Source organism: Tursiops truncatus, chromosome 3 (assembly GCF_011762595.2).
Source record: "Tursiops truncatus isolate mTurTru1 chromosome 3, mTurTru1.mat.Y, whole genome shotgun sequence".
Taxonomy (NCBI): Eukaryota; Metazoa; Chordata; class Mammalia; order Artiodactyla; family Delphinidae; genus Tursiops; species Tursiops truncatus.
In genome coordinates this window covers 1,144,009-1,213,610 of record NC_047036.1, presented here as the reverse complement: position 1 = coordinate 1,213,610, position 69,602 = coordinate 1,144,009, and the positions used below count along the sequence as shown (strand labels likewise).

General features: G+C 58.7%; 1 protein-coding gene and 1 long non-coding RNA gene across 9 annotated transcripts; one reads left to right on the top strand and one right to left on the bottom strand.

The window, feature by feature from the left end:
* Positions 1–21,976: 21,976 nt before the first annotated feature.
* On the top strand, positions 21,977–31,097 carry IRX4 (iroquois homeobox 4). 8 transcript variants are annotated; one of them, XM_073801995.1, is made up of 6 exons: positions 21,977–22,117; positions 26,274–26,418; positions 26,907–27,158; positions 28,343–28,455; positions 28,899–29,305; positions 29,712–31,097. In XM_073801995.1, the coding sequence occupies exons 2-6, from the start codon at positions 26,374–26,376 to the stop codon at positions 30,539–30,541; spliced, it is 1,647 nt and encodes a 548-aa protein (XP_073658096.1). In that variant the 5' UTR covers positions 21,977–22,117; positions 26,274–26,373; the 3' UTR covers positions 30,542–31,097. The 8 variants fall into 8 exon arrangements, with proteins under 8 accessions (XP_073658096.1, XP_073658098.1, XP_073658097.1 ...); XM_073801997.1 differs by lacking the exon at positions 21,977–22,117 and adding an exon at positions 22,207–22,322; XM_073801996.1 differs by lacking the exon at positions 21,977–22,117 and adding an exon at positions 23,793–23,897.
* Positions 24,489–25,297, bottom strand: LOC117311555 (uncharacterized). The gene is made up of 2 exons (XR_004525733.2): positions 25,164–25,297; positions 24,489–24,789 (listed from the first exon to the last, which is right to left on the bottom strand). It is a non-coding gene; the product is annotated as an uncharacterized lncRNA (long non-coding RNA).
* Positions 31,098–69,602: the final 38,505 nt, after the last annotated feature.

The following is a 69,602-nucleotide window of genomic DNA, read 5'->3' as shown; positions in this document are numbered from 1 at the left end:
CACTGCGCCACCAGGGAAGCCCGTGATGTGGACCATTTTTAAAGTCTTTATTGAATTTGTTATAATATTGCTTCTGCTTCATGTTTTGGTTCTTTTTGGCCCCAAGGCATGTGCGATCTTAGGTCCCTGACCAGAGATCGAACCTACACCCCCTGCATTGGAAGGCAAAGTCTTAACCACTGGACCACCAGGGAAGTCCCTTCAAGGTTTCTTAAAGTGATTACACACATACTCCGTGAGCCCTGTCAGGACACAATAGCCACGGAAACGTGTGTGAATATTCAAGCAGCATGAGTTGTAATAGTCAAAAACTGGAAACAAAACACATGCCCACCTAGCAGTGAATTTGTAGATGCAATATAGCACATCCACAGATAGAGTCCAGCCCTCAGTGGAAAGGAACAAACTCCTGATGCATGTTCCATGTGGATGAACTAAAAAAAATGCTAAAAGAATTTATGCTGACACAGGAGAACATATATTGAATTACTCCATTTACATAAAATTTCTACAAAAGGAAAAGCTATACAGATAGGAAACTATGGAGGCAGTGGTGGTGAGAGTGGGGATTGGGGCACCGTCACACTATGTGATGTGTCTGGACGTTTGAAACATTATCAGGCATTTGACAGATGGATAAGAGTGTGTGGGAAACGTCACGCTAGTTTCCTAGAAAATTAAGCAGTGAAAACAATTAGGCAAATATTAAAGGAAAAATGCAAAGTTACACAACCAAAGGAAAATAATCACAGTGCATCGCTTGGCCCGGCAGTAAATAAAAACGATTTAACCAAAACTAGTGATAAAAGTATGTTGAAAAGACAGGGGAAGTCATGTTAGAAAAGATACAGGTTAGGACACAAGAGGGTTAAACTGCAAGTACCAGGAGGAAGTCGATAGATATGGTCTAAAATGAGAAACCAAGACATAGTAGGATAACAGTATTATTTATAAATATAGACAACAATCGTTGTAGAAATAGGTAATAGAAAGAGAGGTGTTTCTGGGGAGAAAAACTGGTGAAGCCAGGATCTGGAACAGGATTGTGTTCCACATAGTATTGTTTGATTTTTAAACTATGTTTGTGTTATTTTTGAAACAAAACTATTCTAAAAAGCAAGGACATCAAACAAAATGTCATTACAATCTACTTTTGCCATCTTTTCAAAAGTAGATTTTAACTCCAAAAATGTTGAAAGAACAAAAATTAATTTAGTTCAAGAAAGACTCATTCATATTTTTTTCTTATTTGTATCATTTTGCTGCAGATAAATGAAAATTTCCTCATGTTCTGGAATCAGAACCGTCAGCACCAAGGAAAGTGGCCAATCAGAGGAAGGAAGACATTGTTGGGTAAGGCTTTCAGGACAGGCCCTCTTTGCCTTTCTCCCTCTTTTTCTGCCTCTTGCCTGGAATGCAGATGTGATGGCTGAAGCATCAGCAGCCACAATAGGACCATGAGGCAAACTGAGGAGGGAAGCCTAACAAGGTGGAGCAGAAGGGTAACAGGAGCCCTGATACCTGAGGAGGCTAGAGCTCCCATGACAGCCATGCACTGCTCACCTCCAGCCCCCTTGGACGTGGGAGAAAGGTGTGTTTTGTTTCGTTTAAGCTACCAGTGTTTTTACTAGCCACCTCAGTTCCTTGTAGATACAGCTTTGCAGAATCCTCTTTCTATTCTTGCTTCGTGGACATCTAACTATCCCTCTGAATGCTCCCAAAATTAATCTATTTCGTAGCAAAGATTATATCCATGGGAGCCTGGCAAGGAGCTCAGATCTGGAATTCACGACTTTCTATACAGTAACCTGTTCGTATTTCAGATCCCCCTAGTTAAAAAGCTTCTCTGAATATCGATCAGCAAACACCTTTTCAGCAATTCACACCCACCATCCTACTTCTGTCCTTAGGCCAAAGGTACCCAATCGAATTCCTCTTCCCAGACAGCTACTGAGCTAAACATCTCCGGTGGTTTCTGCCTCCACCAATGAGATGCGACTGTTGGAGGGGATTTCCTGGGGGCGGGAGGAGTTCCCAGAAGGTGAAATCACACCTAAAGATCCTCTGGCCACAGCCCTGATCAGTCGGGCCACTCGCTCCTCTGCTAAGGGGACAGCTCACTGGGGCCTGCACCAAGTTGGTGGGCACAACCGTGGGTTGAATGGTGGCCCCCCAGAAAACACACCCACACCTTCTCCCCAGACCTGTGAATGGAACCTTATTTGGAAAAAGAGGCTTTGTAGGTGTAAGTAACGCAAGGATTTTGAGATGAAGAGCTCACCCAGGATTACCTGGGTGGGCCCCAAATCCAACCACAGAGACCAGAGGAGAAGCCACGTGAAGACGGAGGCAGAGACTGAGAAGATGCGGCCATGAGCCCAGGGACACCTGGGGCCCCAGCAGCCGGGAGAGGCCGGAGGACCCTCCCCTGGAGCCTCCGGAGGCAGTGCGGCCCTGGGGCACCTCGATCTTGGACTCCTGGCTCCAGAGCTGGGAGACAACAACTTCCTTCTGTTTTCAGCCCCAGAGCCTGGGGTGTTTGTTGTGGCCACAGGACACTAGCACTCCCTTCTCACGCCCCCTGCCCTGTGGCATGTTCAGGACCCCCCAAGCTGCCAGGCCCCGGGTCCCCCCCACCACGCTTCTCCATGCTGCCTCCTTGCTCCTCACCTGGGGGTTTCAGGTTTGCTAAGCCTGTGCCCCAGAGACCTGGGTGGGGTGGGCGGCCCCCAGCCAGGGACCCAGCCCCTCCAGGGGAAGAAGGGGCAGACTCTCCACAGCCGGGGCTGCAGGGCGGGATCACCCCACTGTGTGGAACTCCAGCAAAGTGCTCGCCTCCCTCCACACACACACACCCCCAGCTCCCGTGCCCTGGGCGCCCTCCTGAGCCGCGTACCCTAAGTGGCCCCTTGATGTCCTCTCCCCAAGCACAGATGCCCGCGAGGCTTGTTTCCGTGGTTCATTATTTTTCTCAGGAAAAGTAATCAGTGTTAAACCTGTTCACCTTCCAGAGATGAAGGTCTGGCGGGGAGCACATTAACTCTACCTGACCCTGCACCCGCGCCGCACAGAGATCTTTGAAAAGGTCCCGTGCCCGTAACTGGGAAGAGGTCCTGAGGGAGGAAAGTGACATTCAGATATTTTCCTGAAACGCACACACAGAATTTGGGGAAGGAGAGAAAACTCCCTTTACGTGGTGCTTTTCTATTTGGACGGGTACACTGGCCACCACCCGTGTCGTGGATGGAGTCCTCTAAGCCACGGCCACAGCCGGGCGCAGCGTGGCCTGGGCCGCTGTCACCGCAACGCGGAGTCCCCGCGACAGAGACCACGGGGCTCGCAAAGACCAAGATGTTTCCTCTCCGGCTCTTCACGGGACAGCTTGCTGCGTCTGCTGACACGAGGACAACGGGCGTCTGCGGGAAGGGCCGTCTGCTGACACGTGTGTCGTGTCACATTTTATCACAGTCGCCGAAACGAAATGAAAGCAAAGAGCCGAAGTCCTCGTCTCTGGTTATCTCTGGGTGGTGTGACGGTGCGCAATCTTTGTTTCTCTGATCCTTTCTATGTGCCCCAAATGCTCTATGATGAGCATTACAACTTATCCCAGTAAATGGTTTTATAAAAGTTATCATCGAGTAGCCCCAGCCCACACTGCTGTGTTTTCCCCAGAAGACAGGACCTTACGTGGGGTTAGGGCTCAGCCAGGGGCAAGCGGAGGGTGAAAGAGAAGAAAGACCCTCCCGGAGAGGAAGAGGGGGAGACGACAGCCCGGAGCACCAGGGGCGCCGGGTGGACTCACGGCGGGCAAGGGGCAGAGTCGCCGGGACGGTCAGGGAAACTGGCGGTGGGGGAGGGATCCCGCGTTCCATATTCCCAGGAGGGAGTGAACCCTAGGATCCCAAGGGCAGGGCGAGCACAGCTGAGGCCTCGCTCCGCGGGAAGTCCCAGCCCCCTCCTGGCCCTTCGCCACCCCCCCAACCGGACTGAACAGAGGGGCAGCAGACACTGCAGGTCCTCTGAGGGCGGGTCTGGGCATCGGGAGGACAGAACAGAGCGGTGTACAGGGGTCACTCCCACGACACGGGGGTCACTGCAGGACACGCCGACATGGAAGCAGACCCATGGGTGAGGACGTGGCCATAACTGCCAATCACTGACCTCCAGAGCTTTGGGAAGTGTCCGCCGTTTGGGTGTGGTTCCCCTTATCTGCTTCTCTGTAACCAAACACCCCGAATTTGGTGCCCCTTGGCCGGCATGGGGCCGGCGGGGGTCCAGACCTGTTACACCGTGCTGGCCTCCTGGAGGCCAGGCCCCTTCGGGCCAGCCTGGGAGGTCCCAGCATGGCCGTTCTCCGAATTCTCTGGTAGTATGTACAAAGGGGGAGGCAGCGGGAGCCGCGTCCAAAGAGCAGGTCTGAGAGGCTTCCTGCACTGGTCACCATGTCCTGGCACAGGTGTGATGCAAACGTCCCGCCGCTTGCGCGAAGGAGGACTCGCTGTGGACAGACAGACGCGGTCCTGCAGCACCCACCTGGCTCCCGGCTGTTCTGGCAGAGGCCTCGTCTGCAGAGGGACAGCAAGACGTCCCCCAGCCGTAGGGTTTCCTCTGAGGCGGGAGCAGCACAGCCCTATTTCCCACAGATTGTTTTTTCTTGATTAAAAACTGATTTTCCGCCGTGCTCTCAGAATTGCTTTTTATTGCCTTTGGAGGAATAGAAGGGAGAGGAATAAAAAATCAACTGTAAATAATCTTCCTCGGAAAGGAGACTTGAAGAGAACAAAACCCAATTTGTCTGATTTTCTTCTTCGTAAAATAAGCGCGTACTTAATGAAAACGGTTTACGCCGCGTGTATATCATCTTTATGTTCCGAGGGAAATGCGGAGAAATCGCGCTTTTAAAACACGCCCGGGATCAACGCAGCGGCAAAGGAAGCCCAGCACGGCTTCCGTGGAAACCCCTCTGCACACCAGGTGGCTTTTTTTGTTCCCCGATACCCCAAAATTCAGGTAACATACACTGTATCCTACGTGCTCAAGCCAAAACTGGATAATCTGGGCATAGTTGAAATACTCAGGTTACAGCGAGCGCCCTTTTGAAATCACATATCTCCTGTTTACTATAAATCCCTTTACTTGAAGGAAACTAACAATTTAATAACATGTCTCCAGGCCCTGCTCTGATGGGTCGGCTGAAATATAAGATTAAAAAAAATGAGAAACAGCAGATAGGAGAGACGACCTCTAGGACCTGGGAGACCCCACGCGCACGGCCGTGGGTGAGGACCTGGCGGCTGCGCTGAGCCAGCGGGTCACCCCTGAGCGGGGGGAGGGGCCCGTTCCCCTCCCCAGAGGAGGCTCCAGATGGGGCAGAGCTTGTTCTCTGTGGACAGTGGAGGTGGCTCCTGTGGGGAAGCAGAGAGGTAGGGGCTTCCCCCAGCCCTGGCAGCCGATCTGGGGTCAGGGAGCCCCAGGGTGGACCTGCCCACAGCTGCCATCCAGCCTGGCTTCGGGCTGGGCCCCCGGCCATCGCTTTGAGCTCGTGGCTTTACGTACATCTCGGCCGAGGAATCCCCGTCTGATGGAGCCCTGGTACCCGCTGACGCGACGCAGAGGTTGAGGACGTAGACCAGGGGGCAGGGCCCTCCGACCCAGGGCCGCGCCGACCACCTGGCTCTGCTCACAGCTCCACGCTCTTGCCTCTCGATCTCCCTCCCCCAGACGGCTCTCAGGGACCCAAGGGACAGGCGTGCCGGGGGTGCCCCACCAGACATGCACAGGGCATGGCCCGGGGATGGGCCCCCGTGTGGCTCTTAGGTCATCGCCCCTGCCAGCCTGGCCTGAGGGGACTTATGTCCCCCCACAGGGACCCAGAGGTGCCATGGGGCAAGGCCACGCAGACAGAGAAGGGACCCAGGACCCTTCTCCCACGAAGGACGCTGAGGCTCTGAGAGCTGTAAGGGCTGAGACCGGCCTTGGAAGAGGCTGGGGGAGAGGGGCTGCCGGTGCCCGACTTGGTGAGCCCCGGGCGCTGCAAGAGGCTTCAGCATGCCCCCCACCACCCACGTCTGGGAGGAGGACAGTCGCGGGTCCTGAGGCTGCCAACTGTCATCAGTGCCACTGTGCGCACTGACTCCCTGACCTGCTTCAGCTCAGGCTCGGGGCTGAGGACAGGTAGACTGACCGCAGACAGGTGGGCTGTTTCCACTGCCCCTCGTGCCACCCCTGCAGAGACGCCGGCCCAGCAGCCCTCACACACCCTGCGCAGCAGGACACGGCCGTGCCCTTGGCCTTTGGATCCCCAGCAGCGCGAGCCTCTGGCCTGCGTGTCCTCCAGGTGCTGCTGAACGGAGGCCTGCTGGGAGGGCAGCAGCTCTCCCCTCGCCAGCTAGGATGCTCACTTACGAGAGTGACAGTTTGTGGCTTGTTCTTCCCAAGCTCTGTGTGCAAGAAAATCGTGGAAATTTTGGCTGCTCGATGGGAGAAGCAACCAGCTGAGCATTCTGGTTCTCCGCCGATCCCCAGGTCCAAGCCAGCATTACGCCAGATGAAAGCAACCGTTGCCTGAATTTTCTCCTTTCCGTGTTCTGACTTATCACCATCTTTGTATCTCAAAGTAGTGAGAATGATCTTTCCTATAAAATGCAAACATCACTATTTGTAAACCCTTTGGCGTCTCCCCGTAGCTCTTGCAGGAAAATCCAGCTCCTCTCCAGGTCCCCAAGTCTCTCTCTCCTCCCTCCCCCCTGCCCTCTCACCCACCTCCCCGCACCACCATTCCTTGAACTTCCGGGAAACCCAGGCAGCTCCTTCCCTTTTAATCACTCTCTGACTCAATCTTGTCCTTCAGGTTTCAGCTCAGATATAACCTCCTCCAAGAAGTCCTCTGACCTCCTGTCTCAGATGCCCCGCCTCCACTGCTCTCCACCCCTGCTTGTCTCCCTGGAACCTCCAGCCTGGACCCTGGACCAATGCTGTCACCTCCCTCCAGGACATAAGCTCCACGTGGACAGGCCTTCCTGGCCTGGCAACTCATTAGTTTACACATAAAACAGATGCAGAAGAGAAAGCTGCTGCTGACCTCATGCACCTTATTTTTCATACTCCGCGTAAACGTGCACGTACCTGTGCATAGATTATACACACGCATATGCTTCTACCTATGCACGTATGTACGCATGGGGCTCGTATGTGAGCACCAAAAAAATAAAAATCCTAATAAGAGCCTGACTTGCCTGCATTGTGGCTTTTTGATCTTCTTCAACCCCCCATAATAGGGAGAACATTTCTAATTACCACCCATTTTCTTTGTAATGTATCATCTCTGATGCTGGGTTTGGCCTTGAACCAGGCCCCGGTCCCGCTCAAACGATGACATGAACTGACTTCCAACGTCCAAGCGTGTTTTTCAGAAGCACCGTGGCCCGGGACCCTTGAGGGACGGTTGTCGCATCTTTTGCTGATGAGCAAAGAGTCAAAACTCTGTGCTGCTCAGTGCAGAGGTGGGTTTCTCCACATCCAAGGATGCAGTTTTATGCAAATCAGGATTTCAACCGCCCACAGGGACACAGAGAAGTCACCTGGGAAACGGACGCGTCTCCCAGGCTAGCAAGGCAAGACGACGGGTCCCTTACCCTCTCTCCGGTGTCCCTCACTGTAGGGCCATAGATACTCGGGGGTCTCACTGTTTGCTTGTGCACTGCACCCCCAGTTCCCACCTCCTAATTGAATAGAATGGAAGGGGAACAGAATGTGACCTAAGGCACAGGCTTTCACACCAGACCCACTGTGTCCTAATCCTCTCCTGTCTGCGTGAGAGACTGGTAGGTTACTTCACTTCCCTACATCTATTACCTCATATGCAAACTGTATAAATATCCTGAAAGTGTGGTTTCTGGGACTGGATGAGATAAGATGTTATCTTACCCTGGGTCCCTCTCCAAAAGAGCAGAGCCTGAGGCAAGGGTCTGCGTGCACACGGGCAGGTGAGTGGAGAGACAGGCCGGGGGTACGGTGAGCGGTGAGCGACAGCTGTCACCAGTGTCAGAGTCGGGAACACAGCGTCTGGAAAGTACTTCCAACAACTAGATGACCAAATTCGCTGACTGGTTTCCACCTTTAGCGTTTAGGCTCATTTATCATTTGGGAGAAAAGAGGCGCGGCAAGGGGAAGCCAGGAGGGCAGAGAGTGACCGAGAAGGAGAGACAGAGAACCAAGAGGCTTTGGTGATTGCCAAGTCTGCCTCTGCGGGTTCTGACTCATCAGAAGATCGCGTCTGCGGACAAACGTTTGTCTCCCTGGTGGACGCTGGGTTCCCCCCCTGCCTCTCTGCTCCAACCCCACAGCCTCTCAGCAGGAAACTCAGATCAAGCAAGCCGGCGCTTGCATCTTCTCCTTTAATGGGGAGAAGCGTGTGTCTGTCCCACGCCTGGCTCACCCGCAGTTGCTCCCAGCCGTCCCTGCCGCGAGGCTCGTCAGGTTACAGGGTCTAACTCCACGGCTGGTGCAGGTGGGTGCTATCCTTCTTCTTATACAAAACTACTCACTACCTACTTAATCTACCCTGCTCTCTCTACCAACCTATGGAGCCAGTGATCAGAAGGCAATCAACTAAACCAAGAAAGAAAATCGGGTCTAAGAGCTCAATGTCACTCTTACTATTTACTTGTAATTGAAACGAGTTTAACCTCTTCTCCGCTGACTTGAGTTAATGGTGCCCCAGAGACCATCAGAAGCTCTGCTCCGTGTGAGGTTGGAAAGTTTAGTTGGTTAAGGGGATCCAGTAACCCAGCACAACCGTATGCTCGGAGAGAAAGTTCAAGAACACGGTCACGAGAGACAGAATTTAGGATTTTCTTGGCCGCGAGCATCAGGGAGCCTAGCCGCAGGCTGGCTTCACCCACAATGGACTCGTCACCCACAGTGGGGAGTCGTGGGCAGCACGGGACCCACTCTGACCCCCTATGGGCCCTTCTCCATCCTCGGGCCACAGTGACCACGTCCAGCAGAAAAATAGGTCCTCTCTTTCTGTCTCTTCTTATCACCAAGAAATCTTACCCAGAACCCGGAGCAGACTTCCCTTTACCTCTCGGTGGCCAGCACTTGTCGCACGCTCGTGCTGGTGGCTGACAGCTTCCGAGGCGGCTTCCAGCAGCCCTGCCCCCTGGCTTCAGGTCCTCCCTGTGGGTGTGGGCTGGACTGGTGACTATGTTCATCATATCTGAGGTCAGGCTGCACACATCTTAGGAACCATCTGTCAGGGAGATAAATCACTAAGCCAGTGCTTGGCCAGTCACCGGGGCAGGGAATCAGGATTCATCCTTAGAGCTGAGGTCACGGTCACTCTGGGGGAAGGGTGGGCACCTGCCCAAGCCAGGGTTTCCCACGAGGGAAAGGATTAGGCAACCGGGAGTTGCACACTGCTTGGGGGAGCGACTGTGAATGCCTGAATTCCTTCATTCAGGCCCATCTTCTGAGGGCCCACTTCTCCTCTGGAAATAAGCTACATCTTAAGTAAGTGTTAACAGTGCCCTGTGGAATTTTGTGAGCCTGGGCCCTGACGGATGATGGCGGGCACTGTTTCCCAGCAAGCAGAAGAGTTATGTGTCTCTCAACTGGCATTGGGCTGAGCTGTGAGCTGACGCACTGCTGGCGCTGATGTGCTGTGATGAGGGCCTCTTCCGCGATACACTACGATTCCTGTTATTGGCTGGACCTTCCTGAAGTCTCAGCAATGTGGCAATGGATTAAACCATGGAAAAGTGGTCGAGCGAATTGGGTTCCTTTTCTCTGTCAACTTGCTGGCAGACACTACTGAAGAATACTTTTCCAATGAGGTGCTTATGAAAATCATTTCTGAGGACCATAAAATCAATTGAGTGTAGAAGAGAAAGCTCTCGTTCCAGGAAACTTTGCTAGAAATTCAGAGTAAAGGGATGCAAGGAATAAGCAAAAGAAGGAGATGGAAGGCAAACCAACAAAGGACTCTTGAGCCCAGCGTCCAGGATCACCAGCCCCGGCCCAGGCCGAGGGGGCGGGGAGCGGGGGGCTGCTTGGCGACACACGTGTGTGTCGGGAAGTTCCAACAACACGTACCACCCAGGCTTCCTCTTCAACCAAATGGCTGTGTCAGGTGAAACATGAAACGGGTGACAAAAAGGAGTGGGGTCTCCAACGTTCAGAAAAGCTAAGTCAAGAGGGAGATTCACCCCTCACGTCCCTCTCCCTAGAGCTTCCAGGCTGACAGCCACCTTGACCGTGACCATCCGGACGTGCTCGGGGTTTCCTTGTTGGAAATGTGCTGGTCATTGCAGACCTCCCGGGAGGGTTATCTGGGAAGCACGGGCCTGGCGGACCAAGACAGGATGACCCTGGGGTCCAGGAGGAAGGGCTTGGCTGGAACAGCCAGCTCTGACCTGCTCTGACAACCCCCCCCAGGGACCCAGCAGCCCCTCCTGATGGGTTTCCGGTTAGGGGATTTGGGGTTCTAACAGAAAAAGGGTTTGAACATCCATGTCTCTCACAATCCTTCCCCTTCGTGCCACTTCAGGCGGGATAAGAGCCCCAGACCACCTACACCGTCTGCTTCCACTTCTACCCCAGCAAGATGGCTGATGGATAGAGTCCCCGACACAAACCGCAGTACTTCTCACACTCTCGCCAGGATGTCCGGGTACTGTGTCGCTTTAACGAAAATCACACCTTTTTTGCGGAGGGGTGGTGAGGACAAAGGTCGACCGGCCTCTCTCAGATGGTGGCAACAAAATTCATTCTGAGAAAGAGAAACATGTTTTCTCAATAGCTACCACAAAACGTTATCCTGTAATATAAAGCAGGATTCCCTTTTATGGATCAAAACATTATTCCAAGAATAAGTGTGTGGAAAATATGAAATGTGGATGGAAAACAAAAGTGTACCCTTTACCATGGTGACGGTTAGACTCTCGAGCTAGACTCCAGCCCCACGTGAGAGCTCCAAGTCCCCGCGTGGACCCCATGCCCCTGGGGAAACTGACAGGACAGCCCAGGGCCTGCTGCACCTGTGAGCAAACCTGCAGCCCATCCTCCACGTCTTAAATGCAGCGACATGGTCCCAGGCTGTGGCCCAGGAAGAGCACTTGTCTGTAAAAGTAGCCAGGACTTGAGGGAGAAATCGCTAATCCCGGGACTGGGACAGGAAGTACGCAAGATGAGCCCAGAGCCTGCTGCCGTGCCAGGAATCAGGGAGCCCTCCAAGACCGCTTCACCAGGAAGAGGCTCCCGCAGCCAAAATGGGACGGTTTAAGCCCCAATAAGGACAGTAACTGCAACGGATCAAAATACACGAGCCAGGTTCAAATCCAGGTGGTGATATTGACTCTCCAAAAAAATCCCTTCTATCTCGCCTCTGGCGGATTCTGAGACATGAGCTCACTGTTTGCCCATCTCTCCCGTGCTGTAACGAGTGGTGGATCTGGGCAAGCTTCTCCTGACAGAAGTGTTCCAGCTCACAGGGGCAGAAAGATTGGGAAAGTTCCGACGGCACCGTTTTCCAGAACCCTGCTGTCTTCGGCAGTGGTTCCCAACATCACAGAAAAAACAATACCCCTCTGAATGGAACGCCTCGTTCAAAGTTGTCTTGCCCACGCTGGACCCAAAGCTGATCAGGTTTCCAAACCTAACCGCGATGCACAGGAAGTACAGCAGACAAAGGAGAATGTTGATTAAGTCCATAAGGACAGGGTCGGCAAAAGCAGGAACAAAGGAACTTCGAAGGACAAAAACCCCCGCTTCTTCAACAGCCACAAAACAAGACGGCAGCAGAAAAAGGAAAGACAGACGGGAAGTCTAAACGCTCAGAGGAACTTGGGAGAGCTGTCAGTTGAGCACAGGCTTGACCCTCATTGAATCCTGAGGTTGAAACAAACTGGGAAAAACAGGGAAGTGCAACCCTGATTGCGTATTTGAGGATATCAAAGAATTATCGACTTTTTAGGGGTGATATTTGTCCCGGGGATTTTTCATATCTTTTAGAGATACTGAAATATTTACAGATATGGTGCCCTGAATTTGCTCCCAAGCAAACAGGTTGGGGACAATGGGTCAGATTCTCCATGAATTATGTAAAAACTGTTTGATCGAGGGACACCTGCTTCTCCTCTCCAGTCTATGATTCTCTTTATCTTTGTAAATGTTTGGAGCTTTCCATAAGCAACTTTCCAGGGAGCGCTAGCGTCTTCACGATCCCCACGTGTGTCTTCTACTTTGCTTGAAAGGAGAGGCCGAGCGGATAGCCCTGCACACCATGGGTCCACACAGTTCCCCTGCCTGTGGTGCAGGCAGGTCCAGCCACGTCCCCTCTGAGCGGCTCGGCCCTCTCTCCTGGGTGGGCTGCTGGAGAGCCCCCTGCACTCAGTAACAGGGTCCCTGCAGCCCTGTGGCAGCAGGAACAGGTGTGTCTCAGTGTGGCTCCGTCTTCACACCTCCGGGAGCAGGGCGTGACTCCGGGCCACCAATGTGACTTGGCAAGCCTGCGGGCCACGCTTCCCGGCCTCTGACCCACTGAGGCTCCGCTGGCCACTGACAAGAGGCTTCTGTGATGTCAGCCTGCTGTCAACCAGAGGCCAGATATGAGGCGAGGCACCAGACAAAACTGAGATCACAGGAGAGCATCGAGATTAAAGCCCACTGCAGCCGGTGGGGTGGAGTCCACTCTACAGGCAGCCATCCAGGAGCAGCGAGGGGCACACCATCGTGGCATGGTGTCAGTGCCATGATCGCCCAGGAAGCCTGTGATGTGGGGGGATTTAGCAAACTTGTAAGCCATGGTCGGAGGCCCACTGTAACATAACAATATCAGACCTAGAGAACAAATCAGAGGCGAGCACACATCCCGGAGGCGAGGCAGCGAGGCCAGGCAGATACGCATTGATTTCCTGTCGCGCACAGGCTTGCAGGGGCCTCAGCCAGCAGGAGACTCAGCCCCGCCGTCTAACGATAACGCTTCGCCCGCCTCGCCGTCCGGGACTCAGCTACGAGCCGTGTTTCCCGGAGTCGCAGGAAAACACTTAAAACCACCATCAACTTGAACACAGCGTTCTATTTCTGGGTTTCCCATGAAAGCATGCCCTCCCGTGTAATCCGCCCCTCTATCTTCGTGGCGCATTTGGCTGCGATAAAGGTGGATGCTTCCAACTCCTCAGTGAGCTCCTCTGTGCCCTGGCAGCTGCAAAGACAGATTTGTGTAAAATGTAAGTTTGCAAACTACCGGGTCAATGGTTTTTGAAATTTTTAGTCCGTAGAAAATTTCTCAGAACTCATGATCTTTCAGACCACTTGGCCCAGCGTCTGGTCTGGGAAGAAACCCTTAAGAATTAAAGAGAATCCCAAACTCCATGGATAAACAACAAGGTCCTACTGTAGAGCACAGGGAACTATATTCAATATCCTGTGATAAACCAGAATGGAAAAGAAAATGAAAAAGAATAGATACGTATGTATAACTGGACGCAGACATTAACACAACATTGTAATTCAATTATACTTCAATCAAGTAAGTAAAGAAAGAAAGAAAGAAATCTGGGGTGGGGGGAATAGAATTAAAGGGAAAACCAGCAACATCTTCCCAGTGCTGTGAGGATGCTAGCCTTGACCGTGAAGACCAGATGCCGCCTCTTCCAACTGGTGACCGATGCCAGTGTCAGTGGTCAGGGATGCCTGGTGTTTGTTTCAGGGGTGTCCATTCTGACCAAAATGACGACCACTCCCCACCCCCAAAGAGAGGCATGACCTGGGCACCAAGAGCAAGTGTTATCTCGACGAGGGTGAAAGAGGGTGGGGGTCTGGGAGTCTAAGACCTGGCGGAAGGTCCACCAAGCCCCTCCAGGGACTGTGGACACAGCACAGACATTCTCCTCCACGTGACACCCAAGGCCAGGGCAGGAGTCCAGCCAGGTTGTGAGCCTGCTGCTCTGGGGCCAGGACCCCAGTCCGTATGTCAAACTTCAGAGACCCTGCAGCTTGTCACAAGACGTTAGGTGGCCGGGAAAGCAACATCTCTGATGACTTCATTTTTGATATTCTCCTAGCAATAGACCGTCCTACAGACAGGACACAGGACAGCAAGAAAGCCCTGTCTGGGAAGGGGACAGTTTGAGCCGCACGTTTCGGCCAAGACGTGGAGTCCCAGGCCATGGACACTGCGCCAGCCTGAGAGTCATGCGGAGCAGAGAGCCCGGCCCGAGCCTGGGCTCTCCGACGGTCTCCGGCTGCGCAGGCTCCGGGGAACTTCTGAAGGCGACCCCTGTGCACACAGGAGCCCATTGCACATGCGATGAAAGTGGGATTTTTAAATGTGGTGGCTCCACCTTCTGGAAGGTGCAATTGAAAGAACGTGCAGCCTCTGAGATGACGTCCTGGTAACCGGGAGCTCTGACACCTCAGGAGGAAGCAGCGGGCCTCCCCGGGCCTGGCAAACCTTGTGAGTGATAATAGGGAGAGTGGCGCCCATTACAGACCCCTGCCTCACACATATCACAAAAGATACACGCGTCAGATAGATCAAAGGCCTACATGCGAAGACTGAAATTATAAAAATAGGTGAAGGCCAATGGGGAACACGACTATAAAACATAAATAGGTAAATAAATAAAGGGTAATGATAGATTTGACTGTGTCAAAATAGAATATTTCGGGCTTCCCTGGTGGCACAGTGGTTGAGAGTCCGCCTGCCGATGCAGGGGACGCGGGTTCGTGCCCCGGTCCGGGAAGATCCCACATGCCGTGGAGCGGCTGGGCCCGTGAGCCATGGCTGCTAAGCCTGCACGTCCAGAGCCTGTGCTCCACAACGGGAGAGGCCACAACAGTGAGAGGCCCACGTACCGCAAAAATATATAGAGAGAGAATATTTCTGTTAGACAAAAGACAATAGATAATATTAACTAGTATTTAATATTGCTATTTAAAGTATTGAATACTAGATAAAATATATAAAATAAGTAGTATTTAATATTATTATTTACTATGAATTTTGTAAGATTAAATATTCTTAATCCCTTAAACTACAAGAAAAAATACTTTGGATTTTTCAGGCCACCCTAGAATTTCTCTGTCCTTTGTGCATTGGGAAGGCTGGTTTAAAATGCAGAGTTTCATCATCGTTTCTCCGTAAGAATTCAGAGCTGTCAGAACAGTCCTCTCTCCCCCAGTCCTGAAATCCTTGCAACTAGCAGTCAGCGCAGTAGCAGGGCGTCGCCCAGAGTCCTGCCCCCAGAGCTCTGTGCAGGCAGCTCCCAGGCGGTAGGGACACTCGGACAGCCGACGGAGAGAGGTCCATACGGTAGTGGAGTAGTGGCCAAAGAGACCGTCTCCTGGTGGAAGGTCAGAAGGGCCAGAAATGTTCACAGATAGAAGCTGTTTATTTCTTTTTTCTATTTTGTTTTACATCTTTATTGGAGTATAATTGCTTCCCAATGGTGTGTTAGTTTCCGCTTTATAACAAAGTGAATCAGCTGTACATATACATATATCCCCATATCCCCTCCCTCTTGCGTCTCCCTCCCACCCTCCCTCCCTATCCCACCCCTCTAGGTGGTCACAAAGCACCGAGCTGATCTCCCTGTGCTATGCGGCTGCTTCCCACTAGCTGTCTGTTGTACGCTTGGTAGTGTATATATGTCCATGTCACTCTCTCACTTCGTCCCAGCTTACCCTTCCCCCTCCCCATATCCTCAAGTCCATTCTCTAGTAGGTCTGTGTCTATTACTCAGCCATAAAAAGAGACGAAATTGAGCGATTTGTAATGAGGTGGATGGACCTAGAGTCTGTCATACAGAGTGAAGTAAGTCAGAAGGAGAGAGACAAATACCGTATGCTGACATATATACATGGAACTTAAGGAAAAACAATGTCCTGAAGAACCGGGGTAAGAGCGGAATAAAGACACACAAACAGAAGCTGTTTATTTCTAAGTTTAGCAACTTCCTTGAAAACATCTGTTTTTCCACGACTGTGAAAGTAAGGAAAGAATGCTTAATTTCTACTTCGTCTTTAAAGGCATGGTATATTTTGCCCTTACCTTATACCTTCCCTTTAAGATAATGTTTCTGCCTAGTTGCTTCCCCTGTACTGAAAATTATAATATATAATTACATAATAATATGCAATTACCATTTTGTAATTATATCTTACAGTTATAGTATGATCACACAATGATATACAATTGTAACATTATTAATCTGCCTTGCAAAAGAATAAGAGCGTCCGGTAGATGGGGTAGATGGTGTTGCTATAACAAGCAATACCAGCAGATCAGTGGCTGAAAACGGTGGTGGATTCCTGCTCCTGTGACCTGTGCACCCAGCCAGCGGGGCTCATTCACGAGCCAGGCCCGGGGAGCCTCTGCCTCTGAGACGCTGCTGTTCCCACGGGTGCCTCTCTCCCCAGCTTCCGCGTGGCAGTGACACGGGTCACTTCTGCTTATGTTTCGCTGGCCACAGGCAGTCACAGGGTCACACCTGACCCAAGGCGGCCGGGGAGTGCAATCCACCCTGTGGGCAGCCACGAGCGGCCCCCAAACTGGGCAGGAAGCACTGACCCCACCCCTGCCGCTCAGCACCTGCTCACCGCAGTTCCCTGGCCAGAGGTGGAGCCCGCTGGGGACCAGAAATCTCCAGCGAGGTGATGACCGCGTCCAGTCCCGCCTGCACAAGCTTCACTACGTCCTCAGAGCGAGCAAAGGTGAGAGAACCTGCTACTCCTCAGGCATCTCATCAGGAGGCCAAGTCAGAGGAGGGATTACCTGGGGAAGAGCTGGTCTGATGGTCAGAGCCCCCGTGAGATCCACAGACGCCCCCAAAGCTCCTGACGAAGCTAGTCCAGCAGAAGCGCTGCCGGCTCCGACCAGGAGGGACAGAAAGGGCACAGAGGGAGGCAGGTGGCTGGGCCTCAGAGACGCGAGGCTCCCCTGGGAAGCTGCAGCCGACCGCGCTGAGCCTGCGGTCACATGGTGACACGGGGACAGTACCCAGCGCAGAGCTCCCTCCTGGCGGCAGGGAAGGAGGGTCAATCTCAAGAAATAGACCAAGGCCACGACGTGGCACTTGAGGACACCCCTGTGTCATGGGCTGAATTGTGTCCCCCCAAATTCACATGTTGTCACTCTTATTTGGAAACAGGGTCATCACACATGTAATTAGTTAAGATGAGGTCGTTAGGGTGGCCCCGAATCCAGTATGACTGGTGTCCTTATAAAAGGGGACGGTTGGACACGGACACCCGGACACATGTGAGGAGACTGTTTTGTGACGGTGGTGGCAGAGGTCAGGGGCTGTGTCTCGCAGGACAGCGGGGACAGCCCGGGCCACAGGGTCCAGGAGATGGGCCTGCACGGCTGGAGGAACCACCCTGCCCACACCTTGGTCCTGGACTTCTCGCCTCCGGAACTGAGAGGCCATACATGACCGTGGGCTAAGCCACCTGGTTATGCAGCCCCAGGCTGCTCACACCCCTGCCTGGGGGGCGGCCCTGAACCCCATGCAGTGGCGGGTCCCGACCAGAGAGCCGACCCACTTCTGTCCCAGGTGCTGGCCGTGGTCCTCTTCGGGAGTTTCTGTGTCCCCAGAAAGAAAATCATCTCTCTGTCATTTTTCAAACAGAAAATGAAAAGGTTGCTAAATGTATAAGAAATTTTAACTGAGTCATTGATCTCGATACTTTTAAAGTAAAACGGTTAAGTGTTTCTGCTGCACTTTGAAGTCGGCCCAGCTCCTTGCCTCCCTCCGGGTTATTTTGTAGCCATTAAGAATATGTTCCTTTTATCTGGGGCCTTCAATTAATTGAATTTCAAAAATACTCTGAAATGGTTTTTTTCATATAAGCATCAGCTAAGTCCTGGAGAACATTCCCACATGATTTACTGCCACAGTAATGAAAAGCCAGTGCATTACACTGGGCACTGCTGGGGTGCCACCGGCTACGCTGGGGTCTAACTCGGGATTTGTAGTGTTCCCTGGACACCGGGGGACGGAGATACCACCTTCAGATGGCTTTGGACGGCAGCACACCCTGCGAGTCACCCCTGCAGGTGGACACACCAGCTCTCCCAGGACGGCTAAATGCAAACTCGACGGGGCGGGGGCGAGGCGCTCCTCCCCGCCAGACCCTGCAAACCTCCTAAGGGCAGTGCACTGCTGGGGGCGTGGGCTGGAGCCTCTCACAGACCACCGAACCCCAAACACCCACCGGGAGGGTGGAGGAGAGGTCGAAATGCCCAATCGCGGAGGGCACCCAGGGGAGCAGGTGGGCGCACGATGTGCTTTTCCTCCGAGGGACCGGAGTGCGCCACGCCTCCACTGCGCCCTCTCCCTTATTTACTGAGCGGCCTGTGCCAGTGTCACTTGGTATCTTGTGGCCTTCTATCTGTGAAAGTATCACGAGAGAGCAGCCCACGTAAATGAGTGCCCCGGGGAAGCAGCTATACCTCTTCCCTCCACCGTGGGGAATATATTTTTTCTTTGCGCAAATTCCAGGCGGAGGCCCAGTGAGGCTCCTCCTTGGAGGGTCCTTCCCCCATCCCCCATCGGATGTGCACTGTTTGGGGAGGTCCCTTACACGAATACTAGCTAATACCAGCTCATGCACTGAGTACACACGTTTAAGTTCCTCTTCTCCCTGCTAAAGATTTTCTTTTGTAACTCTGTGTCAAGGAATTCAAAATAATATTCAAATTCCAGGGCGATGGTGTGTACTGTTACCTTTACTTGCAATTTAAGATAACATCCCGTCCTTTGGATGTCTTTCTTGGGCTGGGACACTGGTGATTCTTGAGGCCGTGCGCGGTATGTTTTAAGTTTAAACATACAGACCACAGACATTGTTTGGATTAACAGCGTTTCACTTTTAATAATAGAAATCTCCCCAAAATCTGCTGACGCATTTCAACATCACAGACACACATATTCCTGAAGTGAGGGGAAAAGAAAAACAACTTTCCAAACTTTGCTGCCTTGGCCTCCTTCCAACCTCACGAGGAAGGGAGGTGAGACAGGGAGGCATGACGCCCGCTGCCCACCCGTCCCCTCAAGGTCACTCCGTGCAGTGGCCGGGCCACAGGTCACCGGCTCTAACCCAGACACCACGCTGCTCCCAAAAAGGAAACACGCTGACATTCTGCTTGAAGTAATTCCGAGTCGGGTGCTGCACTTCAAAGGGGGGAAAAGAAGGGAGAAAGACTTCCCCTGCAGTCCCAGGGCCGGTGGGGAACAGGGTCCCAGGGGACCCTTGGCAAAGTGAAAGGTGTTGCTCTCCATTCTGCAACCCTGGGATCCAGGCCCCATCACGCGGCTCTGCAGCTGAGCCGGGCCAACGAGCGTTACCGAGGGCTGGGCCCTCCAAGGACAGCAGTGTCTTTGGGACAGCAGGGCCCAGTGGTCTTTCAGAGGCTGTCCTCCCCGGGACCAGTTCTTGCAGCCTCCTCCTCGGCCTGGGTGAGAGCCTCTTGCCCTCCCTGGGTCCCCAGGGAGCAGGGGAGAACGAGGCCGTGGACCCCCGGGCCCCCGGGCAATGGCGGCACCGGGGGCGGTGCTGGAGCCGGCCCAGTCAGCACCAGCGTGGGCTCTCAACCCCCAGATGCCTCTGCAAGTCGCAGCAAGGCTCAGGCGAGGGGGGGGAGGATGCAGGCCCAGCCAGGCCCTGGGGGCGCAGAGACTGTGCCTCACAGCGGCTCTGCCAACAGGAAGAACAAAAGATATATTGAAACGTGCTCCTTGGGGACCGACCACAAGTGGGGTCACGGCGTGGGCTGTGCGGCCCTTCAGAGGGGCTGAGGCTGCAGACTCGATTTCGGACTGACCACTCCGCCTATGCCAAAGAGAGACCTCGCCTGCCAGGGGTATTTCCATCACTTCCCCAGAGCCAGGAGGGCCTGGCAATGTGGCAGGAGGGCTGGGGCAGCTCCCTGCCCTCGAGGGCAAGGGCTGAGGGGCAGAGGACGGCCACTGATGCTTCTGGCCACTGGGTCAGGGGTCCAGAGCAAGGTCAGGCCTGACGGCATCCAATTATGGACTTTGGGGGAGTCCAGTGAAGGGAGGCCCTGCCCCCCAGGAAAGGACGACGGAGCCGCACTCCCGGGCTGGTGCCGCCTCCAGACGCGCCTGCTGTGGTCAGGGTTACAGAAACCCAGGAGGACCGGAGGCTTTCAGGCTGCCAGCGCTCCCTAACTCCGCAGCTGTTGTTGTTAAAAAGGCCTCGGTGAAAGTGAAATGAGTTTATCACCCAATCAAGGTCGTAAACACAAAACCTGCCTTTGCTCATCCTTAGCTATGAAAAGAATCTTAGTGCAGGCAAGCTCTGAGGGGAGGGTGACGTGCCTGTCCCTGTTGGCCCCGGGGCGCTGCTCAGAGCATCAGGGACAGCAGGAGGGAGGAGGCGGGGGGAAGAGAGCCGACCACCGACCATGGGACTGAGACCCAGGCAAGCCCCGCCCCTCCCCAGGGTGCACTGCGCCTTCCCTCCCTTCCCGCTGGGACCAAATGGCTCCCCCCACCCCATCCTTACTAAGAGGACACCCCCCAACCACCCTTCCTCAGCCCAGGGAGTGGGCGACAGTGACATGCACCTCTGGGAGGATGCCTACAGGCCTGCCGCCTGAACGGGGCCCACCCTCCTGTTACAGAGCAGGCCCAGAGGCCACAGCTGGGTCCTTCCCACAGAAGCCACTGGAAGCTCTGGACCCGGCACCAGGGCAGGAAGCCAGGGGCTGGCGCCCCCCTTCTCTCTCAGTGGAAGCCCTGTTCCGTGGGGAAAACGAAAAGATGGCAACGCCTGGAGACAAAGCCAGCACAACCCTGCACACCAGCAGTGAAGCAGGCAGAAGGCACTGCCTTTCCGGTCCCTGCAGGGCTTTGGAAAACAAGGCGTGGGCAGTGAGGGGGACAGCAAGGAACTTTCTCAGACATCATCCAAGTCGACAAACCTTAACCGTCATTGCCTGGCCACGAATCGCAGGACAAACAAGTTCATGGTTCTTTGAAGTGGAAATGATGAGGGTGGGGGAGGACACCAGGGCGAGGGGTTCCAAGCTGCCTGAGTGAGGGTCAGGGGTCAGGGAGGCCCAGACCGGGGCCCACCACGGGGCCTTCCCTCCCAGCCGCAGGCTGCAGAAGCACACAGGCTGTCCTCGTGGACATGTGTTCCCAGGCCAGAGGCCCAGCCCAGCAGGGCTCTGGACAGGCCTGAAAAAGCTCCCCTGGCAGGTGGTCCGGTCCTGGGCAGGTCACAAGCTTGCTGGTCCCCAAGCAGTTTCTGTCACCTTGATACACTCACCTCCACCTGCCCAAGCCTCGTGCCCATACCGAGGCTCCCGCCCCGCCCAGGGCCTGCTGCCCTGAGAGCCTGCCCAGGTGGGAATCAGTGTGGACCCAGCGGGAAAAGTGGGCTCCACTGGGGTGAAGGGGCGCACGTAGGGAGGGCGAGGGAGGCAGGCCCGGGAGCCAGGATCCCAGCCTACTCGGAGGGGTAGCTCGCAGGCCTTCAGCGGCCAGGCTCGCAGTTGGATCCCCAGCACCGGGAGACTGCGGCCAAGAGGGACTGAGGAGGGAGGAGGCGGAAGGAGGCGGGACTAGGGGGCGCTGTCTCCGGGCGCGGCTCCGGGCTCTGGAGGCCCCAGGCAGCGCAGCCTGGGCGCGGGGAGGGCCCCCGAGGGCTCCTGAGGAGCCCCAGGCCACCTCGAGCGTTTGGCCAAATCGAGGCTACCCTGTTCCGGCTGGGGTGTCCTCTCGAGCCAGGCGTCCCCGCCCCCACCTCGCCTCCGCCCCCGGGCGCCCCTCATCCGGGCTCCCGCGCCCCGCGCACCCCGCGCCGGCCGGGCGGAGGGGAAAGTTGGCGAGCGCGCGGCGTCCGCGGGGGAAAGCGTTAATGGGCGGCCGGGTGGGAGCCGCGCGCTCGCTCGCCCACGTCACGCCGGTGCGGGCTCGGCTGACGACCGCGGCGCCTGGGGACGCCGGCGCGCTCCGCTCGCTCGCCAGGTGCTCCGCCTGGAGATGTCTCCATTAGTTGTCGCCCGCTCCCCGCCGGAGCGCGCGCGCCGAGCGGCCGCGCAGAGCCCTCGCGGGCGGCCGTCAGCGGCCCGGCGCCACCGCAGGTAGGCGATGTCCCCGCGCCCGCGCCCGCCCCCGCCCCGGGGTTCCGAGACCCCTCCCCTCTGCGGGGGAGGCGGAGGCTCCGCGCGGCCGCCGAGGGGCGCAGGCGGCGGCGACGGCGGCGACTCCCCGGTGCGTCCCGGGCTGCGCGCTGGTCCCCGCGGCCCCGGCGCCCGAGCGGCGCGGGCGGGCGCGTCCCCGGCGCAGGTAGGGAGTGGGCTCAGCCGCGCAAACTTTGCTAGGATTGCTGCGGCGCTGGGGGCGCAAAGTTTGCTGCCCGCTGGTGGGGTCTCTGGAGGCCGCCGCGTCGGCCGCAAGTGGCGGAAAACGGGGGGCGGGGGGCGGCGCGGGGCGCGGAGGCCGCGCCGAGCCGGGCGCCTGCGCTGGGACACCCGGCTGCCCTCCTTCCCGGCTCGGGCGGCGCCCTGCGTGCCAGCGGCGGGGCCGCGGTGGGAGAGCCGGAGGGAGCGGGCCGGAATGCGGGGCGTTTCGGGAGGAGGATTCACCCCGCGCGCCTGCAGCTCGCGCCTTGGCTTCATGGGGGACCCCAGAGGAGAGGCTGCGAAGGAGCGACCTGCCACCCTCGGGGTTCGCGAGTGCGGCGCACGGACACCTGGAACGCCCTGAGCCCCACACCCCGCACGGGTGTCCACGAGCAGTGGGCGGCCCGCGCGCCACCAGGGCTCGGCCCTGCGCCTTAGATAAGAAGGCCCCTGCCCGGGGCTGTGAGCTCCCGCCCCTGCCCTCTGGCTCGGGTCAACTTCTCTGGGCTGGAGAGAGCCCCTCTCCCCGCCCCCCGCGGCTCTCGATGCGGGGGACCGCGGTGGCCCCCGGGGCCGAATCGGCCAAACCGCGGAGGCTCAGCTGGTGTCAGGGGTGAAGCCCCGCCGGGAGCGGAGGAAGGTCTGGAAGCGACCTCTGTACCCAGAGGCTCTCCGTGGTTCCGACGGCCGACATCATCCTTGGGCAAAAGGGGGGGCTTGCGGACCCCTAACATTTGGGGCTAATCGTCCTCAGACCCCCTCGCCCTGGGCTCCTCTCGAGCTCAGCAGACAGTGGGGGCACCCGACCAAATCCTAGCCGCCGCCCTGCCCGTGGGGAACCTCGTGGTTTCTGGCAGGTCGTGCCCACGGGTGTATTTAGAACCGGGCGTCCCTCGAGGGACGTGGGCTCAGTATAAGCCGCGTCTATGCAGGTACGTGTAGCTGATGGTGCCTGAGATTATGACACTCCTGTCTGTCTGCTCTGGGAAGGAAACCCGGGGTTCCTCAGCTCAAGGCTGGGCCTTTCTGGAAAGAGCACGGGCTCGTTATTCCTGTATTACCTAGGGGGCAAAGATGGCCCAGAAAGTACCCGGGTTCCGGCAGACAGGTTGTCAGCGGGGTGTCAGGGGTGTGCCCGCAGCTGGAGACAGACGGGCTAACGTGGCCTCCATGGGGCTGCGTGAGCGGCCCGCAAGGTCGCGCGATTCCTCCGGCAGCCCCAAGCTACCCCAAACGGGGGCGGGGCGGCCCCTCACGCAGCCTGGGCTGGGCCTGGGGCAGGAAGCGGAGGATCAAGGTGCAGGGCCCTGAGAAAGCGCCGCCGGTGAGCGGGATTTCAAGATCATGGAAAGAAGGTGGCCCGCGAGAAACGGGCGGGCGGGCGGGAACTGGGAGTGTCTATTTACGCACTAAGGCTGGAAAGGAAAACCGGAGAACGTAGCAGCGATGGTCACGGCAGCCCCTGAAACCTCTTCCCGAGAGGCCCCCACGGACCGGCTGTGCCCACCCGGCTCCGAGGGTGAGCACGTCTACTCAGGTGAATGGGGCGCGTTCAGGGGTACTGTTCCCCGCGAGCTGCGGCCCGAGTCTCCGGGGACGGAAACGGAAGGGAATGCAGGCCTGGGCGAGGCACGCGCGGCGAGCGGTAGCCCCGAGGCGCTGGCCGCTGGGACCTGGGCTTCCTCCCCGGCGCTGAGCGCTCACAATCGCCGGGGCCGGGGCCACGGCCACGGGAATGGAGTGAGGAAAGGATGCTGAATGCCGTCCTCCTGTGGAGGTTGCTGAGCCCTCAGCTACCCTGGGCTCCCGCGCCTTCCTGCCCCCGGCCTCATTGCCGGGGGAGAGTGAGTTGTTTGTAAACAAATAATGGAAAGTAGGAGGATGTTCCGTAAAAGCCTCAGCAGAAGCCAGAAAACTGGAAGGAGATGGGAGGAGGGAGAATGGGGGAGGGGAGGAGCAGAGGAGGAAGAGGGAGAGAGATTGAGAGATTCATTTCTGCCCAGAAGCCCCGGTGGCTAGTTTCTTATTATTTACAGGAAGGTGATATTAGCAATTCAGGTGAGAAGGAAATAAACACGGCCGCCACGAAATCAATACAGAACTCCAAAACAATTATTAATGTCATTTGACTCGTGTTCTTTATATATCTCTCCCGGCTACAGACGCTAAGCTGTCTGAATAATTTGCATGGAGCGTCTATTCATTATTTCCGATGATTTTCCTTGCGAGCAGCTCGGACGTGGCCGGCTGCGGTCCAACAGGATCGGAGAACTCGCACTTTCATCTGTAAATTAAAGCAATTACGCAGCAGATATTATATGATGTGCGCTGTGGTCTCTAGATACTCATCAATCACCTTCAACCGAGCTGTCAGAGCGGGCAGATTCCGTTTCTGGGAGGCAGGCTTGCAGCTGGGGAGAGGGCGAGAACGTCGTCATTAATTAGAGGGTGACCCCGGGGCGATTCACAGGTCTGAACCCAGGAATCTTTCCCAGCAAGTCAGCACAGCGCCGCCGTGCACGGCTCCCTCCCGGCGACCGCGGGAGGCCAGGCCGGGCGGGAGAAGCAGGGGCGAGCCCGGTCCCCGGAGGGTGGCGGCGCAAGAGGCGGGCCGGGGTTCCGGGTGGCCCGGGCGTCCCCTTACCGCCTGTGCGCTGGCCGCCACTCTGGACTCGGGCAAGGGCCCAGGGCCGGGACTGGCTGGGGAAGTGCAGGGGTGGGCGCTCGACCGCTCCCCAGACTGCTCCCTGTGCCCTGGGCAGGGAAGGGCGCCCCTCCCCCGTACCTAGGCCCGAAGGTCGCCGGGCGGAGCGAGCGCAGCAGGAGGGGCCCCGGAGCCGAGTCGGGAAAGCTGCTCGTCCGACCGCGCTGGGCTGTCTGGCAGTCCCGGGTTGAGCCGCGAGGGGCAGGGGGAGGCTTGAGGGAGGGCGGCCCGCGGGAGCGGGTGGGGGAGAAAAGGGAGGGCCCGTGCGCCGAGCTGGAACTTGCTGGGCGAGGAGGGGGTTGTTCCCCGGGAACACGGCGGCCGAGAGTGGCAAGCCCTCTTGGCCCACCGAGCCCTGGGGCGGCGGGCTCTGGGGAAGGCCCAGACCCACACACTGAGGGCATTCTGGCCTCCACATGCAGACGCGCTGGTAGCCGCGCTGCTTCTGGAATTGCAGCCCGCTGTAGGGTTCGAACTGGTGGGAGGCTTTGCTGAGTCCCGGTTAAACAATAGTGGGGCCCGCGCCGCCCTCCTTCGCCGCGCGCCGGCCCGCGGAGCTGCCTTCCTTCCACCTGGAGGGGCGCGCGGAGAGCAGAGGCCCGGCCGGCCGGCTGGCCGGCTGCGCCAGCGCGCGGCTAATCTTAACTGTTGATTACATCTCTGGTGAAGACTCCCTCGTAGACCCCTCATATGTCTCATTTGTAATTGAGACTAATGATTACAGTGGGGTGGGAAAGGTGCAGCTGCTCATTAATTAATTTCTAATTAAAAGTGCCTCCCCTCCTCGGTGACTAAGGAGAAACACGGTTCGTCGGGGCACTATTGACTCCGCGGATGAAATTCATTTGTTACAGCCGTGCGCCCTCCGCCCGGGGCTGCGCGGCCGAGCGACCCACGCGTCTGCCGCCCGGCCGGGCTGCGCGGAGTGGGGCTGACGTCAGAGCCTCCGCCGCTTAAAGCCGCGCGCCGCTGACTTGACGGATTCGCACGACTCTTTTTTTTTTTCCTTTTTTGCAAAATATGTATTTGTGTCGCCGCTGCGAGGCCGGTCGGTCCCAGAGACCCCTGGAGGCTCCGGACTGTGAAGCTAAAAGGATCGCCGCGTCCGTCGCGGCTCACTTTCCTACCCAGTTAGAAAAGTTTGCGGAGTGCGTGTCTGAATTAACCCGCTCTTCTGCTTTGCCCGCCCAGCGCCTAGAAGCCGGCGGCCCCGGAGCAGAGGCCGCGCCACGCCGTCCCCCTCGCGCAGGACCCCGCCGGCCCCGCCCGTCGACCCCGGGCCGCGCCCGCCATGTCCTACCCGCAGTTTGGGTACCCCTACTCCTCGGCACCCCAGGTAAGGGGGCCCCGCTAGGCCAGCAACTCGCTGTCGCCTCGCAGTGAGCAGGGTCTGTGACACGTACCCCTCGCGCCCGACCCGGGGGAGGGCAGAGGCGCTGAGGAAATCCGACCGGCAGGGCCCCATATCCCGTTTCGTTTGTCCTCCACCCCCTCCTGGGCTCTGAGGCTGCGCCCCCGGGGAGCCCAGCGACCCAGGATAGACGTGTACAAGAGGGCGTGAGCCCTGCGGCCTTGGAAACCAACACCCCCCACCCCGGGGAGGGTGTGAACATTCCGGGCCAGGTCGGGCTGGGCCCCATGTGGCTGGAGGAGGCCAGGAGCACAAGCTCGCCACGGGAAGGAACGCGCGGCCCGCTGTGGATGGCGGGAGCACCGAGGACACGGGGTGCGCGCTCCTGGGCTGCACGTGGGGCCGACTGAGGCCCAGGGCAGCAGCCTCGCGCCCGGGGGCCCCGCCCTTCCTCGCGGCTCCTCTCTCCACAGTTCCTGATGACCACCAACTCCCTGAGCACGTGCTGCGAATCCGGTGGCCGCACGCTGGCCGACTCCAGGCCGGCTGCCTCAGCCCAGGCGCCCGTCTACTGCCCGGTCTACGAGAGCCGGCTGCTGGCCACCGCGCGCCACGAGCTGAACTCAGCGGCGGCGCTTGGCGTCTATGGGGGCCCCTACGGCGGCTCGCAGGGCTACGGCAACTACGTGACCTACGGTTCTGAGGCGTCTGCCTTCTACTCGCTGGTAAGGGGAGGGGGTGTTTGTCAAAGCTAACCCCTGCCGCGCATGCCCCTACCCCTCGATCTGCCAGACTCACTTTCCCCGCACTCTGGAGGCAAGGGGGTTGGGAGAAGCACACCTTCGGCTTTGAGCCGCCTAGCTTGGTCCTGCGGAGCCCCATCATCCCCAGGGTGGGGGTGTCCTGGCAGGTGGGCCGTTGTATTTAATGTATTTATTGTTTTCTGCTTGCTGTTAAGTTGGGGTCAGATGTCTGGTTCTGTCGGAGCTCGCTCCAGCCTGCTGGGTCTCCTGGGTCCCCTGTCCCTCACTCCTCCCGGTCGCCCTCTTCCTCCCTCCCCCTCACTTCTCTCCTCCCCTCCTGTCACCACCCCCGTTCCCTCCTTCACCCTCCTCCTCTGCTGTCCCCCAGTCGCTCCCCCCCTCATCTCTCCCCCTACCTCCTTGCCTCCCCTTCCCTCCCCCCATCCTCCCCTTCCCTCCCCCATCCTCCCCCACCCTCCCCTTCCCTCCCCCATCCCCCTTCCCTCCCCCATCCCCCTTCCCTCCCCCATCCCCCGTCCCTCCCCCCATCCTCCCTGTCCCTCCCCCATCCTCCCCTTCCCTCCCCCATCCTCCCCGTCCCTCCCCCATCCTCCCCTTCCCTCCCCCATCCTCCCCCTTCCCTCCCCCATCCTCCCCCACCCTCCCCTTCCCTCCCCCATCCCCCTTCCCTCCCCCATCCCCCTTCCCTCCCCCATCCCCCGTCCCTCCCCCCATCCTCCCTGTCCCTCCCCCATCCTCCCCTTCCCTCCCCCATCCTCCCCGTCCCTCCCCCATCCTCCCCTTCCCTCCCTCATTCTCCCCCTTCCCTCCCCCATCCTCCCCCATCCCTCCCTTCCCTCCCCCCATCCTCCCCGTCCCTCCCCCATCCTCCCCGTCCCTCCCCCTATCCTCCCCCATCCCCCTTCTCCTGTCCCTTATTCCCCCAACACCCCCCAACTCTGCTCCTCCTCACTCCACGTCTTGGGGCTCCTCGCTGCCTGGGCCCGAGGCAGAGTCTGGGAATGGGTGATGCAGATGGGGGTGGGGAGGATGGGGGGCGGCCCAGTGGTCTGTGAGAGTGAGGCAGGAGCCAGTGATCCTAGGGGAGGGGCTCGAGCTGGGTCGCATCCGGGAAGCTGCGACCCCAGGCTCACCGGCTCCTACAGAACAGCTTCGACTCCAAGGACGCACCGGGATCTGCGCATGCGGGCCTCGCTCCGGCAGCGGCCACAGCCTACTACCCCTACGAGCCGGCGTTGGGCCAGTACCCCTACGACAGGTGAGGGATCTCACCCCTCCTCACTGCCCCTCCCCCTACGGAGCACCAAGCCCCGCCCCTACCAGCGCCACGCCCCCACTGAAAGTTTGGGCGGCAGAAGGAGGGGCATTGCTCGGGTCACGTCCCGCTGACCTTGGGTTAGGACCATCCCGGCCTCCTAGCAAGCTGCCGCCAGGGTATAAAGGCATCCCATCTCCCCTTCCCCGCCCCCACGCCGTCTGCAGTGTGGTTTCCGGGGCCCGATAAAGGAACTCAAAGAGATATAGGTGTACGTAGACAGACGGAGACCTGGCCGGGCCTCGCGCCCGCGCTCCTCCCCCACCCACAGAGACCTCTCTGGCTCCATCTAAGTTTAATCAAATATAAACATTAAAAGGCAGTGCCTGCCTAGGTAAAACCCAGGTCTTGCCACCATAAACACACCTCCACGACCGGGACTGCAGCCGCGTGGGCCTGGCGCTGGCCGCCTGCCCGCGACGCAGGGGCCGCTGCCGGCGCCCCATTGCCCAGCCTGTCTCCAGGTACGGGACCATGGACAGCGGCACGCGGCGGAAGAACGCCACGCGCGAGACCACCAGCACCCTCAAGGCCTGGCTGCAGGAGCACCGCAAGAACCCCTACCCCACCAAGGGCGAGAAGATCATGCTGGCCATCATCACCAAGATGACCCTCACGCAGGTCTCCACCTGGTTCGCCAACGCGCGCCGGCGCCTCAAGAAGGAGAACAAGATGACGTGGCCGCCGAGGAACAAGTGTGCGGATGAGAAGCGGCCCTACGCGGAGGGCGAGGAGGAAGAGGGGGGCGAGGAGGAAGCCAGGGCGCAGCCCCTCAAGAGCACCAAAGGTGCAGGTGCGTGGGGGGGTTGGCGATGCGGGGGTGTCGCCTCCCTGTGGCGTCTCGCTGGTTCCTTTCGGAACGGGGCAAACTCCTGGGCCTAGGCGGCAAATTAATGCCCTGGCCCCGAGTGTGTGAGGCCCTGTGCACAAGGGGTCCTGTGGCAGTGAGCTGGGAGCACGCTCAGAGACCCAAAATCCCGTTCGAAACACTAGCCCCTGCCGCCTTTGATATGAGGCTGAGATCAGCTAGGTCCGTGTAGGCGTTTGGGAGCCTCCGAGGAGGTGGGAGGTAGAATAAGGCGCAGGTGCTTTGCCTGGCTCCCGGGTGGGCCCGTAACCGGGTCCCTGGAGTGAGGAAGGGGGTTCCCTTAACCTGCCATCCCGTCTCCCTCCACTGGTCACTCTTTATCTCTTGGCAGAGCCCACAGACAAAGAGAAGGATCTGGAGCTCAGCGACTTGGAGGACTTCGACCCCCTGGAGGGGGAGCCCCCGGAGTGCGAGCTGAAGCCGCCCTTCCAACCCCTGGATGGAGGCCTGGATCGAGTCCCCGCCGTGCCAGACGGCCCCAGCGCCCCAGGGAAGGAGGCTCCGGGCGCCCTCCGGATGCCCCTGGCCGCCGGGGGTGGGGCCACTCTGGACCAGGACCTGGAGAGGGCCCGGAGCTGCCTCCGGAGCACGGCGGCTCGGCCGGAGCACCAGGCGGGCGCGGGCGCGGGGGTTGGCCCGCAGGCCTGCGAGCCCAAGCTGGGCTTTGCTCCAGCGGGGGCGTCGGCGGGCCTCGAGGCCAAGCCGCGCATCTGGTCCCTGGCACACACGGCCACCGCGGCCGCCGCCACCGCCCTCGGCCAGACTGAGTTTCCCTCGTGCATGCTGAAGCGCCGTGGCCCCGCTGGCCCTGCGGCCCCCTCCTCGGCGCCCGCCTCCTCCTCGCCTGCGACCCCGGCTCCCGCCGGTGCCCTGGACAGGCACCAGGACTCCCCGGTGACCAGTCTCAGAAACTGGGTGGACGGGGTCTTCCACGACCCCATCCTCAGGCACAGCACTTTGAACCAGGCCTGGGCCAGCGCCAAGGGCGCCCTCCTGGACCCGGGGCCGCTGGGCCGCTCGCTGGCGGGGGGCGCCAACGTGCTGACGACGCCCCTGGCGCGCTCCTTCCCGCCCGCCGCGCCCCAAGACGCCCCCGCCTCCGGCGCCGCCAAGGAGCTGCTGGCCACGCCCAAGGCCGGCGGCAAGCCCTTCTGCGCCTAGCTGGCCGCCTGCCTGGGCGAGGAGGCAGCCGGCGCCCGGGCTGCAGGCTCCAACTCTTTTTCTACCGAGTTTCCAAAGTGAGGCAAGAGCTCGGCAAAGCTCAGGTCGCCAACCCACCCTGGAGGGAGGATCTGAACTCGGGCTCCCGGGGCCACGGACAAGCCCCCGGAGCGCCCGGACAGGAGTCCGCCCGGCCGTGCCAAACTCGGGGACCGAGCAGGATAGGGCTGCTGTCAGAGCAGCAGGGAAACACCCTGAAGCAAAAAGTTTACGTGCAAAAGTTTACACACAGAAGACGTTTCCGTTCCGAGGCCTGTCTGTGTACTTGTCTGCTTTGGGTTGAGGCTTTGCCGCCGTTCCTTGTGAAGACTCCTCAGCCTGCTGGCCTTCCAGTTCCATCCTCCGCGCGTACTTTTCACCAACAACACTTCCACCGAGTTTACACTATTGCACACTCTTAACTCGATAAAATTATGTTTTTTTAATGTATGTTCACACCGATAATTGCCTGCTTCAGAGGCTAATATAACAAAACCAATAAAACCGAGTGATGGTGTTTGCATTGCAAAATGAACGCATTTGAAACCTAGGGATTTGGAAACTTGGAAGAGGAAAGCTGCCCATCCCCGGGGGCAGGAGTGGGGAGGGCTGCTGACGCAGAATCCTCGCTGGAGTTGCTTGCAGAGCCCAAGACTTAAAGCCATTGTTTTAAAAAGATGGTCACAGTAAACTTACAGGATTCTGTTGAATTCCCGAATAGAAGGCGATGAGAGACCCCAAACTTTTCAACTCTCTCCCATTGCCAGACTCCAGAATTTTGAGAAAGTAAACGTTTCTTTGGCTAGATACGAATAAGCTTTAAACTTCCAAGTTCCCTGGAACTGTGCCCTGGTGGGGAAGGGATGAGGGGCCGTCGCTGCCCTCAGCCTCTCCTGGGCGGGAGTGAGGTGCCCTCCTTGACGCTGCGGCCTCCTAACTCCGCCTCCGGGGGGGAGGGGCGGGGACCTGCCGAGATGCTCGCAGCTTGTGAGTGCGGCTCAGGGAGAGGGAAGTGCTTAGCAGGACGAAGACCCCAGGCGGGGCTGCAAGGAAGGGCCTAGGGGTGGTGCGGGAGGACGTGAGCCTCCCCGGCCTCCCGTAGGGTCCTGCGGACCCCTGGCTTCGCCCAGAAACCCGGTTCCCCCACCACGGCAGAGCCCAGCTCGCTGGCAGCCAGAAGGTCTGATCTGGAGGAAAATCGCTGGCTTCCTCCCCACGGTGGATTCTGCGCAGTTCCCCGACCCCCCACAGGCTTCTGCCCCCGGCCCCCCAGCCCGCGCAAACGCCCCTCGAGGGCGGCAGGCGAGCGTGAACTGGACTCAGCGCTGTCCGCTAGCCTGCAAGCCCTCCGCTTAAGGCTGTACTGGGCCTCACAGAACCCGAGGTGCCCGGAGGAAGGACGGGCCGCCAGGCAGGAGCCTGCAAGGGTGGAGTGGCCCGAGGGTGCAGCGCAGCGAGAAGGAGATGGTGGCCTTTGGTCCGTACGCGGACAGACTGACAGCCGCAGAGACGCCAGCTGAAGACAGGAGTCGCCTGGCGGGCCGGCGGGCAGCCTTCGAGGGACATGGGAGGCCCGGGCTTTCTTTTGCGATGGGCTGGGTGGTACTGGACTGGGGCCCCGTGGATCCCGGTCCACTGGGAAAGGTCAGGGCGGCCGGAGCGCTGGAAAGCGGGCCCGATGGGCCGGGCGTTGGGGTGACTTTACCACCTGGGACAGGGGAACGGCGAGGGGCACCCTTGAGCGATGGGCCCCTGATGGCCGGACCTCGGCGGCCCCGACTCTGAGTGGTGGGACCTCGAACCCCAGTCCTCGAGCGGAGAGAGCGGGCGCGGACCCTGCGCCCCGCCGGCCGCCCGGTAATTGGATTGTATCCGCCCGCGCGCTGTCACAGTATTGACTTTCGCTCTCTTGGATGATATTATCGGGATTCGGAAGCTTGCCGCTGATGTGTCTGTCAAAAGGCTGCGGCGGGAGGCCCCGGCCTGGCGAGCAAGCATCACCAAGATAATTTGAAGTGAAATTTTCATTTTGACAGTAAACCCCTCAATTTCTAAAGGCTCCGCGCTCCGAGAGCTCGCTGGCAGGGGGAGGCTTTGAAGAAAGCCCACGTCTTAGACTGAAAAGGGCAAAAGAACTCGAATTAGTTGTAATAGATAAAAGGGCAAAAATAAAGAGTCAAGGGTACTTGACAGTAATAGCGAAAGTGGAGTCTCGGGGGAGACGCTGCGGCCGAGGCTGGGACGCCAGGAATTTTAATGTGCGGAGGACTGCCGCCTTGCGCCCCCCAGCCCTAGACAAAGCCAGGCATTTTGAGCAAAACAAGGCTTGGACGCAGGCGGCTTGGCTAGGCGGGAAAGGGGCTGCGGGGCCAGAAAGCCCAGGAACCCCGGGCTGCGGGCCCCGGGTGGCAGGGCGCGCGGCTGGGCGCGAGCTGCAGGCCAGGCTGCGTCTGACTCCGGATCCTTCCAGAGCGGGCCCTTCCCGGATTCGGCCCCCCATACCCCCTTCCCCGGGCCAGACGGCTCCTGCTGCCCTAGCCTGTTGCCCTCGGGAACGCAGGCGCCTGGCAACGCCAGGGCGCAGAGGCCCTCCTGTCCCCGCAGAATCCCACCCTGCAGGAGCCCCCAAGTCTTGGTGGAAATGGCTGACCGAAAGGTTTTATTGGATTAAACTGAAAAACTGTGAAATAAAGACATCAAGTGCAGAGGAGGGATTCAGCCACATCCCAGGGGCGACTCGCCCAAAAGGACGCCCCCAGAACTGGGACCGTCACTTCGACCCACACCCCTGACCTTTGGGGCTCACTCTGGAAGGGTCACTGTGGGAACTCCTACCCACCCTCTGGCTGATCTTCAGAGCAGGGGTCGGGGGAAACCCCAAGGCGAGGGAGGTGGTGGGCGGGAATGCATTTTAGGAGTGGCCGCTGCGGGGGCAAGGTCGCTGTCGGTGGGGTGAGGGCCCACTTTCCTCCCAGGGAGGCTGTCAGAGAGGAGCGCGGGGGACCGATGCTCTCAGCCACTCAGGCGTGGCAAATTCAAACACACCAAGGAGGGGATGCTAAATTAACAGCGCTCTTTACATAGAGCCCAAATAAAACTGTAATCAGCGGCGCGTTACTTTTCATTAAGCGAGTCTGACAGCGGCATATCCAGACCCGACAGGGGAACAGGCGCGGGAAATATACGGCTCTCCTGCCGGCGGGGCTAAGATAATTCCTTAAGCGCCATTAACAGCTCTTAGCCGCAGGAAATGGTCTCCCAGAAAACGTCTCCAAATCTAAAAGCTTTATCGACCCTCCAACCGCCACTGATGATTCCATTTTTTTTTCTTTCTTCTTTTCCTTTCCTTTTTTCCTTTATTTTTTTTTTTTTTTTAACTAAAGGGAGAGACATCCAGAAAGGTAATGGAGTTTGACACGACACCTTCTTAACTAGAGAGAGACGCAGGGAAGCCAGCCCTTAAATGATATTTAAAAGGCAACCAATTAAGATTTAAAGTGGTCGTCTCCCGAGATTATGCATGGATTTATGCCACCTACTTTCGCTGGGCTCGCTTGCCTGCGCTGCAGACGGCCTGGGCCCCTCTCTCCCTCTTCCCTCCTAGCCATCTCTCTCTGTCTCTCTCTCCATCCTCCGTCTCCATTTCTGCCTGTCTACCTCTCTCTGCGCGTCTCACTCGCTCCCAAAGAGAACAGGAGAGGGAGAAGCAGCAAGATCTTCTAAGGCTCTTTCCTTCCCAGCGGAAGGATTCTTCTTCGGTCGGTCGCGCGCTGAGAAGGGCAAGCCCTCCCAAAGCAGGTGATAGCGGATTGAGAGAAACTGAGCCCGACTCCACACACCCCCCCCCCCCCCGCAGCCTGCTGGTCACCTGGGGCAGCCTCTATAGTGGGGGGGCGGGGCCCAGGCTGCAGGCGCTGGCAGGTCCACCTTGCCCACAGTGGATGGGCCTCCAAGCAAAGGGGCAGCCCAGGAGGGGATGGGGTATTAATATCAGAGGAGAAGCTGGGGGCGACCCTCAAAGCCCCGCAGTCTTTGGAGCCTGTGCGGTTATGGCGGAGGGATCCCCACTCTCGCACTGCGCACTCACGATCCACGTCCCTAATGCAGCTCTTCGAGAGAGCCCAGATGGGTCAGACCTCTCCCTCACCGTGATGCAGGCCAGGGCGCTTGTGCCGTTGGTGCCACTGAGCTGAAGAAGCGGGAAAGCCCCCTCCCCAGGGTCCTGTCCTGGGAAAGCAGCAAAGCCCAGGGAAGGAAGCAACCATGACCTTTGCACCTGACCCTGGGCTCAGGCCCTACAGGAAGGAAAGCAACGATGAGACCTGGAGGGGGAGAGGAGTGGGGGAGAGGGAGGGGAGGGAGGGAGAGGGGAAGGGGAGAGGGGGAGGGGAGAGAGGAGGGGGAGAGGGGAGAAGGGGAGAGACGGGAAGGGGGAGGGAGAGGATGGAAGGTACAGAGGGGGAGGGGAGGAGGAGGGATGCAGGGGAGGGAGGGGAGGGGAAGGCCAGCAGGGAGTGGGGGGGCAGAGGGAAGAAGAAACCTAGTGGAAGGTGAGGGGACTGCCTTCCAACATCAACTTTCTGAAGAGATATTTGTGAAAAAAACGCCTTGTGCCAAGATGACTGTGGCTCATGGGTGAAGGCGTCAGGTTCATCTGAATCCAGGGACCAGGTAGCCCCCCCACCCCCCACCCCCCACACACACACTTTTCTGCTGAGGTGGGATCAGCTCTTCGCAGGTTCTTGGACCTCAGCCAAGCCCACTCAGGACCTTAAGGAGCGCAGCGGGAGGCCCATCTCACCAGCCAGGGTCAGGGGAGGCTCAACAACCCCCACCCCGGGTCTGGCGACGTCTGAACAGCAAGGGTGGAATTCGGGGCGCAGGAGCTCCACCTGGTAAGAGCCTTGGTGACTTGAGCTGAACCCACAGTGTAGGAAGGCTCTGAACACCCGGAGCAAGCATTAGACGGAGGACGGTGTTTCCAGGCTCCTCCTGGACCCTCGCCCGAGCAGGGCACTGAGGCAGCTTCCCAGCCTGTCACGGTTCTGTGTCTGCTGCAGCGCCGTGGTCGTCCCGGGGGCCGTCCCAGAATAGGAGCTGGATTTCCGCACTGCCCTTCTGGTGGAGGTGTCACCTCGGGGAGATATCGTACCAGTCATGACAGAGAGCGTGAGACGGGGCCTCAGGAAGGGCAGCAGGCTATCAGAAGCATCTTATACCTTTTGGCTTCTTGAGTCCTTGTGCTGTTTTCAATGCGTCATCGTCCTGTTCGTTATCTCATCAGACCAGTGAAGGACAAACTGATGAAGTCGTGTGCACCACTTTTGTGCGAAGCTGCATTTCCCACTGGTCTGGGGCTTGCGGTGGGCGCGCGAGGCCCCAGAGGGGCTGAGGCTGCCTGCCCGGGGCCAGCAGACGGCTCAGGGGACACCAGAGCCGCAGCTGGGGGAGAGCAGAGGGTCCGGCACACGCCCCTCTCTTGTTCCTCCTTTACTGCTTCCCTGGCTGTGCTGAGCTGGGGGACCCTCCGCTGGCCCGGGCTTGGGGCTTAGTGAGAGCAAGTGGGGGGGTGGGGGGCATCAAAGTTTGAGGGAGGGGCCGGTCCAGAGGCCAGGGCACCGGAAGGAGCAGTGCTCATTTTAACCAGGGACACGGGTCAGGCGGGGTCAGGGGTAGCGACATCAAGGGGCCAGGTTGGGGAAAGCCTGGGGTGGGTCAGTGAGCAGGGTCATCGCGTCCAGTCCTTTGTGGCCCCCATCCCAGGGCTGGGAGCCCCAGGTTGCCTGGGCAGGGCTGGTGTAGGCAGGTAGGGGCTGCTCACGCGGATCTGTGAGGCTCCCGGCTTGGGGTGGCCAAGGATTGAAGGGAAATGTCTAGCAGCCCATGAGAAGGCAGGCAGAGGGAGCAAAGCGCAGGACAGAAGGAAACATGGTTTCTGTGTGACAATTTTACGTCTCTTAGGGTCCTAAGAGGACACAGCAGGGAGGACTCCTGTGTCGGGAAGACTCGCATATAAACCAGGAAGATGAGGAGCATTTCTTGAAATAGACAAACGGAACCACGGGCGAACGCGAACACTTGGCGCTACAGGCACAGCTCTCCCTCCTCTTAGGCTGGCCGGGGAGGACGGAGCTCGCTTGGGGCTCAGGGGAGGCTGTGCACCTGGAGTGCCCGTGGGCTGTGCGGCCCCAGTCGCATGCGGCATGTGGGGAGGGGCGCAGAGTGACTGGAGGGCAGGATGGAAGGGTCCCGGTGCCTCTAGCTGAGGAGCTGTGGCTGGACAAAGCAGCAGCTTCGGGGAAGCTCTGGGCCACTACGATGGGCTGGTGGGAGGGGTAGCCCTGGAGGAAGTGACCGCTACCTCACACGTGCGCGCACACAAGTCCACGCGTGCACACACGATCACGTATAGTACATGCACTCGCCCACACGGGCACACAGGCACATGCGAGGTGAGAGGCCCCCACGGTCACAGGCTGGTGCGGCCTGTGAAGCAGGCCCTGGGGCACAGGCAGCGGCTCCCTCACGGCAGGACAGATGGGGCAGAAGGGGCACGGGGCCTCGGGGGGGCCCAGAGATGGCCTGGACGGGACCTGGGCACCGCTGACCTAAAGAGGGCGTTGTCTGGGGGAGGACGGAGGACAGGCCTGTGCAGTCCGGTACTGTCACGGGCGCCCTGGGGTTGCACAGCTGGAGAAGTGTCCACTCTCTGAGCAGGGTCGGGTAGTCAAGCTAGGGGGGAAGGAAAAGGAGGCAGTTATCCTCGGCCAGTGCCGTGGGACATGGGCGAGGGGCCGCAGCCCATCCGCAAGGGGCTCAGCACGGTCCTCCAGCCAGCCAGGGGCCCCACCCACACAGCCTTCCTGGCCCTGGGTGGCCATGCCCTGGACACGCACTCCTGGGGTTGCAGCAATGCCTTCCAGGCCCCACCCGGCCCCGGGACCCCCACTGCCGCACTCCTGCCTAAGAGTTCTAGTGCAAGCCCCAGACCCCAACCCGGAATCAGAGGGCATGCTTCTGTCAAGAGGCTGGATGCCGGCCCCCCTGCTGCCCTTCCTGCCCCTGGAGACCAGCAGTGTGTTCACGGGGCCTCACCCATCGCACAGGGGACTGCCATTCACCGGCAGACGCCAATGGGACCTAATTAATGAATTTGATGATGGAAACTCTGGCTTCTTGGAACAGTAGCCCCAGTTCAAGGCCATCAGCCTGAACACCAGCTCCAGCTTCGCCACAGCCCTGGCCTGGGACAGGAGCATCGTTTATGTCGGGCAAGTAGGTGGAGCCCCGCGTCCGTGAAGGTGGCTCACGGCGTCTCTGCGCAGAGGCTGTGCTGCGCTGGGGACAGACCCTGCTGGGGTGGGCAGTCGGCACAGACGCACACACGTTGTCATGGGCCCCCCTCTGGGCCCTCAGAGTCCATTGAAGGGGCAGTGGGTTCACCTCTGCTTGCATCAGTGTGTGGGCCCCTGCTGGACACTCCTGTCTGTCCAGGAGGCTGAGATGAAGTTTCTGGGTGCCTCTGAGGTGACCCCATCTTGGTGAACATGTGGCCCTGAAGGGGGATGCTGTCTCTGAGGACCGGGAGAGCCTCCAAATTTAGGGGCCACCCTGGCCCGCCTACCTGGCACTCGTGTAGTGAGAACTGGTCGTGTGCTCGGTTAGACGTGCGAGTCCGTCCCTGGCTGCTGGGGTGAGGGGCCCCGCCAGGCCCTGGGTGCAGGCTCTGCCCTGGCTGGGTCCCAGGGGAGGACAGAGCCGCAGCTGCGCCCCTCCGGCCGGCCCACAAGACCCAGGAAAGCTCCCCCCGGGGCCCTGGCACTGCCTCCTTCCCCTCTGGCCTCAGGGGTGTCTCCTCTCCCGCCCGCAGACCTCACTCCGCCGGCTCGGGGCGGAGAGGGAGTCAAGTGCTCACACTCCTGTTTTCTGTCTTTTCAGCAGTAACCTAGCCTAGGATTTCCCACCGAGGGGGACCCCCAGGCTGATCCGAGGGGACGGGGGACCGCAGCACCAGGCCACCATCCAGGCGGGGCTGTGCGCGGACAGCGGGGGCGCCCAGAGCCTGGGGTTCCCCCGCCGGTTCTGCGTTCCTCGACGGCCTGGTGAGAGGGGACGGAGGAGGCCGCCTCCCTGGAGCGCGGTCCTTCCCCTTATCATGGTTCCTGCACCCACCGCCTATGGAGGACAGAGACTGGGGGCTATCTTCACCAGCAAGGGGCGCTGCAGGGGTGCCGGAAGCGGTGGGGTGTGTGTGTGCGGCTGTCTGACTCATCACCATCCGTTCCAAAGAGCCCCTACCTTCTCTCTAACCGCACGAGCCATGTTGTCATTTTGCTTTCCTTCACCCGCTTCTGGAGATCAGAGCCCATTCATTTCACTCCTCCGGTGTCAAGTACAGAATAAGTTATTATCCTTGACATTGAACATTTTCTTCCCTCAATGAGTGTAACGTCCTTGCTTCGAATATCTTTGATACAGACATACCTACTTAAGGAAATATAAAAATCTCTGAGATCGGGAAACGGAGAAAGAGGTAGATCCTCTTGTTCCAGGTGCATCCTTACCTGCCACTGAGCTCATCTGAAAATGCTGTCCTTGCATTTAAAATAGCTGTGTGTGTGTGTGTGTGTGTGTGTGTGGTACACGGGCCTCTCTCACTGTTGTGGCCTCTCCCGTTGAGTAGCACAGACTCCGGACGCGCAGGCTCAGCGGCCATGGCTCACGGGCCCAGCCGCTCCGCGGCATGTGGGATCCTCCCGGACCGGGGCACGAACCCGTGTCCCCTGCATCGGCAGGCGGACTCCCAACCACTGCGCCACTAGGGAAGCCCCTAAACTAGCTTTTGATTTACCGAAACCTGAACCACAGAAAGGGGGGTTAGTCTGCACCTTCACTGCATCCTCGTCCATCTTTTACCAGCACGGAGGTTCATGCCAGGCACCGCCCTGCACCCGACCCCACTAGGAACCCCTGTGGCCGGTTCTTAAACCCAGAGGGTGGGGGCCTTGTTGGGCAGTGAAACTGCAGGATCCTGAGATTACATCCTTTGTGAAGGGGTGTGAGATACAAATCAATAAACAGATACTTATGTATAAAAGCAACACATCATTTAAGTGTGGGGGTAAATGTCGAGAAGGGAGAGGTGGTCTTATGGGCATTTTCTAGACGGTTGTGGTAAAACAAGTTTCAGCTGTTTCGTCACAGCTTTGCTCTTAGACAGTATATTTCTGCTTTTATTTTGCACACTTGCCTGATTTCTCACTCCATCCAGGAAACAAGAAGCGACCGTAGCAGAGACGTGGAGAGGAGCCTGCGGTGGTCACCCCGGACCTATTGTCAGCGTGGCCCCTGGGCCTGGGCATAAACCCCTCAGCTTCAGGGGCCGTCCCCTTGTCAAGGCTGCTCTGACACTGGACGTAACCCACGTGCTCCCTGTAAAGTGACACCAGCAGTTCACAGCACGGCGTGCCACCCTCCTGGGATCTCAACTAGGTGGGTGTATAGGGCGGGAACCAGGGGCCACCGGGCTGCGGCGACCTGTGCAGCCCCAGAGTCACCACCGCTCAGGGTCACGGAGCCCCAGCCTTTGCGTGGCGGAGGGGCTGTCACCTCGCCCGGCACGTGAGACCAGGCTGGGCGTCAGGCCTCGTCAGGGTGTTGGAGCTTTGGGACACGTCCTTGTCTGCACGCTGCTTCATGCAAACTGCAGGCAGGGCCCATTAGACCCAGAGGGTCTACTGTGAGCACGTCTCCGGGGAAACAGGAGGGGAGGGGGAGTGGCCTCATACTTGGGGAGCCCAGGCGCCTGCGCCCCCGAACCCAGGCTGGACGATGTGCTGCCGTTTGCGCCCACCAGCCCCTGAAGGGTCCAGGTGACCGTGTTCCTGAGAGGGTGGGAAAGCAGAAAGGAAGGAAGAAAGCCTCGATTTCCAGAGGCCAGGGGAGGGAGGGACAGCAGGCTGTGACACCCAACAAGTCAGGACTGGGCCACGGAGGGGGGGTCTGCAGTGTCCGGGGCCGACAGAAGACCCCCCCCCACCGCTCCCAGCATCTCCCACCTTCTAGAAAGCATGAATTCCTCCTTTATGCCCCAGATCCACGTAATGACCATCACAGTGGCTCATCCAGGGACAGAAGCTCCAGGACAGAAGTCTAGTGAGCTTCCCGACCTGCTGAGATCGAAAGGCATTAACGACCCCCACTGCCGTGGGAGGCGAAGCGCTGGTCGGTTTTGCTCAGGGTAACAAAGTAAGCGCTCGCTATCACCTGTGGTCATCGGGAGCCTGTTCACAGGGAGGCTCCGATGACCAGGGGCTGCTGCGCTCTCCAGGGCACAGGCACCGGGCTCCAACGGCCCCCGGCGCCACAGTCCCATCCTGGAGCTCGTAAAGGCCCGAGAGCGTCTGTGTCGGCCTGAAAGAAGCCCTTATCGCCAGTAAGCAAAAGGTCACAATTCCTGGAAACCAGAGTCACGGGCTGCGCCTGGTGCAGGCCAGCCAGCTCCCGATGCAGCTGGACTCCCAGCCCTGCGGGGCCCCTGACGTGGAAGGCCCGGTATTGGGAGGAGCCAGGAGGGCAGAAGCCAGCAGGATGAGACTGAATCCTCCTACATGCTGGGCATTTCTCCCCATCATCCGCCGTCCACCCTCTCCTTCCCTGAAAGAACCTGTGTCCCTCTCACCTCCCATCGTGGTGAAACCCAGAAACAAGCTCACATCCCAGGAGGGCCCCGGGTCAGGTGCAAACTTGCCCCCGGAGGATGGATGTGCACCCGGGAGAACTGCGAGACTGCAATCACTGCCCGAAGCCCGGGAACGTGCGGGGCGGGATCCTGAGGGCGCCAGGCCAGGCTGGAAGGCGTGCAGCGGTGGTTCAGGGCACGTTTACGGGTGTGGCTGCCTGATGCTGTATCCTGGCCTCTTAGCATCGGTTTGAGCAGCAGACAGCGACTCCGAGTTGTAACCGGCTGGTGGCAACACGGCCTGGATGGCTGCTGGCATGAAACGACATCAGAGCACGGGCAGGAAAGGACCCCAATGCTTAGGGATATAAGGATGCGGCAGGGGTGGATGTATAGTGAATGATCGCTTCACCCACTGCCGGTTTCGCTCCGTCCAGAAAGCGTCCTTCCATGAGGCTGTGAAGAGTCATGGACGGAGAGAGAACCCCCGTTGTCCACGCCCCTGCCACAGCTGCTCTCCGCAGGCCGCCAGTGACCGTGAGAGATGCTGCCACCAGCCGGGCCCCATCCGACGGGGAGCGGGTCCCAGAGTAGGCGGGGCCAAGGGCAGGTCTCGGCCACGAGAAATGGGGTGGACGTAGCAGGGCTGCCCGTACACAGCCTGGGCCACGAAGATCCTTGACGCTGCCTGTGAATCTTGGCCTTCTTAGGACTCAAATACACACCAGCTCAAATCTTACTTGATTTGTGTAATGAAAGGGACAGACGCAAAAACAACACAAAACAACCTGCAGGTCTGATCGTCGAGGCTGCACTTGAATCTCAGCCCCCTGACCAGCACCCACTTGAGTCAGTTCAGGGGCCCAGAGCCCATTACACAGAGGGGAGACTGGGTCCCCCAGAGTGGACACTACCAGAAATTTCTACAGCAAGTCTCCCTCCTAGCCTTCCCACAAGGGATCCTCCAGGGCCCATTACCAGGGAGGACACACCCGGGCCTCCTGGTGATTTCTAGATGGTTGGTCAGAACCGACACTAGTTCCTGGGAGCCCAGGAGGCACAGTGGCCGCATCCAGGGCTCCAGGGGCAGGTGCGTGGCGTGTGGGCCGCAGCCAGGCTTCTCACTCTGGCCTGCTCACCCCTGAACCCGCCATGCAGTCACCCTCTGGGCTGCAGAATGCAGACATTGCAGAGTCCCCAGCGAGGGCTGAGGAGGTCAGAACGGCCAAGGGGGAGACGGGGAGCGGCTTTTTCCCACCAAAATGTAACCCGAGGTCTTCCAATGTCGTCCTGCAGTTGGAGGACCTGCCAAGACCAGCCACCACCAAGATGTTGAGAGATGCGGGCGGTGATCACCACCGAACACCCAGCCACCGCCCCCGTGGCCTGGGAGGAGGACAGGGGATTGTCCGAACCCAGGAGGCCCGTGACCCCAACTGCAGCTGACCATCCAGAGGCAGCTTCTTCAGTGGAAAAAAAATCAACGCATCCCCCGTTCCTCAAATGTAGCTGAGACCTGGGAGCACAGTTCTCTCTCTACCAGTTGGTAAAGCCCACCCACACGTGTTCCACTGGAGACAGCAGCTCTGCCGTAAAGCCTGCGTGTCACTGGGGGCCACTGCAGCTCTCCAGCCCGGTTATAGCCTGGTCCACCTGCGATGGCCCCCAGTGCGCTGGGGTCCTCGTTCACTAGGCCTCAAGGGATGTGGGCCCTGCACACGAGGGGGCAGAGAGGACAAAGCCCGAGTCAGGAGTTCTCCAGGCATTTCGGACTCCCCTGTCCTGTGGTTAAAGTCACAGCAGCCTGATACTCCAATAAGGGGGTGGCCTGTTTGGAGACGGGTCTTTAAAGAGGGAATCAACTTAAAATGAGGTCACTGGGGGGGCCTAGTCAAAGGCGGCTGGATCTCTATAAGCAGAGGAGGTGAGGACACGGGGAGAAGACAGCCGTCCACACACCAGGAAAGAGGCCTTAGAGGGGACAGCCCCGCCAGCAGTCTCGGATCCCAGCCTCCAGGACTGGGCACGATAAACGTCTGTTGTTTTAAGCGCCCCAGTTTGCGGCACTCTGTTGCAGTCGCCCCAGGAGCCTAATAGAGGGGCCGTGTGGATGGTAGAACCTGTGGAACTCTGCTTCTGAGGCTCTGACTTTCCTGCGACCCTGGAGTAGACCTGAACTTGTGCGCTTAGCAGGAAGCGGCATCACCAGGTCCATCTCACTCTCCTGATCCCTCTTCGCTGACATTCATGTAAATGAAACAACACCAGGGCACCGTGCGGACGAGAACGGGAGAGAAATACGGGAGAAGAACAAGGAGAAAACAAAAGAGAAACACACTCACAGATACAGGGAGCAGACGAGTGGTGAGCAATGGGGAGAGGGAGGGGGGGGGGGATGGGATGGGGAGATTAAGAGGCACAAACTACTATGGATGAAATAAATACGCTGCAAGTATGTGAGGAGAGACAGTGCTGCTGTGAGCCCCCACTGCTACACAGCTTAGAACTAGCGGGGACTTAACCCCCTGGTGCCAAGGTGGGGGTACACCGGTTGGTGCCTTCCCTGAGTTTCTGACCCAAACGTTAAGGGGTGGGGGGACCGGCAGTGAATCTTCCTCCTAAATTAGTCCAGGCTGAGAGTCAGCCGCCCGCTGCCTGGACACAAGCCCCCTGGACGCACGCAGGCCCCCAGCCAGAGCGCACCCCTGTGTCTGCGGTCGAGGCCCCCAGACTAGAGGAGGCGGGCCTCGGCACGTCCGTCCCTCGGCTCAGGTCCCTCGGGGCCATCTCGTGAGGGCGCTGCCCCGCCAGGGACGCAGGGTCCTGGACACACAGGGCGAGGGTCTGTCCCGGGGCCCGGGTGCACGCACCCACTCCCACATTTCAGTGGAAACCAAGCCTGGGGTGCGGGTGAGCCTCTGCGTCCCCTGGGGACACTGGGACCGTGTGGTTAGGAGAGAGACCCTGGAGGACGGGGCAGCCGTCACGAGACTTCTCGATTCACGGCGGGGACGGGATGAGGGCTCCTGTGACAGGGGGCGTGAGACAGGGTCCTCGGGAGCCCCTCAGCCAGGGTTAGTGGTCCCTGCAGCCTCTCTTCCTGGACACCTCACTCTCCCACCTAGAGCAAAGTAGAGGTCGCAGGTCAGAGGCTCAGGGTGGCATTCACCAAGATCAAAGGAAATCTCGGAGAAGCAAACAGCTCTGAATGAAAGAAGCGACTTTGGAATGAAGGTCCGGAGAGAGACAGCTTCGGGGCGGGGAAGGGGGGGCGGGGATACGATTGCATCGGTGTCCCACGGGGACAAAAGGTGGCCCCTTCCTCCCAGGCAGTTCCCCACCGCTGGGCCTCGCACCCTGGACCTCCAGGCAGAGCCTGGAACCAGCCTGTGAGATGCCCAGCTGGGGAGCAGGAGGGGGGTTGCGCTGCCGTCAGTACCGCGACCCGCCCGCCGCTGGCTGCACCCACACCCGCACCCCTGCCTGCACTGACAGCTCATCAACTCCTCCAAGGACAGATGGCCCCAGGTCACCCTGCAGAAGTGAAATTGTCCGTTGACCTCACCCACATGATCTCACCATTACTCGTGTCAGAAAGAACTAGGGCATAAATCACACCCCCTCCGGACCCTGGCCCCTCACCACCCCCCCTCCCATGTCCCTCCCAGTTTCTGGCTGAGGGGCAGGGTCTGCGCGGCTGGGCCAGTGATGAATGTCCGGCAGGAAAAGCTCTGAGGCCACGTCCTCGGGCGATGGCGATCCCTCCCCGTCTCACAGCGTTCTTCTGACCGTTACTATGGACACCTCTGCCGAAAGCTGGGAAAACACGAGGGAGTCTAAGAAAATAAAAATCATGTGCGATGCCCTCACTCGGAGCAGAATCTGGGCAAAGTTTTTCCAATTGTTTTTTACGCACATCTTTGCAATTACTTCTCTGTGACGGTGACAAGCCTTTTCAAGAAAATTGACTCCAGGAAGGCAGCTGGTGGCCAACAGTTTCCTAGGACTTGTCCACCCGGCTCTGCCAGCTGCCCTGGGCCTCTCTGTTCTCACCTGGGCGGGGACCATGAGCGAATCCCAGTGAGTCCTCTGCGCTCCTCCCGCCCCATGGGAGCAGCAGCCCCAGCGCTAAGATGGGCAGAGACCCAGTTACCGTCCCCCATGCAACAGCTCCCTCCCCCGCTGGTCAAGTGTCAGGAGGAGCCCCAGGGGTCTGACATGACTGCGCCTCCTTCAGTGGGAACTCCACGGCATCTGCTGAACCTTGACCATCACCGTGTCCCCCGCCGTCACCACTGGCTGTGGCAAAGGCCCGACAGATAAGCCACATGGGTGTGCAATGGGGTCAGCCGCGTGGGCATCTCAGGACACTGGGGTGGCCCGAATCTGCCCAGCCTTGTTGGGAGACGGATGGTGTTGCTTCTGATTTATTCTCTTGACTCACAGCGGTGGTTTCGGGGCTGCAGCCAGGACTTGCTTCTCGATGGCCCAGTGCCCGGGGATGCAAGGCGAGGATGGTGGTGGCCGTCCTAGCAGCCCTGTTCGGGGGGGCGTTGGCTGACGCCCCCAGCATTTTCTTCCTGAATGCCGGCAAAGGCCATCCGTCCACAACCTTCATAACCCGCGAGCCGCCACCTTCTCAGCCCACGGCAACGCCTAATCTCCACCCCCCCACGCCCCCAGTGCCACTGCTGCTGCCTGCGGTGCTTCCACACACGGAGGGTCCCTGCCTACTCCCCTCCCTGCATACTGAGGGCCCCCATGCACCGCCCCCCACGGGCACACTGAGAGTCCCCATGCACCGCCCCCCCCCGGGCACACTGAGGGTCCCCATGCACCGCCCCCCCCCGGGCACACTGAGGGTCCCCATGCACCGCCCCCCGGGCACACTGAGGGTCCCCATGCACCGCCCCCCGGGCACACTGAGGGCCCCCATGCACCGCCCCCTACGGGCACAGTGAGGGTCCCCATGCACCACACCCCCGGACACACTGAGGGCCCCCATGCACCCCCCCGGGCACACCGAGGGTCCCCATGCACTGCCCCCCCCGGGCACACTGAGGGTCCCCATGCACTACCTCCCATGGACACACTGAGGGTCCCCATGCACCACCTCCCATGGACACACTGAGGGTCCCCATGCACCGCCCCTCCTGGGCACACTGAGGGCCCCCATGCAACCCCCCGGGCACACTGAGGGTCCCCGCCCACTCCCCCCAGCACACCGAGGGCCCTCCACCTTCCCCAGCAGCAGGCCCTGGCCCTCCCCGGGTAACGTTCCAGCTCTGAGCTGCCCGCTGAGTGCCGCTGGGGCTGCTCCTGCCACAGCTGTCAGGCCTGGGTCTCTGAAGGCAGAGGAGGCCCTCAGAGTCTGAGGCTTTACTTGGGAACATGCCCCACAGACGGCTGCGGGCGGGGGAGGGGGAACCGGGCGGAGAGGAGACCAGAGCAGGTGCCTGCTGATGGCCCACACTGGGGTTGCCCAGGCAGCCCATGGCACCCTGTGGAGCCCGAGGCACCCAGACCCACCTGCGGGGGCGGAAGGAAGCAGTGCTTCCCAGGGCACCCAGTCCAGCTTCACAGCGGGAGGAGCCTCCCTGGAGGTTCCCGTGAGGGTGTCCATCCCGGGCCTCGGAGACCCCCGCCAGGGAGGAGGGATGGCCGGGTGAAGCAGGTCCACGGCACATGGACTTGTCCCCGCAGTCATAGGTGGTGTGGGGGGGCCCGGGGGACGTGTGTGGGACGCAAGAGGTGTCCCTCCCTCCCCAAGCCCGTCTCCCCATGTGTAGAGCCAGTGTCATCACCTGCACCCCTGGGATAGCCGAGTGTGGGCTGAGCCCCAGGCACCTGCCGACACAGTCCCGGATGTACGTGGGCCCCTCGCCCTCGGCCCCGCACCCCCTCCCCAGCCACTGGGATGGGCTGGCGACGCCGGGACACCCACACCAGCTCCAGTCGGGAGGCAGGGCCTCTGCACCTGCCCGAGCCACAGAAACGGGCACCTTCGTGCAGGGATGCAGGGAGGGCTCCTTTCTCTATGGGACTCTATTCTGAGGGGCTCACGCTTCTCCCTTCCAACAAATGAGCCAAAACCCACATTCTAACCTCACCCCAGCCTCTGCTGGCCCTCCCATCCCAGCCCAAGAGCAGGCGTGTCCGCTGACCTCCATGGGGACAGCAAGCAGCTGGAGGTGTCTGTCCTTTGCTACAAATGGGGGCTGGAAGGCCCCGGCTACCTCGAGTCCCACCCATGGGGATGCGTCTGCACCTCTGGACGGCCGGGTGCAGCGCTGCAAGGTGAGCGGACCCCTCTGGGCAGCGATGGGCGCTCAGGGCGGACACATCCTACATAGGCCGCGATGCCGCAGTGTAGGCCCCCTAGGGAGCTGGGCCAGGAGGGACGTCAAGGGCACAGCCGTTGTCCACAGCTGCAGCGAGTCCACAGAAAGGGTGAAACCCAGCCACCGTCCCAGGCGCTCAGAAGCAGCCCGGGCGGGGCCCACCCTCAGAGACCTCAGGCTGGTACTTGGTAGGGGTGTGACCTTTCCCTCCGGCCTTCCTCTGAGGGGCCCTAGAACCCTGCCCTCCAGGTGGGTCAGGGCCCTGAGTCCTACCCATCCCAGGGCCTGGGGCACTGCTGTCCTGAGCTCCGCACCCAGAGCGGCAGCCACAGCCCCGAGGGGCGGTCGGGCCAGCAGCGCAGGGAGCCCACAAGGACTGTGTGGGTGACCGCCTGCGGGACGGCACCCGAGGGCCGTGGGGGGCTCCGAGGTGCCCCCAGCCCCCGTGCTCCCCTCTTATTCCTGCGTCTGGAGTCCACAGAGCCACGGCCTGGGTGGGCGTCGGGGGATGCTTTAAAGGACCCTGCAGGTGACAAGTGAAATCTCCCGCTTCTCCGCCTTGGAAATGTCACATGGGAGCCAGACCTCCGCTGTTTAGCACTTAGTTTGCAGATAATCATCAGAATTCCGGCTTAATGACACACCTTTAGATAAACACAGAGCCGCAGCGCAGTAATTTGTCTTTTTTCTTCCTTTCTGAGTAAGGAGCCTTTCTATCCAATGAGCTGTTTCACAAGATTCATTTTGATGTAAGAAGAAAGTAAGCTATCTCCTCGGTTCCAGTTTTTCGTCTCTCCCGAGCCTGTCCCTCACGTCGGTGCAGTCTGGTTCTTAGCGGCCCATCGTTACGGAGGGCTCTGTTTCAAGAATAGCCCCGCGTCCACGGCGCTGAGCCTCAGAACTCTGTCCTAAGAATCCAGGAACTGCGACGCTGGCTTGCTTTCCACTTTTCCCGGTCTAGAGGAAGTTTGTGGACCAAGCAATATTTCTAATCCGAGCTTCGTTATGTAGTTATGGTGTGAAACATATTATTTTCCCCTTTATTTTTGCTCTCTCAGTTATGGCAAATTTTATTGCATAAATAAATGTCACGTGCCGAACTGCACGCCTCGCAGCCTACACACCAGTTAAACCTGAAGTTGACACAGTCCAAGCACAATTACGTATAATCTGCAAAGTGAGATGACCATGTATCTGCTCTGCGGTAACATCAGTGCCGTCTCGCTACAGGCTGGCTGGAAGTCTGAGTGGCGGGCCCAGCAGGAAGCATTTGCAGAAAGGTGGGCGGCACGCGGCCTCACCCCCCGGGGGCCAGGGGGCCGGGCACAGGACCACCCAGACCTGACCTGACACAGCTGCCCTGAGGGCCCCACGGGAGAGCTTTGCAGGACTGGGGGCACGCAGAGGGGCGGTGGCCGGCCTCAGGCTCCCTAGCGAGGACGAGCCCGGCCCACAGCCTTGGAGGGAAGGACCCCCCCAACGCCTGAGCGGCTCCTCCGGGGCTGGTCCCCGGTGTGTTCTGGGGGCAGAACGGGGCTACCCACCCCTCCGCCTCCCCTTTGCCTCTTCTGAAGCCGTCTCCTGTGTGGAGTCCTCTATGGAGGGCACAGGACAAAAGTCTCCGGAATTCACCGAGCCCCCATAGCAACTTTTGCCACGGGCTCTCCTGCCCTAAACCCGCCAGCGCCCCGACTCCATATTAGGGAAATATTCACCATGTAACAAGCTTGTAGCGTCCTGACCAATCCCCTAGCGCCATCCTGCCAGCAGGAATTTTCTGTCTTGAGGCTATAAACGTTGCCAACTAGCCGGCAAAGGGGGTCAGCTCTCCCTGGTCCATCAGGAAGTCGCCTGCTGGATGTGCAGCGCCCCTCACTAACTAACTCTGCTCTTCGTCCTCAATAAACTCACTCTCATCTAAAATACTCTGTGTCTGGAAATTCTTCTTCCAACCCGGGCGGGACCACAACATCCTGGGTGCAGACAACGTGTTCATCCTCACAGCGTCACGCAGCCCCCGGCTCCTTCACCTCCCAGGACACCCCCACCCCGGGCCAGCTTCACGGGAGAGAACGACCAGGGGTGGAGGAAACCGACAGGAAATCCTGGAATGAGGGGAAGCGGCGCTAAAGGGGGAACTCGGGAGCCTCCGCAGACACTAATTAGATGAGGGAGCTGGGAAGTGCCGCCCGGGACAGGAGTTAGAACCACAGGCTCACAGGCAGTGGGGAGGTCTGTCCACGAGGCCACTCGCATCCCAGCGGACGCCCCGAGTGCCCACCTGGGGACAAGATGCACGCGCGTGGCTGCTGCCTCCCTCAGGCCGGCCGGTCCCCGCAGAGCTGCCTGAGCCCCAACACAGGCCCCACCGCCGGTCAGGTTGCCCCGCGGGCCCTGCGGCCCTCAGAGGGTATCAGCCCTCCCTGCGGCCGCTTCCTAAGACTTAGGAATCTTCTTCCAGGAGGAGAAAGGAAGACAGCTCAGCCCGTCCGGGAGGGACTTTAACGGGGCCCGTGGGGCTGCCCCTCAGTCTAGAAAGCGTCCACCACACCCGGGAGGGCGACCGGGACAGCACCATCGCCCCACAGGTTCGCTTTCCCCCAACTGCTCTTTGCAGTGGAGGCTTCTGACCATTTGCGTCTTGGGGGGACCAGAATGTGCCCAGCGAGGGTGTCTGGGGCAGACCCGATGGGCCAGGTCCGAGCAGCGCCTGCCTCAGGGTGGACCACCGCAGCGGGTGTGCTCTCTGTGTCCAGGCCTGCAGCCTCGCCCCCGCAGCGGGCGGGAAGGCCCCGGGGGCTGACCACAGGCCTCCCGCATCTAGAGGCCACGGGACAACCTCCAGCCCCACGTTGCTGCCACCAAGCTCTGAAATCCAAATACGGCCCATAATTGAACTTAAACTGTTGGACTAAACCGAATGGACACCAGGTACTTCTTTTAATCAGTCTGTTTAAACTTGCCGTGGTAGTCACAGCAAGTACCTGTAAACAAGATTCAGTATTCGGTCTAGCCGCGAGTGCGACGTCTAGTCCACATTAAGTTTCATTGTTTGATAAAGAGAATGTGACGTAAGTGGCCCTCACCCCATGCAGATGCTGCCTTACGTGTCCAACACTGCCCCACGGACGACGCGAGAGCCACGCCACGGCACTGCTCTCCTAGTGACGCGCGGGGCCCCGTGCTGGATCTCAGGGAGCGCCGTGACCGCGGACTGGAGAGCCGCCCACTGCACCGTCCCCCTCCTGGAAGAGGCCTGCATTCCCTGTGACCTGCCATGCCACCCGTGGGAGGACACGAGCCCCCGCCCCTCAGACGCGAGCTCCACCACACCCCGCCTCGGCCAACGGGCTGTGGGCCATCGCTGGTTTCTGTTCCCCACCATGAGGAAGGCATGTCCCAGGTGCGGCCCAGGATGAGAAACGCAGCAGCCAGCCCTCGGCGCAGGTGGAAGGTGAGGGGAATTGCTCTTTGGGATTTAGAGAAGTCTGTCAGGCAGCAAACCTGACCGCTACACAGCCGGGCTCCCAGCCCAGGCCAGTGCACCCCTGCGACACTGCTGTTACGCGGCGCTTGCGTCCCCACGTTGCCCAGACTTCCCGGATCAGCCTTCCGTGGTGGCAGAGTTGGGAAGGGCCTTCTTGGCTTTCCTTCACCGGACGCTAGGCACTCCAGCTGCAGCACCGCCCTGGACAGGGCTGCTCTCCCCGATGGGCCTCCGCTGCAGGCTCCGTGGTCCCCCAGACGAGAAAAACACCTTCTCCTGACCCGGGGGCTTCTCCTTCCGCCTCCACCCAGCAGGAGGGGTCCGCATGCTGAGGGTTGAGAGTGGACGCCTCCCCCGATGACTATGATGAGTCTGGGCAAAGGCCCCCTTTGCAGGCTGGGCCGGAAGACGAGCAGATTCCCCGCCCCAAGGCCCCTCGTACACCCCTCCCTCCGACCGTCCTGATTCTCGGCCCAGGCCGGGCACCACCCCAGCCCTCCAGGCCATGAGCACGCCCGTGCCGGCCCGCAGGTGATCACTCTGGGTGGTCTCTCCTCTCCTGCGGCTCCAGCTTCTTGAGGCCAGGAGCCCCAGTCCACCGGGGTCTTGGGGCTGGTGGAATCCGTCTAGAGTTGAATCTCACTCTCTGGCCAGACAGTGAGTCAGACTTGAAGTCAGCGATGGCATGGGGCCCACGAAAGCCACAGCCACGTGGGAGCCCAGGCCCTGGTGTGGGGCCCGGACGCCCGGCTCCCACCAAGAACAAGAGAGAAGGGTCGCCCCCAGGGGTCAGCTCACCCAGGTGCCCAGCTGGCCGTGGTGGGCACTCAGGATGCCCACTTACCTGCCAGATGAGTGAGGTGGACCAGCCTGGAAGGCGTGGGTGTGAACCCCAGCGGCAGCCGAGGCCCCGCCCCCAAGCCTCTCGCTCACCTGGGGGAGGGCGTTAGCGGGGACAAGGAAACAGACCCAGGCTCACAGCTGCTCTGGTTCCCAACTGCACACGGATCTCCCGGCCCCTCAGAGACCCCAGTACAGGGACCCCAGGAAGGAGGAAGGGACTCCCTTGGCCTCATGGGGGGCAGGGAGACGGGACAAATGAATGCAGCCCCCTCAGCTGTTCCAGCCAGCATCCCTCTTCCCAGGTCTGCTCCCCGCCAGGCTCTGGGGCAGCGAGGCTGGTCCTAACCTCCGGAGGCCCCTAGAGTCCACGTGGAGGCATCGCCGTGTGTGTCCACGTGCGGGCGCCGCGTGGGGTGCCCTGGCCTCGGCGAGCTAGTCGGCCTGAGTCTGGAGGGAGCTTATTCTCGATCGAGTTAAAGAGATACTAAGTGTGCCAGCTCGCCACGCCGGGAGCCACCGGGAGCTTTTCATGGAAACCAGGGCAGATTTCATGTCAGCCAAGAGCCGCCCTGAGCCGCCCGGAGGAAGGGGGAGGGGGCCTGCCATGGGCGCCTTCCCCACGAGGGAGCACAGGGCCCGTGGGCAGGCCTGGGGTGGAGCCCGCGTCACCCACGGGAAGCCCGAGGGGCAGGAGATAAAAATAAAAGGCACGGAGGAAGCGTAAACGCATTTACTGAGTGAAAGAGGCCCGTCTGAGCAGGCGCCACACTGCACGAGGGCAACTCAGGGACGTCTGGAAAAGGCACGGCCACAGGGGCAGCAAAGGATCAGCGGTCGCCGTGGGGAGCACAGGGGACTTTGGCGCAGCGACAACGCTCTGCGTGACGCGTGATGGTGGACACACGTCTTCAGACGTTTGTCCAAACCCGTGGAACGTACACCGCCAAGAGCGAACGCGCTGTGAAGTCCGATATCGTCACGTATCGACATCGATTCATCAGTGACGACAATCGGTACCACACCAGGGCAGGTGGCACGAAAGGAGGAACGGGGGTGGGCGCACTACGTGGGCACTCTCTGTACTTCCTGTTCATCTTTTCTGTAAACCCAATACTGCTCCAAAAAATAGAGTCCATCAATTTTTTTCAAATAAAAAGAAAACAGAAATAATGTAGTGTCACCTGATAGAATCCATCTTCAGCTTCCTCCTGTAATGAAGCCACCTTAAAATTATCTTACATTATTAGTCAGAATTTTTATTGCTCCTTTAATGTCAGTAAGAAACACAGGACTTAGTGTGGGACGCCCTCGGCCCAGGTGGGCCCTGCAGACGGGGCACCTCCTGCAGTCCCTTCTCCGCAAGTCCCAGTGTCACCTGTGCTCAGCGTTGGGGGAGAACGTCAGGCCGTTCCCAGTCACGGAGCTGGTGGAGGTGGGGTGTGTCCCACAGCGGCCTGAGAAGGCCCAGAGGCACCTGAGCCAGGTGTGGGGAGGAGAGAGCCCGGCAGGCCTGGACAGGCTGCCTGCCAGCCCAACCGGGGACTCGCATTCCTATCCCTGTGCTGAGGGCCTTAGGCTTCTCGCTGCAGTGAATGACTATTCCAGCCTCTGGGGCCTGGCTCTCCCAGCTCGGGGAGGCTGGGAGGGAGGGAGGGAGGGCGGGCCTTCAGAAGGGGCGGCGTGGCGCCTGACACCCCCCCGGGTCGCCAGAGCCTCTGGAATGTGCCAGATGGCTGCTGAGGGCCGCTCCCAGCTCGAGGTTCCCCCCAGCGCGTGCCTCCGAGGTCAGGCCCTGCTCTGGCCGCTGACGTGTGTCATCTGGCAGCCGCTGGCTCACGTCTGCAGCAGGGCCGGTGGCAGCAGGGAGGGCTCCCAAATGCCACAGTGGCAGGGGACAGATGTGACAGCGAGAGGCGAGGAAAGGTTACCTCGCCGACACGTCCCCGGCCTTCCAGCTGTCACTGCAGGCACGTCGGAGGCCGGGGGTGACCGAGCAAAGAAACGCAGGTCCAGACGCACAGCACTTCCTGGGCATGTCCTGTCGCATCTGCACGGAGCCCCAGAAAGTCTAGGAGAACCAAGGCGCCGAGGAAAGGCCCGCAGACAGCGGGTGGTGTGCACGTGTGCGTGTGCTCAGCGGAGCCACGTGCAAGTCCCTCTATAAATACCCAAGCCGCCTCGTGATGTGGCTGGTCCTCCCCGCTCGCCACTGCACAAAGGCCACGGGCGAGGGGCCAGGGAAGGCTGTCCTGGGGCCTCAGCAGGAGAGGGCCGGACTCACACAAGCAACAAAGTGCACGGCCCATGTGCACCCGATGACCCCAAGCACTCGCCTCCACAGAGGACCTCCAGCGCCACACGCGGAAGAGATGCACCAGGCACGCCCGGGGTACATGAGGGGCGTGTCCTGCTCCCCTGGCTCTGGACCTGCGCCGTGTTACCAGGTGGCTGCCTCGCTGTGCTTGACCCTCCTCTGTCTCACTGCACTGGGATGGAGCCACTGAAAAGACCACGGGGGTGGGGGGGACAGGGGGAAGGGAGGGGGTGGGCGAGGGGAGGGGTTGGGGGGAGAGAGGGGAGGACGGTTTTGCCCCGATGTCCAGGTGCCCCTCCCCCACACCCCTCCTGCAGCGGCAGCTCTGACCTGGGTGTGGGGGACCGGTGAGTGGCAGGGCCAGGTGTGCCCCGGGACTGTTGAGAGCGTATTCCTTCTGTCAGTCCCTCAGCAGCAGGGCCCCCATGAGGCAGGGCCTCTCTTGAGGAGTCTGGAGGCCAGGCTGCCCTGGAATCTCAGCCTGGGAAGTAAGGCCTGGCAGCCACGGGTCGCAGAGCAGCAGGGGACAGGGTGACAGAGGACTGAGCATCACTGTGGGCCCTGCTGGTCCCTGGGCGGCAGGGAGGCCTGGAGCCACGGACGGACCAGCCTGAGAGTGGACGTGCCCCCTCGAGGGCAGCAGCGCACAGGGATTATTCAGAAACAGTAAACAAATAAACAAACAAAAGCGGCGGGGCCACCATGGCCGCCTGGAGCCCCTCCTCTCCGGAGGCCCCCAGCTGCCCGGCTAGGTCTGCAGAGGTGGCACCTCGGGGGCCCCAGGCTGCCGACCTCAGACCACACCTGCTGGGCACAGAGGTGGGCTTGTCTGCTGGCGAGAAGTCTGCGGCAGAATATTCTAGTGCATCCGTGGTGTCCACGCTTCAAACCTTCTCTGGCCTTTAGTCCAAGGCGGTAAAGTGCTGCCTCTAAATGGACCCGAGAATCAGCCACCTGGTCAGCTGGTGACGCCGAGCACATGCGCCACGTACATGCACGCTCCCAGCGCCCACAGGAACACATGTGCACACGTGTCCAAAGTCACACACTGGAGTGCACGTGCTCACACGCCTGCAGGCCTACACGCACAGTCCAGCAGGACAAGCAGACAGCCAGAGACTCAGCCGTAAAGATGTTCTGCGTCCAGACACCATGGCCAATGCCTGCCCAGGGCTGCTCATGCCTTTGCCCACCCCCCAGAAAGCCATTTGCGAAAAGTACTTTCCTCGGTTCCTGTCTGGTCATAACCTTTCCCAGACCAGCCCCTTCGGCTCTCTCGAGCGCCGTCTTCTGGAACTGGCTCGACGCCTGCCCTGCAAGCCCGCCAGACGGGGCACCCTGACCTCTGCAGACACAGCTCGGCCAGTGGGTGCTGAGAGACACAGCAGTGCTGGGAGTGCGTGTGTGAGTGTACATGTGTGTGTGTGCAAGCGCGTGTGTGAGTGTGCAAGTGTGTGCACGCATATACGCCTGTGCTGCCCTGCGGGGACCGGGCACAGAGCCCTCAGCCCTGCTGCACTACTTCCTCACAGCCAGCAAGGGAGAAAGTCTCCCCACAAGACAGGATCACAGCCCTGTGTCATGCCATCACAGACGTGTGAGCACACGCACGCAGCCCTGTGCAGATTACTATGCAATGTCATCATGTGTGCAGCTACATGCATGCGATCGTGTGTATGACTGTGCCCTGTAATGACATGCATGTGGTCAGGCACCCGAAATCCCACCAGTGTCACTGCACGATGGGATCACGCATGTGGCCCCATGCATGTAATCATGTGCAGATAGTCATGAAATGCAGCTGTGTGTGTGGTCATGCATAGTCACGGGCATGTGATCACATGCATAGAACTGCACACGTGCCACCGTTGCCGTATTCTACGCGTTACCCGCGAGTCCCAGGCTCCCTCCCACTGAGGGGAGGGGACGCACATGGGAACGGGGGCGGGTCCTGGGGGCCGCTTCAGCGTCCCTCTGCCACTGGCTCTAGGTCAGCACAGCACACCGGGTGGGGAACCAGGGGCAGCTTTGGGGTAAGGAACTCAGCAGCTGAAACAAAGGAAGAGCTGCAGACCTCGCAGGGTTGGGCCTCTTCTGGGCACCTCACCGATCCCGGCACATCCCCCTGTGCAGCACACAGGGTCTCTCAGACCCATCGCCCTGAGCTGTGCGCACGGCCCCACCCCGCTCTCAGTCCAGCCCCAGCTGCCGGCTCTTCCACCCCCAGCATCGGGACCTGGGCCCAGGCTACCTAAATGGACAGGCCCCTCTGTGTCAGAAGCCCCGGAAACGGCCCCCTGGCTCGGCGGCCAGGCCCAGAAAGTCTGCCTTTCCACCGCAGCAGCGTCATGAGGACTTGAAGAGACACGGGTTAAACGCATCCAAGAGTTTATTCAAGAAAGAAAGAAAATGATGGTGAAGAGGGGGACGGGGCAGCTCAGCCTCAGGTGGAGGGGGTGGAGCCCCCTTTCCTGGCTGGTCCCATGAGCAGTGACGGTGATGGTCCAGCTGAGTCGTTTCTTATTCTGAGTCGCTGAGAAAAACAAGACTCTTCTGAATCGCACGGTCCAACCAACAGACCCGAGAGTGGACCAGCCGGTCCGGAAATGCCACGGACCCCACAGTCCCCCTCACACTGGCCGTCCTTTCCCCGGGAGCTGAGTCACAGACAGCGTCCCGCCTCTGGCCAAATCCAGCAGGAAAGGACCTTCCCGAGGATGCCGGTGCCCTGAAGAGCCAGGTGTGGGTCACTGAGGGCCAGACTGGCCCCCAGCTCAGGCCCGGGAGGGAACGTGGGAAACATCGGAGGGTTTGAGGTCCATCTTCCTGGGGACTTAGTATGTTTCGCACATGGTGTCCGAAGAGAAAGCTGACCCCAGATGCTAAGCTTGGGGATGGGCTTCAACCTCCAGTGTGACCGTCACCCCCGCGTCCATCACTCTGCTCCCCATCAGGAAACAGCCACCAGAGTCAGCGTCCCCTGGACACCACACAGGGGCCCCCATCATCACAGGCTGGAGCATTCCAGGCCTTAACACTTAAAGTTAACGGAAGTGGTTGTATTGGTTTAATAAGTCACCTTAAAGCTATGTGCTCCAGTAGGAATGATTGCAAAAATTCAGGTCGGAAAAAAGAGATTTTATATACATGGAGCATGGAAAGGGCCAGGTGGATTGAGATATTGTGGGATAATTACGGATAAGCTAGAGCAATGCCACTTTGTCGAGGAATCGTGACCACCGTGTTTGTTCGTCTTTCCTGAGCTGAGAAAGCCTCCCCCCAGCTTTTAAGGAATTCTGCTGTGGACCAGACAGAACCAAGAGGGGGCAGTGCCTGCTGATGACTTGCTGCCTGTGTTTCCAGAACATGTTCAGAACCGGCATTGACGGGACTCCATGTGCGGCTCCAAGTGGGTGACGGATGAGGTTGTTGGTCCCGGTAACACCTCAGGCTTCTAACCAGGGTTAGCGTATGACGCGGCAGCTCTGGGCACCCGCTCCCACCACTGTAAACTCAAATCAATCAGGTCTCCCGCTAGAATCTCTCACTCATAGTGTGACATTCAGAACACCACCCCTCAAATGTAAATTGGTGCAGCCACTATGGAAAACAGCATGGAGGTTCCTCAAAAAACTAAAAGTAGAACTACTGTATGTTCCTGCAATCCCACTCCCGGGCATATATCCAGAGAAAACTATAATTCGAAGAGACACATGCACCCCATTGTTCATAGCAGCACTATTTACAATAACCAAGACATGGAAACAACCTAAGTGTCCATCGACAGATGAATGGATAAAGAAGATGTGGTACATATATATAATGGAATATTACTCAGCCATAAAAAAGAATGAAATAATGCCATTTGCAGCAACATGGATGCAAATAAAGGTCATCATACTAAGTGAAGTAAGTCAGACAGAGAAAGACAAATATCATATGATATCACTTATATGTACAATCTAAACATTAATACAAATGAACTTATTTACAAAACAGAAACAAATTCACAGACATAGAGAACAGACTTGTGGTTGCCAAGGGGAATAGCAGGGGTGAGGGAGGGATGGAGTGGGAGTTTGGGGTTACTAGATGCAAACTATTACATATAGGATGGATAAACAATGAGGTCCTACTTTACAGCACGAGGAACTATATTCAATATCCTGTGATAAACCATCGTGGAAAAGAATGTATGGATACGTATAACTGAATCACTTTGCTGGACAGCAGAAACTAACAGAACATTGTAAATCAACTATATTTCAATATAATAAATTAAAAAACAAAACAAAAACACCACCCGTCAGCCGGCTTTGAATCTCCCGGGAGGACATGGCAATCTTCCTGCTTCTGTCTGTTGAAACCCAAGGGGGTCACTCTTTGCGGAGAAGAAACATGGACAAGAGACAAATGCACTGGAGGGAGGGACTCGACAGGGAGGAACCTGAGGCAGTTCCCAAACACCCAACATTCCACGCCTTTTCCGGGTGGCTGGTTTACTAGTGGGAACTCAGTATAAAAGCAGGGATTCTCGGGACGAGGGGCAAAACCAAAACACCATTTCCAGAGCACGTGGCACTGAACTGTGTGCAGCCTTCAGAGAATAGAACCGAAGTATTTCAGGTTGAGGTCCATGAATCAGCTGGCTTCCCGTGTCCCAAGGCTCGGCCGTCACCCAGTGTGTATTCTGTTTGTGGTTCCTGTGCACTGTTTCTCACGTGTTTACACCTCCATCCTGACACACATCCGAACAGAAACCACAGCTTTCATTTTAAAATCGCCCATGTTCCTAGAATAAAGGACTTAACACAGCGGTTTCCATATTATTCTGGGGGTCGGTTGACTCAACTGGTCTCACAGACAAGCAGCAAACACTTTTCTGAGCTCACCGAGATTCTGGGCAGAGCTTACAGAATGTGGTTTATAGATTTATATTGGTTAAAAGTACATTCCCCGCCCCTCCCCCGATATTAAGGTATCAGGGTTTTTTGTTATTTTGATAAGTTTTTAAGCTAGAATGGAATTTATGATCTAGAAAACTCCTCTTTAAAGATTGTAAATCACACCTCTTCCACCCTGAAAAATTATTTCACTTTGTCAACACATGTATAAGGTATGAATAATAAAATGTACCTTGTAAAACTATTGGCAAGTTGCCTTTATAATGAAATGAAAACCAGTTATAATTCCAACGAGTAACATTGAGTCATTTTTATTGTTAAGGGGTAGTCAAGAATTTTCTATGGCCCACAGTGTAGGTTGCTTAATAAAATACCATGCATTTTAGGTGCTTCGAAACCACCTTGAATCTTAGACGGGAAGACATCCTCCCCACCCACTACCGCAGCCTCTGAACGCTGTGTTAAGTGCGCACGTCAACACACAGACGTTCTTGTCCACTGAGAAGAGCATTGCATTGCTTAGCGCAGTACAATTGCATCGAAGCATCCTCTCAACTATGAAATCAATCACAGGGAATTAGAAAGCAATGATTATTGGGGGAGAAAAACCTGTTTCCCGATTCTCCTGCGCCCATCAGATGAGACCGTCTGCGGTGCTTCTGGGAGGGGGTGGGGCTGTGATTGGTTTGAACACAGGGAGGTTCTTTCAAAGCCGTTCGTATGCAGGAGGCTGTTTATATACAAATGAATGCAGAAGCCACAGTCGAGTGAAATGCCTATTTTTTTAAACAAAGAAGCTTCCCTTCACCTTCCAACATTCCTGCCGTTTCCGGAAAATGAAAGAACTCGGATTTCAGGAAACGCGAGGAGAAAGGCTATCGCGGAGTCCACAGCCTGGCCTGCGGCCGCCCCACCAGCTGATCTCTTCTTCGGCCCCAGCTGGGGGGGCTTCTCCAGCCACAGCAAGTCCCCCTCCCGTCCCCTGGCGGCTCCGTCCGGGCTCACTCACGCAGGTGCTCGTGCAAGGCAGGCAGGCAAGTCTGGGCTGCGGCGGCGCTGACAGCGGTTCAGGCCCAGCGCTGTCTTCGCGGGGCCCTGCCTCCGACCCAGGCGCCCCCCCTCCGTGCCCCCGGATGACAACACTCCCCTCTCAGCCTCTCCAGGGGTCAGCAGATAACCCCCCGAGAGGCCTTATCTTGGCCCTTCCTGCCCCGCTGTCCCCTGAGAAGGGCCAGAGCACAGAGAGCTGCCCCCAGGAGAGCAGAGACAGCGGGTGAGCAGAGGCCACGCCCACTCCCGTCCACAGATCCCGGGCACCACCGAGTCACACTGAGGCACACTCGTTCCCTGGCTCCTCAACCTGCAGGATCTTACCAGGAGCACCAGGGGATTCCCTGGAAGTGGCAAACGTGGGTGATGTCCCCCAGCAGAGAGGAGGTGGGGGACATCTGCCCCCTCCTGCTCTGCACCCCCGGCGGGGGCTCCCCTGTGCAGGACCCCTGAGACGGGCCCCTGGGGCTGCAGGCAGTGGGGTCTGGAGCACGGGCCCCACCCGGTGACTGGTCACCTGTGACTCTCAGCTCCTGCAGGTGACTTTGACCTCCGTGGAAGGGCTGTGGGGAAGGGAGGGGAGGGGCGGGTTGCCTCTCCCCCCATGACCAGGGAGGCAGCCGGCTGACCCCTCTGGTCCCGGGACTCTGTATTAGTTTCCACAAACAGGTGGCTTAAATCAACAGAAACGTGTTTTCTCCCAGTTCTGGGCAAAGTCCAGAAGTGGGAGGTCAAGGCGCCGGCAGGGTGGGCTCCCCCGAGGCTGTGAGGGTGCGTCCCACCCAGGCCTCTCTCTCCACAGCTCCGCTTCCCTGGGGCCTCCTCCCTCCAGGCTCTGCCTCTGTCCTCACGTGGCTTCTCCCTGTGTGTCTGTGCCCAGATTTTCTTCTTACAAGGACCAGTCCCGTTGGCTTCAGGGCTGAGCCTCGTCCACCATGGCCTCATCTTAACTTGATGACATCTGCACACACCCCATTTCCAAACAAGGTCACAGTCACAGGCTCCAGGAGGATTTGACATTGGGGGCCACCGTTCAGCCCAGGGCAGGCCCCCACCAACTTGCCCAAAGCCCTGATCAGCCTGACACCCTGAGCTCAGCCCACCTCCTCTCTGCACCCCACTGTCTACACCCCCGACCCGGGGAGGGTCCCCAGGCGTCACTGCAGGAGCCCTTTCGGGGCTGCTCAGTGCCTTCTGAGCCTGCGGTGGCACAAGAGTCCACATCTCTGCACAGGGCAGCGCGGTCTCTGCGTGGACCTGTCCTGATGGCCGCTTTCCGCTGGGAACCGTGCTCCTGCAACACCTGCCAAGCTCTCCCACGAGGGCCGCGTCCCCGGCACATGCGGCGGCCTCCCGACCGACTGGACGCTCATGCACGCAGGGCTTTCCTGTCTCAAACAGCGATTTGCTCCAGAGCCTGCAAGATGACAGAGGTATTAAGTGTCCCCTGATGTGATTCTTTGGGGGCTCCTAGCAAACCAGTTGCCATCAGAGCCGGTCTCGGTGACAGAGAAGACACGGAACAAGGACACGGTTCCACAAGGAAATGTTGCGACATTAGAGGGAGCGGACAGGACCGTGTGTTAACTAAATAGGAGACTAAGCAGGACAAACCTTTTGAACGGGAGACATAACATTTCAGGGTAAAACCCACGTGGCGGGTAAAGGTCAGAAAAGATCAAGCCAGGCGCTAATAGTCGTGCTTTTCCATTTTCTTATCGATCAATATTACATTTTTTTTTGAAGCTAAAACGCAACGGCAGAGTTATAGCTGACCTTTCCGTCACCCTTCCACTGTGAATACAATCGCAACAGAAGAACAAATGACTTTATAAGCCACAGAATTTTTCTGATCCAAATCCCCAGGTGAGCAAAAATCTTCAAAATCTATTTCGTTTGAAAATGGGGAGAGTGAGATTCTCTACTAATTAGACGCCGGAGAGCACCATCGCCTTTAAAAATAAATCACGCACCGGAAAACTGGTTCTGTAATCATGGCCACTGGGGCCAATAGAAACCTTGCGACATCTCTGAAGGTTGGCTGAGTGGTTCCGTGAAGACGGGGCTTAGTGCCTGTGAGACGGGCACCGACCGGCACCCCCTCACTTCAGTTGCTACGATAGACCAGACCACGGCCTCTCCATCTGAGACATTCTTTAGGCCACCATCCGAAACACTTCTTATGCACCAGACAGGAAGGCCCCACTTGGAGAGGAAAATCCAAGGTGGGTTCTAAAGCCATCTTCAGGACGGCACGCCAAGACGGGCTCCGAGGGACAGACTTGGACACCAAACCCAACCAGACGCACAGACATCCGACCCACGCTTTACAAAAGGCGTCGGGCGGGTTTGCTTGGGGCCTGGGAGTTCCGCCAGCATCACAGGAAACAACGCACTGGATCATCAACAAAGTGTGATTCCAAGGACCACGGGATGGATAACAGGAAACCCAGTTTAGATTCAAATGAATTTGGTTTCAAAAACTTACAGCAGGACTTTGTCAGCTCCCTTGTGAGAGGGACGCTGGCCCGCCTGCCCACTCCCACCCCCGGCGGGCCGCCAGGACCCAGCTTCTGGGCCTTCTCGCCTCCCTGGAGTGTTTGCATTTGTTCTGATATGTTTCAGGCCCCAGATCTGCTCTCCCCATGAAAACGCTCTCTGCTGCCTGTCCCGAAGTACCCCCAGCTGAAAACAACAAGAACCTGAATGATAAGAACTGATTTTAACAGGTTTTTGGATTCACAGGAGAATAAAAATAATTTCCCTGATATTCAAAATAGATGGGGATTTTCTTTAAGACTTGTGAGTGACAACAACTGGCTCAAAACGGAAATTCTGTGGCTGCAGCACAGGGAAACCTGCCCAGCAAGGTGTGGTTGGGTCAGCAGCGTCCACAGTTCACGCCAGGCTTTGGAGGTTGCAAAGCACAGTGCAAGTGTAAGACTGTGTTATGGTTATTACGTGCTTTCTATTAGGACTCGGCATTATTCTCATATAAGTAGCAAATTAACTTGATTCTCTCTCTCTTTTTTTTTTTTTTTTTGCAGTACGCGGGCCTCTCACTCTTGTGGCCTCTCCCGTTGCGGAGCACAGGCTCCGGACGCGCAGGCTCAGCGGCCATGGCTCACGGGCCCAGCCGCTCCGCGGCATGTGGGATCTTCCCGGACCGAGACACGAACCCGCGTCCCCTGCATCGGCAGGCGGACTCCCAACCACTGTGCCACCAGGGAAGCCCCTAACTTGATTCTCATACAGGAAAAGCTGAGTCTTATTAACACAAAGATTATTTCCCATTGAAATGATTACTATAATACTTGTAAGGAAGGCAGATTAATTTTTTTATATCATACTCTACCTGTTGGATTTTCCTTAGAAATAATGGAGTTCCAGTGTTGGTTGATCTTAAGTAAGTTTTTGAAAATATGTACACATGGTGTAACTGGCTGAGTAGTGTGGCTGTCCCTTGAGACGTCCTTTCACCTGTACTTCTAAATTCAAGATTGGTTTAAAAGGGACGTTTTCCAAATTAAAATGGGTTAAATGTACTTGTTGCGGAAACCCTTAAGACTATGGGCTGTTGGATCCCCCTGCAGAAACGGGAGCGACTGTGCAGCTGTGGACCAGTTCCCATGGGGCAGTGGGCAAGCCCCTGGCCAGGTCCGGGGAATGGGGGTCAGAAGCAGGGCTCAGGCTGTCCCGCCAGGACCCCCGAGTGTGCGCTGGGGACAGCCAGGAGCTGGAGACAGAGACCAGGTGTCAGAATGCAGAGGCCTGGGGCCACCTGGGCACCGGGCTGCCACGGGCCTCCGTCCCCTCCCTCCCCTCCCCCGCTCTTTCCAGCCTGCCCAGCACCAGTCCCCAGAAGGGTGTCCCTGGGAAGCGAGTCCAAGTGGGGAGAGGAGACGGCTGCCTCCTGTCTCCAGGCCTGTGCGTGCCAGGCCCCAAGGGGGCAGCCTGCCCATCTGGCTTCGCTGGGTGAATTGAAAGGCCACCCCTTCCTTGCAGGGCTCAGAGCCACCCCAGGCAGGGATCCCATAGGCTGGGAGCGCAACCAGACGCCTTGCTCTGCTGGGCCCCTGCGACCTTGGCTCCAGTGTCTCCGCGGCAAAGGGGGTCACGGGTCGGGGGGCAAAGCCCTGACGTGGCCGTGTTCGAGTGGAGGGTGAGTTATGTGGCAGCGATGGCCCAGGCGAGGGGGGCCGTCACCACGGAGGCCAGGCCCAGAGCCGTCGCCAGGCAGCCGGCCGCCCCGGCTGGCCCCTCGGCTTCAGTAGGAAGCGTGGACCCTCTCCATCAGGATGGGCACCCCTAGGCTCTGGGCCTCTAAATGGGGGCCCCTAAGAATTTAATTACTTGGAATTCCATGTGGTATTTGCGAGCATAGAAAAATACACCTGTGTTTTCCCTTCTTTGCAAATGATCGTTACAGGACAAGTTAAGCTTTGTCTAGCTGAGCCAGGTGTGATCTTCGTGCAGCTTCCGTTTCTCTCAGGCTTTGAGGTTGAGCTGCAGGGCAGGTGACAGCTCCCATCACGCCTGCATCCTGCGTGCGGAGGTGGAGCTGGGCGGAGCCTCCCTGGGGGCCCGAGTTGATGCCTCCAGAACGGCTTCTGGATCTGGTCCCCTGCTGCTCAGAAACAGCCCCTGGGGAATCACCGGACACCTTCATCGGTGCTGAGCGTCTGGGACTGGAAACGGGAGGGCTTCTGCCGGTTGCTTGTTTTTAGGGTCAGGAAAGTGGGTATTCAGGCCTCTGCCCCTACATCCCAGCTCCGCCCCCCACAGCTATCAAAGTTCATAGAGCACCTTTGACCCAAGACAAATCAGTATTGTTAGTGCAGAGTCTGTGGTTCAGTGAATCTTATAATCTCTCTAAGGCAGTTATGGAAATAACTGGAAAATTATGATTCATTGGTGTGGGGTTTTAACGATCAAAATAACGTAGCTGTTTGCAGAATTTGCTACCTTCTTAAAACTTTTCAGCTAATTTCACCGACAGGTTGAAGAAAACAAAGTGCAAATAACAGGAGAAAGTTTTCAATACAGTGTTTCTTCTGTTGGGTTAAAAATAAGATGGAATGCTGGGAATCCGAATTATGAAGGGAAATACACAAGGCAATAACCACAGTTGCTCTGGCACAGAATTTTATTTTAACATAAAATTGGCATTTAGTTACTAAGTATTTTTGTTAAGGTCAAAACAAATATCTACTGCAGTATCTTTTTAATCCTAAAATCCAGGTGGAAACTGACTGTTGTATTTACAAACTAAACGGGTCTCATGGAGAATTATGTTTACCAAGAAAATGTGCTTTAAGAAATAAAGATCTGGGGCTTCCCTGGTGGCGCGGTGGTTGAGAGTCCGCCTGCCGATGCAGGGGATATGGGTTCGTGCCCCGGTCCGGGAGGATCCCACATGCCGCGGAGCGGCTGGGCCCATGAGCCATGGCCACTGAGCCTGCGCGTCCGGAGCCTGTGCTCCGCAACGGGAGAGGCCACAACAGTGGGAGGCCCGCGTACCGCAAAAAAAAAAAAAAAAAGAAAAAAAAAGAAATAAAGATCTGGAATATTATAATTTTTCTCCTTCTTTTAAGCCACAGAAAATATTTCATCGAAAGATGACAATTGGGTTTATAGGCACCCGGCCCTTTGTGGGGGGATTCACGAGGGAGAGCCACTCCGGGCAGTCAGGACACAGGCAGGGCCTGGTTAAGGCACAAAGGGGCCACCTCCCACCCGGCCCTTACGCAGTATCCAGTTACGATTGTGGGAACATTAAAGCGATGCTAAACCCTGAACATCAATTAAAACTCGGCTGAAATTCCACTTGTCCTCCACGAAGCCGCCCCTCCAGGTTTGAAAAGAGTGCCTACCTCGTAGTTGGGATTGAAATACAGTAAAAGGAAAAATCACACAAGAAAACACGACTCATAAAACAGGCATGACAAGTGACATTTCACCTCGGTTTATATAAACGGTGAGATTTCCCAATACGAGGTTTTCATTTGAGCTCCTGGGGGATCGCCATGGGGGTGGGGAGCATGTGGGCATCACCTCCAAACCCTGGGGACGCGGCGCGGCCAGCACCCTGGTCCCTGAGCGGACCGCTCACGCCTCTGCTCTGCACTCTGCCCGTGCTGCGGCCTCGGTCACCCTCACCGGGGAAGGACCTCCTGATCTCTCCTCCACTTGCCTTATCATCTATCAGGTTGGAAAAGAGGCAGCTCGGGACTTGTGTAGGATCGCAGTCTGCCAGTTCCTCCCCAGACCCCACCGTGGTCCCACTCCCCGCAACTCCGCACAGACCCCGACCAGCCTCCATCCCACCCAGGAGGGCCGGGGAACCGGGAATCCGTTGTTCACACACCAAGGGCCGTGCCTGGGGGGCTCACGTTCTCCCTTTGACAACATTCTAGTACCTGAGAAAAGAGCTAGCATGCCCTCACTTTTAATGATATAATGAAACCTCATTTTTAATTACCTGAACAAAGAAGGTTTCAAGTCCGTCAGCTCGCCTCTCAGGGGCCGCAGAGGTATTCACGGGCTCCAGAACCAATTACCATTGTTTCCTCTTTACTTATTGCAAATGTGACCTTTCTTTACAATTTGATTGGGAGTTTCCTGCTGCGAGTGGGTAACGGTCGGGCATCTGGCCCGTCGCCCCGCGCATCAGGACGGCTGTTCCTTTTAATTCCCTCTGATGGCTGGGACCTGGGGCTGTCACGACAGGACCCAGGGCCGTGGGGCCCTCCAGTGATGAACCGGGACACCTGGGCGTGGATGGAGGAAACCCCGCCACCTGCCTGGAGGAGCTCTACGGGGGATGTGAGAGTCGTGGCATCCCTGTGCCGTGTGGCGGGGCTGGGGGCGGGCGGTGGGCTGCGGAGAGAGACACGGGTCGGAGGTGGAAAGCCAGGCCTTCAGGCAGCAGGCGGCGGCCCAGGAGGGGCTCTGGGCCAGCGCAGGCGTTCGTCGCCCGGGGACCCGGGGACCCCGGATGCAGGGGTCTGGGCCTGAGCCGGTGGCGGGCGCCACAACGCGGAAGCCGTGTGTGTCACCTGCTGCCCCAAGTCGTTCCCTCCACTTGCCGGGGCTCCCGGGTGCCTGCAGGGCTGAGCCAGGAAGGCCCCAGGGCAAGATGAGCACCCTGAGAAAGGGGGGCCTGCCCCGGGGGACTGCGGGGTGACAGTGCTCACGGCCAGGCCGCGGGACTGGACCACCTGCCTGTGGCTACTTCACAGCCAGGTCCCAGGACACCCTCAGGCGGCCATCTCTCCTTCGCCCCCGCCCGCCCCCCCGAGTGCTGCCCAGCAGGAAATGGGAAGGGACCACCATCGGAGACCAGGCTCCGAGCTCAGTGGGGACCGCCGCAGGGGGCTCCTGACTCCAGAGAGGCTGGGGAGCCACGAGCCGCGGCTGCTGGGGCCCCAGTGTCGTCACCTCCCCCGGCTGGAGGGACAGTCCGGGCTGCGAGGCTGCCGCCCCCTCACCTCCCACCAGCCCAGGGCCCCCAGCTGCTGGGGGACAGAGGAGGAGGGGCAGTGGGCGCCTGGTGGCTGGAGAGAGACCCGGAAGGAGGCTCACCTGTGTGTCAGGGACCAAGGTGAGCCCGGGCCCCGAGGCCCTCGGAGCGCTCAGGTCCCCGCGCTGGATGGCCCGGACGGGGGCTCCTTCATTAGCCCCAACCTGAAGACCACCCTGGGGGAGCCTCTGGGACCCCAGAGTCCCCAGATTCATCCAGGTGGGGCCGGTGGGGACACAGCCTAGGACTCAGATGCCCTCCCCACCAGCCAGGAGCCCCGGGCAGCAAAGTCCAGGGCTCAGTGTCCTCCTTGCCTCCAAGCAGGCCTTCCGACCACAGAGCCCAAGGGACACGGCCCAGGGGTGGCCGGCCCGAGATGCTGGGCATGTCAGGAGAGCTGGGCTTCCTCATTCAGAGCAGGGGACCAGCCCGCTGCTGGCAGAGCGAAGCCGGGGACCCCTCCTCACGCCCTCCCTAGCGTGTCCTTAGCACAGCCCCCGGGTGGAGACAGAAAGCTGCCTGGGACACGGGGCCCGGATGCTCGAGGCCTCATGAGCGCCTCAGACAGGGCGGCTCAGACCACGGGTGTTCTCATCCCCCGTCCTAGAGGCCGTGAGATCCGGCGTCACTGCGGCCTCTGTCCTCGGTGTGCAGACGGCCGTCTCCTTCCTGTGTTCTCACAGGGTCGTCCCTCTGTGTGTCTGTGTCCTCATGTCCTCTTCGTATAGGGATCAGGTCGTGTGGGATTAGGGCTGCCCCAACGAGCTCATTTTACCTTAATGTGGAGAGCCGATCTCCAATTACAGTCCCATTCTGAGGTTCTGGGAGGTCAAAACACCAACATACGAATTTGGGGGGCACCATTCAGCCCACAGCAGAGACCAATGGAACCCAGATGACACTGGCCGTCCCCATCCGGCCCACAAGCTCCGTGAGAGGACAGGGGCTCCCCATTCACAGGACGATTGGGAGGCTCGTGTGGACAGAGTGAATCTGGACGGCGGGGTTGACTGCTTACCCCAAGCCAGTGGGTGCCACCAAGCTCTGCTCTCTCCTCGTTTGCTCTTAGGGATTTATTTTGAGCCTTTGCAGCCGTAGCGTTTTGATTATTTTTCTCTTTCCACAGAAATCACTGATTTTTGTGATTGCGACAACACAGATTGGTGACAAACTAGCTGGTGTGGTAGAAACACAGAGGCCCTCGCCCTCAGAGGCGCACGTGCCTTGCAAGTGAAGAAGAGAAATCAGCACGAGGTCCCCTCTGGACGTCTGGCTGGATCTCAGCCGCCCCACGATGTCTAAAATGTCAGGTGAAATCCCTCAAAGGGGTCCCGCCCACAAAGCAGCACCGGGCCGGGGCTCAAGAGAGCTCTGGAACGGGGCCGGGCGAGGGGTGGGTATTTCAACCTGCCTCCTGCCGGGGCTCCTCTGAAGGGCCCCAGGAAGCTTTGCTCATGCTCAGGTGAGCAGTGGGAACCAGGCAGGGGCCCGCCCGACGGCAGGTCCTCCCCTGCCCGGCTCTGATGGAGAAACTGCCCTTAGGAGGAGGTGACCCTGAGGCCGGGAGACCCAGGGCCCAAGGGTCAGGACAGAGGGAGGGGTGGTCAGTCCCCACAGCCGCGGTCAGGGCGGGCACAGGGCCGGCAGCCAGGCCGCAGGGAAGGTCCACATGGCTGAGAGGGTGCCAACCACAGGCCCACGACGGGGTGCATCTCCTCCATCAGAAGTGGAACCAAGCCGGGGGGCAAAGGCCTGTGAGGGTCCGCCAGCCCCGTCTCACCTGTCAGGGTGTTTCCCCAGTACCCCGAGGTCACCCCTCGGGGGGGTGTCCTGAGAGCGGCACAGCGGGAGGCCGAGGGGCCCCTCCAGGCAGAGGTGAA

Coding starts and splice junctions, on each gene's coding strand:
- IRX4 (XM_073801995.1), top strand. CDS start 26,374: ATGTCCTACCCGCAGTTTGGGTACCCCTACTCCTCGGCACCCCAG. Junction 27,159..28,342: donor CGTCTGCCTTCTACTCGCTG/GTAAGGGGAGGG, acceptor CGGCTCCTACAG/AACAGCTTCGACTCCAAGGA. Junction 29,306..29,711: donor CAAGAGCACCAAAGGTGCAG/GTGCGTGGGGGG, acceptor ATCTCTTGGCAG/AGCCCACAGACAAAGAGAAG.